At 47.8% G+C, this 72,089-nt stretch overlaps 9 protein-coding genes across 9 annotated transcripts; 6 read left to right on the forward strand and 3 right to left on the reverse strand.

Moving 5' to 3' along the window:
- Positions 1-12,893: 12,893 nt before the first annotated feature.
- On the forward strand, positions 12,894-13,652 carry LAJ45_11606 (uncharacterized protein; the record flags this gene model as incomplete). Its single annotated transcript, XM_046121089.1, has 2 exons — positions 12,894-13,409; positions 13,488-13,652. 2 exons carry the CDS (start codon positions 12,894-12,896, stop codon positions 13,650-13,652), a joined length of 681 nt encoding a protein of 226 aa, XP_045965710.1.
- A 3,703-nt stretch (positions 13,653-17,355) lies between these two features.
- LAJ45_11607 (uncharacterized protein) lies at positions 17,356-19,259 on the forward strand (the record flags this gene model as incomplete). Its single annotated transcript, XM_046121090.1, has 3 exons — positions 17,356-17,929; positions 17,979-18,514; positions 18,594-19,259. The coding sequence occupies 3 exons, from the start codon at positions 17,356-17,358 to the stop codon at positions 19,257-19,259; spliced, it is 1,776 nt and encodes a 591-aa protein (XP_045965711.1).
- Positions 19,260-23,409: 4,150 nt separating this feature from the next.
- Positions 23,410-23,739, reverse strand: LAJ45_11608 (uncharacterized protein; the record flags this gene model as incomplete). The annotated part of the gene is made up of 1 exon (XM_046121091.1): positions 23,410-23,739. One exon carries the CDS (start codon positions 23,737-23,739, stop codon positions 23,410-23,412), a length of 330 nt encoding a protein of 109 aa, XP_045965712.1.
- Positions 23,740-46,706: 22,967 nt separating this feature from the next.
- On the forward strand, positions 46,707-47,919 carry LAJ45_11609 (uncharacterized protein; the record flags this gene model as incomplete). Its single annotated transcript, XM_046121092.1, has 3 exons — positions 46,707-47,059; positions 47,124-47,216; positions 47,277-47,919. 3 exons carry the CDS (start codon positions 46,707-46,709, stop codon positions 47,917-47,919), a joined length of 1,089 nt encoding a protein of 362 aa, XP_045965713.1.
- A 4,001-nt stretch (positions 47,920-51,920) lies between these two features.
- On the forward strand, positions 51,921-54,215 carry LAJ45_11610 (uncharacterized protein; the record flags this gene model as incomplete). The annotated part of the gene is made up of 7 exons (XM_046121093.1): positions 51,921-52,291; positions 52,394-52,427; positions 52,539-52,896; positions 52,969-53,132; positions 53,183-53,590; positions 53,660-53,806; positions 53,877-54,215. The coding sequence occupies 7 exons, from the start codon at positions 51,921-51,923 to the stop codon at positions 54,213-54,215; spliced, it is 1,821 nt and encodes a 606-aa protein (XP_045965714.1).
- A 565-nt stretch (positions 54,216-54,780) lies between these two features.
- LAJ45_11611 (uncharacterized protein) lies at positions 54,781-56,445 on the reverse strand (the record flags this gene model as incomplete). The annotated part of the gene is made up of 11 exons (XM_046121094.1): positions 54,781-54,820; positions 54,888-55,173; positions 55,241-55,374; positions 55,438-55,635; positions 55,718-55,849; positions 55,906-55,919; positions 55,997-56,021; positions 56,081-56,125; positions 56,188-56,226; positions 56,290-56,333; positions 56,410-56,445. The coding sequence occupies 11 exons, from the start codon at positions 56,443-56,445 to the stop codon at positions 54,781-54,783; spliced, it is 993 nt and encodes a 330-aa protein (XP_045965715.1).
- Positions 56,446-64,930: 8,485 nt separating this feature from the next.
- LAJ45_11612 (uncharacterized protein) lies at positions 64,931-67,507 on the forward strand (the record flags this gene model as incomplete). The annotated part of the gene is made up of 2 exons (XM_046121095.1): positions 64,931-66,531; positions 66,898-67,507. The coding sequence occupies 2 exons, from the start codon at positions 64,931-64,933 to the stop codon at positions 67,505-67,507; spliced, it is 2,211 nt and encodes a 736-aa protein (XP_045965716.1).
- Positions 67,508-68,526: 1,019 nt separating this feature from the next.
- Positions 68,527-70,475, reverse strand: LAJ45_11613 (uncharacterized protein; the record flags this gene model as incomplete). Its single annotated transcript, XM_046121096.1, has 10 exons — positions 68,527-68,532; positions 68,625-68,653; positions 68,719-68,723; positions 68,779-68,819; positions 68,953-68,963; positions 69,175-69,212; positions 70,070-70,071; positions 70,149-70,188; positions 70,243-70,293; positions 70,426-70,475. 10 exons carry the CDS (start codon positions 70,473-70,475, stop codon positions 68,527-68,529), a joined length of 273 nt encoding a protein of 90 aa, XP_045965717.1.
- A 312-nt stretch (positions 70,476-70,787) lies between these two features.
- On the forward strand, positions 70,788-71,652 carry LAJ45_11614 (uncharacterized protein; the record flags this gene model as incomplete). Its single annotated transcript, XM_046121097.1, has 3 exons — positions 70,788-70,863; positions 70,924-70,967; positions 71,026-71,652. The coding sequence occupies 3 exons, from the start codon at positions 70,788-70,790 to the stop codon at positions 71,650-71,652; spliced, it is 747 nt and encodes a 248-aa protein (XP_045965718.1).
- Between the last annotated feature and the right edge of the window lie 437 nt (positions 71,653-72,089).

The raw sequence follows: 72,089 nt of genomic DNA on the forward strand, positions 1-72,089 counted from the left end.
AGAAGAGGGGCTAAACTGTTACGAACCACTACCGCAACACGGAGAAAGCATGAGTCATCGGAAAGTGCCGGAAGTTTCTGCGAAGGATTAGTAATCGGGTTGTTTCTTCTTTCTTATATATAGGGGTGCTTGCCCCCTCGCTGTCTACTTCTTTCCTTACGCAACATCTTGTATTTTACTTTGAGTTATTACTTTGGGGGATTTACTTCGCTTCAATACACTTCTTTACTCTCCGTCCACGTTACGTCTGCTGCCCATCATGCTCTTCGCATCCGCCGTTATGTTCCTCGTCGTCGCCCTCGTGGCCCTCTGCTCGCTTACCCCGCTGTTCCCCTCGGCCCCCTCGCCGACCGCTGTCTCCTCCGCCCTAGTGCGGGCCCTTGTCCCTGCCCTCGGGCACACCGCTGACTCCACCCTCGCCATCGTGCGAGCCTACGTTCTCCTTTCCAGGAGCCCCCTAGTGTCCTTCGACCCCCTTGCCAAGCCCTCGCACACGGTTCCTTACAACCACCTATATCGACGATGATGCACTCGTACAACTCGTAAAGTCCCCCCTCTACATCACCAAAAGACTCAACGAAAGAATGGCGGAAAGGGTCAAGAAAGCAGCACCCCTCAATATCAAATACGAACCTCAGAAATCCGACCTGGTCTTCTTCAAACCCACATCGTCGAACACTCCAACTACCAGAAACTCGGTAACAATCGCAAAAGAAGAAATCCAACCTAAAGATAGACTCAAATACGTTGGAGTCTGGCTGGACTCAAACCTCTCCTTCCGACCCCACATCGAAGAAACCATCGCCAATGGCCTTAAAGCCCTAAGCAGAATCAGAAACATCGCACACCTCCCTGGGACAAAAATAAAATCCATCCACCACCTCATCGTCCAAGGCTTCCTCCCCACCATCCTATCGGGATCAGAGGCATGGTGGACTGGAGCCGACCACATCCTCCGATCACTATCCCCACTCTATAACGAAGCTGCCAGGATAGTAACAGGCCTACCCCGCTGGACAAAAACTGAAAGACTGCTGAAAGAGGCAGCACTCCCCCCACTCGAACACCTCCTCAACCACAAATCACGAAAATACGGGACGCGCATCCTTTGCCACCCTGCCGACCACCCACTCAACGAAGGACTGATACAGCTCCTCCCCACCAGAATAAAAAACATAAAAGGCACAGGCCTACACCGGATAGCATCACTCATGCTACCCTTCCAAGAACCAGGCAACCGCAGAAAGCGATGGATCCAAAACGACACTCTCACCAAACGCATACTGGAAGAATGGAACTCCATCCAATGCACTAATTACCACGAGCCAAGAACCCTTAAAATTCACCCCAAACGAGCAAAACTCCCCCGATCCAGAGCGAAACTCATACTTCGCATACGATGCCAAGCCACCAGAATAGACAGACACGCAGCATTCACGGAACCCGAACCCTGCCAATGTGGCTCGGAACAATCCTTCAAACACACTATGATCGACTGCCCGCGATGGGCTCAAATACGAAGACCACTTATGGATAAAATCCCAGGACCGCACACCTGGGAAAACTGGCTATTCACCAACCTCAACGTAGACCTAATTCTACAATTCGCATCAAAAACCAATCTACTCGACTGGTACGAAATGGACGAGGAGGACCCGGAGGAATGATGATAGGTTTCTTTGTTTTCTCTTTCCTTTTCTGTACCTTCCTTTTATCTTCGTTGCTTTCCATCTTCTTTTCCTTTTCTGTCTCCTTTTGTTTTTCCTATGTTTATGGCGGTGGATCCGGCGTGCGATAAGTCCTGTACTTCAAAGCAATATAAAACTATCTATCTATCTATCTTCTGTATTCCCTCGCAACACCAAAACTTTCGAACAACAATAACTTTTGGCCTGCACTCCCAATAAAACTTTTACACGAACACGATCCTGTATGTCAATAGACAGCGTAATCTATTGGTATCTTATCGCACATCTGTTCGTACGCGAAGTTATTCACACTCTAGTTCCTGAGTTGTGATTTCCTCACCCCTCAACCCTCGCTTAAGCCTCGCGACCGTAGCGAAAAACAATAACCTGGCCTCACCAAACCCACCCAACCCACCAAACATCGCGGGCAGAAAGAGGACTCTATCAGAAGTCTTTCCTAACCCAATCCGATCCGGAACATCAGTGATGTCCCAGCAAGCCTCGTTGAGCTCCTGGTTCGCAGGGGCCCCCCCTCCAGGTACCCCGGCACCCCCCCGCTTCCCCGATACCCAATCGACCCAACAGACACAATCCACCACAGTAGAACAGACTCAACTCGGAAACGAACCTTTCTCCATCTTCGCCGAACATACTCAATATAACGAACCATACGCCCCAAAATACGACTACATCCACCCCAGCATTGTTCCTGAAGAAACCCACGCCAGAATGGACTTGAACTACATTTCTTGGGTGGTTAGAAACGCCCTCACCGTAGCACTCGAACCCCTCAACCAAACGACCGAACAAATCAACAGGGACCTAAAAACCACCATTGAAGTCCTATCCACCCAAAACGATTCCCTCAAACATACCGTCGACGTCCTGGCCAAACAAATGTTTGAAATGACAAAGAACCAGGACAAAACATCGGAAAAACTCCACCGCCTCCAACAACAGCTCACCAACCTCTCTGTCAACAGGCGCAGCAACCAAGCAATCACTGAAGGAAGAACCTCCGCAATTGCCGCCATCGCTGCCGCCACCACCACCACCCCCACCACACCCGCCAACAACCCCAATCACCCCAAACACGCCCAACAGCCAAAAGGGAAAGCTAAGGAAACACTGGCTCCACCGGCACCAAAATACTACGCGTCCGCTGCGGCAGGAAACACAAACCCCGAATTCACGACTGTCACGAACAAGAGGAAAACCAAACCCAAAGCAGACCCCCTGTTCAAACCGGAAGTCACCAAACTCAACCGGGAAATCGTGATCGAAACCAATAAGGAACTCCTAGTCACTCCATCGGACATCAGAGCCAAGATCAATGCAAAAATCCAGGACCCCGATTGCCAACTAATCGCCGCCCGGAAAACAACCAAGAATAACATAATCCTGGAATCAAAGTTCGCAACCCCAGCAACAAAGGTCCTCGAATACAAAAAGGAAATCGAAACTGCCTTGAACGAACTAAAGGTACCCTTCGTCGACATCCGAATTAACTCCAGATGGTCAAAATTCATCCTTCATGGCATCCCCACCTCCATAGGCGAAGCCTTCGACGCAGGACAATGTCTAGCATCGGAAATTAGAAACAACTACGGCAACAAGTTTGAACTGGCACAAATCCCGAGATGGCTATCAATACCAGAAGCCAGAATCGGAAAGTCACACTCCTCCATGATCATTGCCCTCCCTGGACAATTCACCAAAGAAAACCTCCGCCTCCGATACCTTACCCTCTTCTACAGGAACTGCAAAATCGACAGTTACCTCCCAGCAAACCCAGAGACCCAGTGCGCCAAATGCTTTGAATACGGCCATAGACAGGAACGTTGCTCCAACAGTGGAAGATGCGGACACTGTGCCGAGGAACACCAAACCAAAGACCACCCATGCACAGAATGCGCCGGAGGTCTCAAATGCTCACACACACCTATCCGATGCTACCACTGCAATGCCCCCCACAAAGCAACAGACGCCAACTGCCCAGAACGAACTAAAGTCCGAATCATAAACAGACTCGGACCAGACACAAACCCAAGCCCGCTACCAATTCCCGTAGTTCTCCCGGCACAAGACCCCCCACAAGAAGATGCAGCCATGGATAACACCCAATGAGTCACATCAAAAGAACTACGGCTATCGCACAGCAACTGAAGTGTGCGAAAAACGAGCTCACAACAAAGTCAGTAGTGGAGGAAGCAGAACAGGACCACAACATACTTTTTCTTTTGTTACAGGAACCATGGAACAACAAGGACGGCCACCCACCGGAATCCCCCCTTTTCTATCTATTCACAGCCAGCAACAAGGGCACTAAAGCCGCCACATACATCAGAAAACACGCCAACCTAAAACCAAAACACCACTACACGCACAACAACTTCATCGTCTCCGTCACGGTGGAAATCCAGAACCAAAAAACACAAATCCTCAACATTTACTCACCAGGGCGAAGCGGACCCTTCACAGAAATCTCCCGACAAATAACTACCATCCAAAATTGCCTCGTCATGGGAGACTTCAACAGCCACCACCAACTCTGGTATGGACACAGATCCCACGACTACACCAACACGATTAGAGCAGACAAACCCGGGTCCAAGAAGCTCAAAAAATGGATCGATCGACAAAAGCTATCCCTACTCAACGAACCGGGGGAATTCACACACTTTCCCAGAAACAACAACAGACCAACCATCATCGACCTGACCCTGATCAAAGGACCTATCCTGGACCACGATGTCCGCTGGAACATCGACCGCCATGGCGCAGGCTCCGATCACGGGAAAACCATAGTACAACTACGGATAGAAAAACCCCCCCACATACCCAGAAGACTATGGCACCGAACGAACTGGGAAAAACTGGAAGAAAACATCTCAGGCCTCCAATTCCCCCCCGAGGCATGGGAATCCCAGGGTCATACAAAACAATCAGTCGACTTCATACTTGAACACATAGATAACCTAACAGATCAAGTCACCCCATGGAGCCAAGGACACATCAAATCAAAAAAATGTTGGACCCCGGAGTTGAAGAAGCTCAAAACAACCCTCAACACAGCGGGAAGGAAAGCCAGGAAAACCCAAAAAGACGAGGACAGAGAAACACTCAGGAAAACGAGCAGGGAATGGACATCACTGATCCGCAAAGCCAAAGCAGAACAAAGGGAGAAGGAACTTGCGGAGGCTGAAGGAAGCACCATCTGGAAACTAGTCAATGCAGGAAGAAGAAGGGATGTTACAATCCCAACCATAAAAGGTGAAGAAACGTTTGCAGGGAAGTGCCAAGCTCTAAGAGCTCATCTCTTCCCCACAAATTGGACGTCCCCCAACAACCCCCCACTCCGAATCAGACCCCCATCCTTTGATCTTAGTGACACCTTCCAGGAAGTTACACCAGAAGAAATTATATCCGCAATCAAATCATGCCCAACACACTCGGCCACCGGCCCCGACGGCATCCCATACCCATTCATCCAGGCCACGATCAAACCAAACATCCAACTATTTTAAGACATGTTCTCAGCCATGCTCCGTCATGGAGTCCAACCAGACCGATGGAAAGTGGCAAAATGCATACCAATCCTGAAACCAGGAAAACCCGACTATTCCTCGGCCAAAGCCTACCGACCCATCTCCCTGTTGCAATGCTTCAGCAAAGTACTGGAAAAGATAGTGGCAACAAGACTATATACCGCCGGAACCATCCTGGAAACCCTCAGCAAAGACCAATTCGGAGGCACACCAACAATCTCGGCGATCGATGCCCTACTCCGTACCCTCACGCCCATCCAACAAAACCTCCTGATCAGAAGAACCACAGGAACCACCCCAGACAGACCAGCACTCCTTACAAACGACATACAAGGAGCCTTCAGCTGTGTCGACCACCTCCTACTCGCCCAGATCATGACCCAACAAAGATTCCCAACATACCTAACGACATGGTGTAAGGAATTCAACACCAACCGAAAACTCCAATTCCAATTCAACCACGAACTGGAACCACCACAACCATACACCTCCGGGCTGCCCCAAGGGTCCCCCCTATCCCCGGTATTATTCATGATATACGCCGGGGTAATAATAGACCCCACCAACTCCCCCAAAGAAATAAACACCACTTACATCGACGATGACGCACTCGTCCAACTATCAAAGTCCCCTCTCTTCATTATCAAAAGACTCAACGAAAGAATGAACGAAAGAGTCAGGAAAGCGGCACCCCTTAACATCAAATACGAACCCCAAAGATCCGACCTAGTCTTTTTCAAACCCACAACATTGAACGCCCTGAACCCCAAGAACTCGGTAACAATTGCAGAAGAAGAAATTCATCCTAAAGATAGACTCAAATACGTGGGGGTCTGGCTGGACTCCAACATCTCCTTTCGACCACACATCGAAGAAACTATTGCCAAAGGCCTTAAAGCCCTAGGCAGCATCAGAAACATCGCCTACCTCCCCGGATCAACAGTAAAATCCATTCACCACCTCACTGTCCAAGGTTTCCTCCCCACTATCTTATGGGAATCGGAGGCCTGGTGAACGGGAGCCGACCACATCCTCCGATCACTATCCCCACTCTACAACGAATCCACCAGGATAATGACAGGCCTACCGCGTTGGACAAAAACCGAAAGACTACTAAAAGAGGCAGCACTCCCCCCACTCGAACTCCTCCTCAACCATAAATCACGAAAATATGGAACGCGCATTCTCTGCCACCCCGCAGACCACCCACTCAACAAAGAACTTATACAGCTCCTACCCACCAGAATAAAAAATACCCAAGGTACAGGCCTATATCGGATTGCGTCACTCATGCTACCCTTCCGGGAACCAGGCAACCGCAGAGAGCGATGGATCCAAAACGACTACCTCACCAAACGAATGCTGGAAGAATGGAACTCCATCCCATGCATCAACTACAACGAACCAGGAATCCTAAAAATCCAACCAAAGCGAGCAAAACTTTACGATCCAAAGCAAAACTTATCCACCGCATACGATGTCAAGCCACTAGGATAGACAGACACTCAGCGTCCACGGAACCCGAACCCTGCCAATGTGGCTCGGAACAATCTTCCAAGCACACTATGATCGACTGCCTACGATGGACACAACTACGAAGGCCACTCATGGACAAGATCCCAGGACCGCCCACCTGGGAAAATTGGTTATTCACCAACCTCAACGTAGACCTAGTTCTACAATTTGCAGCAAAAACCAACCTGCGCGACTGGTACGAAATGGACGAGGAGGACCCGGAGGAATGACTATTTCTTTCTCTCTCTCTCTTTTTTTCCTTTTCTGTACCGCCGTATGATTCTTCGCTTTGTCTTTCCTTTTCTTCGCTTGTCTTTCCTTTTGTTCTTTTCTTATGTTTATAGGCGGAGGTGTTGGCGTTCGATAAGTCCTGTACTTCAAAGCAATATAAAAAAATCTAAATCTAAATCTTCTGTATTCTCTATACTATAACGCTCGTCCTTACCTGGCATATCATACCAGGTAGGACCACTTCTATAAACTACGCTGGTTCTCAATATGTACGCTGTTACTTCTCTTCTTTACGGGAACCTTCGCACCTCGCTTGACTTCGCTTGACTAACTCGACAGCTACTACTGTCGCACATCATACCCTGCGGAATATCTGCCATCGCCGCCCCTTGAGACGAGTCAGGTTTCATCTGAGGTGTTTGGGTTGGCCAGAATGGCAATTGTGAGGGCGGAGAGGGCGGTATTGTTGGCTACGCCTACAAGGTCTTGGTCGAGGTTGCCAATACCAAGGGCATCCAGGGCCTTGGTCATGTCAGGGGTGGGGCTTGGCATTTTGAAGCCAGAGTTTTACAGAGTTTTTGGTGGGGAATATTGGTTGCCACGCAAGGTTTTGGAGGTTATTTTCAAAAAATAAATAAATAGCGGAAGAGAAGGATGCACTCTAAATACATTAACCAAGGTCTCCATATATGTGCTTTGCTTTTTATCCATAGCTTATCTCATTATCAGGCTGAGTGCTAGAGATACATTCGGCTCCAGGGCCTAATTACAAGTGCTCATTTGGCAGATACCAGCTTCACTCGCTGCAGTTCTTTGGCATTTATCTGACAGTCAACCTAGATGTTCTGGTGCCTCGTTCATGGTTTCCAACGGTAGACATCGGTTGTGATATAAAAAAAACCGTACCGACCACTAAATAAAGGAGCTTAAACTGTACCAACTGTGCCAACTGTTTATCTTGACACTTTGAACCGCTTAAACCGCGGTTTTATGTCTTGGCATGCTCACCATGATAAAATTGCTCATCACGTTCACAAACAGGGTGTTCGAGCTTTGGAACTAATGTGTTCGACCTCAGGAACTAGGGTGTTCGAGCTCATGAACATGAATTGTATAAACCATTTAAACAGGTGGTATAACCGGTTTTGCATATTTCTAAACTGTTCAAACCATGTATTCAGGGCGATAAGAACCCCACCAATCTTTATGTTAAACGGTTCAGTTAAACTAGTTTGAACCATATAACCGGTAAACCACTGGAAACCCTGGCCTCGTTCTCTGCTTTTTCTTTATATTGTTTAGCATTTAGCGCCCTGGCCTCGCTGATTCAGGGCACATACCTACTCTCTCGAACATTATAGGGTAATATTATACTTACCCATAGTCGAGATATCCTCTCCGAAATCTAGGCTCCCATCAGATGGAATTGGCACAGTTGGAAGGGGACGGGGGGTGATAAAATTTCTTTTTGCCCGCGATTTCTTTGACGTGGAGTCAGTTGGTGGAGCATGCCGAAACTGTGGTTCAAGAGCGTCCCGGTAGACGCATCATACTTCTGCGATCATCTCTCCTCGAGTATTTTTCAGTTTGCCTCTCAATACCCATGTGGCGATCACGGCTACTAGCGCTGAAAACTCAGCCTTGTAGCTCCGGCGGCCCGCCTCGCATGCAAGCATTTTAACCCCGCCTCGCACTACTTACTTTAAAGCTAGCTATGTATCATCAAGTTTTGATCGCCACATGCTTCGTACCATTGGCGACTCAAGGACACGTCGAGTTTGTTGGAATGTCATTTCTTTTTCCCTAGCCCCGGTGTGCTGCAGGCTGTACTATCCCCTGGGTGGACTAAATCTCTCTCATGCGCACATATGTATTATCCCTTAGTCTGGCAATGCTGACCCCCCTATAATAGAGGAATTAAATTTGTATGGGAGATCTATTATTTGATAAGAGAGACAACAGGATCTGTTAGTAAAGCCACACAAAAGTTTGCTTTTTTTGGGGGGGTCAGCATTTTTTGCCAGACGAAGGGATAAACGTCAGGGTTAGCTGCTTACAGTCACTCACTGGGTGAAGGCGGATCCTGTCTGATGGCGGTCAGGGATTTGAGGCCAATAAAAGAGTTAGGTTTTGGACGCCAAGGGCAGACAGGATCCGCCGTCAGTAGGTGAGCGACTGTACCAGTCTGTGAAGTACATATGTACGTCGAGGTGCCATGAACTTCGCACGTGGCTGCATTATTTTGGTCAATCAATTCCTAGATAGGACACGCTAATGCATGAGAGAAATTTCGTCCACCCAGGGGATGTACTCGCGTGTAGCATAACGAACCAGAAAATGCAAGCGACGAAGCGCCGATTTTTTTGTATGGAGTAGCGCTGATCTGCCATACAAAATACTCGTTTACGTTTTTTAGTTCTTTCCCTACACGCGAGTAAGAATAACGTGAAAATGATATTTGATACCCGAGGCAGGTAAGGACAACCTGAGCATGATATTTGATACTATACTCGGAGCAGGTAAGAAGATCTCAAAAATGACATTTGGCTGTGCTCCCGCTTGCAACTTTCATCCTCGGGTGGTTCCTGCCTGTCCCGAGTAGAATCTCACCGTCGCTCGATCGGTTAAACATGTTAGGTGCTTATTGTATTGCCAAGCACTGTTACTCTTTTATCATTCAAACCTTTCCTTCACATCCAGAGCAAGGTTTACGAGTCAGTCGGACAGTGACATCGTGTATTGTACTAGAAGGTAGATTACCGTGAAATATGAATACGTGTACGATAAAACCTCATTTACAGACATGTCCAACGCCATAGCCCATCCACAGGGATTCGTAACCAATAAGAGGAGGTAGAGGCCATGAACTACACTCAAACTGGCACTGAGCGCGCATGCTCCGTCCCCACAAGCTGTTTGCTTCTGGCTATTAGCCCGAAGTTGAACAGTTCTCGAATATTCCTTATAGTTTTGCAGAACGAGGCGCATAGTAGACGCGTGAGATGTTCCACACTCGAAACCCTGCAGACATGTCCGCCTACTCTCCTCGAACAGCTCGAGACTCAGGTAAGCATACAATTTTTACTAATATCTTCCATGAAATGATCAACCTAACACTATTCTCACATCACAATGGACGTCGTAGAAAAAGCGTTGTATCTATCGGCGATATAGGGCCTACCCGGTTGACCACAAATACTGCGGCACTAAGCCAAATTACGATAGTATTCTTGACACCATAATATTTGAGTGTTCGGTTGAACAAACGTCTGTAAAGATACCATGAAATTCAGTTAAATACCATGGTACTAATAAATATCTGCGCCGAGGACAGCTAACGCTTGGATCTCAACCCTCTGGGGTGTACAACATCATCTCTAGAGTTTTCGTTTTTGTTTAATTCATTAATCATCATCTCCAGAGTACAATTGCAACGAGAACCCCGATCACGTCTGACCAATACTCCTATCCCTGTAATAGTTATCAATTGCAGTAACCATTGGTGAATGTTATAATTCCCATTCTCTGCTCTCTTTCCTTTCCAAACGTTGTTAATCAGAGCATCAATAAGTGCCTTCTCAATTTGATCAGACTATTAGGCACAGGCTAAAAGTGTGAGAATGTGTCGATCGTTGTTGTGGTGGCGATCTGGGTAGGGGTATTACTTGTTCGTGGGAAACGTTGGTCACACTGATTTTACATTCTACCGAACACTTCAATGTTACGACAATACTCATTTTTGTTTTAGGAATGAAATACCACGCCCAACCGAACGGGCCCATATATATTCGTTACATCGCTGCGTATAGGGTTCTTGGTATATCATGGGTGGCTCTAGGAAGCCGATCGATACTTCATACAATTCCGAGTTAGGCTACAATGAGTCCTCTCGGCTCATCAAGGCCTTTATATCCGTTTGCTTTGAGCGACAATGTGAAATATCCTTGTCTTATTTACGTCCGACGCCATCACACTCCCGAAGCATAAACACTCCCAATACCACGCCCCACAGCAGGCAGGCCATAGATCATTTTTCCTTTTATAAGAAGGTAGGAAAGATCTCCATCAATTTGTTTGGACTAGAAACCAATTTTTCTCACCTATAGTCTGTGGATATGACAAGTACCATTTGGCACTCTCTTGAGGAATCCTTCTCTCCAACTGCGGAACTATAAACCTCACAGCAGCCACAACAGCATCAAAACATTGCCTCTTATCCTCCGGAAAGAGTCAATTGATCTTACTTGAAAGCTGGGGCCGCTCTAGTCCATATATGGTTGGACATTTTCGCAAGATTCCAATCTGGTGGCTCACCATATCAGAAGACTCAGACAAGGGTTGAAGACCTCCGCTGTTTGAGTTCTTTGGAGATGCCCAGGCCGTTTTGGGACTTCCAATGTGGCGTGAGATACGTTAATAATTTAGGAGATTATACTTCTATCGTATTAATGCATGGTAAAGATCTAGCTCCCGGACCTCCTTCTGAGAGGTCTTGAGTTGAATCCTAGGCGAGTGATATTGCCTGACGAACCCCGGTAACCGGCGGACATTGGAGGTCCCCCGTCGCCTTTACCTACATGTAGGTACGAGAGACCTTGTGCTGCTCTCTAGACTTATCAACAGCCCGAACATTAAACATTTTAAACGACTTCAGATTTACTCATGGCACATTGAAACTCCTCAGATGCCACTGTCGTTTCTTAATTTTTCAAACGGCGATGTTTTTGGATTCCCCGCGGTGGCGGAACCGTCCCATATGGCGACCCGCCATATCGGAATCTCTGAGAAGCCATTGGCAAATGCTCAAACTATAACTAAGCAAGGATTGGGCCCTGACTAAACTGATTCCCGGCACTAGCGTCATGCAGTACCCCTGTTTATGCGTAAATATTTACGCACTGAGGTCTATTTCTTCCACTTATGCAGTCCTGGCGTCTTGAAATTGCACGGAGAGGTATTACTAATTGTCTACATAGTCTAACCAGCGAACCTGCGTCTATCCAGCGAGATTCTGAGTTTGTCCGCCGACCAAACTTGAGATATTGTGGCTCACTGGAATCCATCACGTGGATATTTTTGAGGGTTTGTAGGCGTTCAAATGCAATCTGTAGACCCCCCCAGGGGGGGTCTACAAACATTACTCATCTCACAACATCCTCTAAAGCTACCGAAAAAACTAGCAGTTCACTATTGGCCATTGACGATATAGATATGATATTTTGGGACTTTATTTTTTCCTCTCTTTTGAATAAGGAAATTTTATGTGCATTGGACTTGTTTTACACAATTTCATGTGGTGAGCCGTTGCTACGTGGAATCAGTAATTTATCTCTAAGGTTTCAGATTTGAACAACTTCAGAATATCCACGGGATGGATTCCACTGGCTCGCTAGACCATGCGACGAAATCACCGAAGCTTCCACATCAGATTGGTGCTATAAAGGACAAGGATGGGGCATAAAGCGGCTATCCCTTTGTCTATCGATACTGCCCACCCTATAGACGCCTTCCCGGGCCACTCGAACACCCCCCTCACTCGAACAGTTAACTTAAAAAAGAAAATATCTGCGCTGTAACCGGTTTCTGTACCTCTTGAATTGGGCTTCTCCACCAATAAGCATCAACTGTTCGAGTGAGGGGGGTGTTCGAATGGCCCGGGAAGGCGTCTAACAGAGAAAACATGTACGGGAGATCTGTTACTTGATACAGAGGTAACGAGATCTATTAGTACAGTCTTTGACGGTCGCTTGACGAATACCGTCGCTCGACGAACAGGGGTAGGCGAATATCAAGTGGCCGGCCAAGACAATGTATGGAAGAGTGAAGAACCACGAAGAACTTTGTTGTTAGTATATTAATGGAGTTTGACGATGGCCAGAGTAGTTCTGTAGTGACAGTGAAAGTGAAAATAATGATGGAGCTCCCTTTGAACCCTGAACTTCCCGTTGTTGACCACAGCCGCCGCTACAGCAAATATGAGTGTTTGATGTTCGCACTCAGTCACTACTATGCAGAGTTACGCGAGGGGAAGACCCCAGTAGTCTCGCGTATAGCGAAACTCTACGGGGTTTCTGAAGCAACTCTTCGGCGTCATATTAAAAAGCCTAACCACAAAACTCTCGAAGAAATTCACCAAGATCAACAGCTTTTGACACCAGCGGAGGAGGAGGCTTTGGTGGAGAGACTTTTATTTCTTGATGACTTTTGTGTTCCAGCCGACCGAACACTCTTCTACAGTTTAGCCAATAACCTATTGCGTCGCCGCAAAACCACAAACCCTGATGAAACCCTACCAACTCTAGGAAAAAACTGGATCTACCGTTTTCTCGGCAGACACCCAGAATGCCCATACGTTCTTACAAAAACTATTGGTACCAACAGGGCAAATGCATATAGTTGGGACGTAATGGATGATTTTTTTTGGAAGGTATTCTCTCCGTTTAAATTAAGTCTGTCATGATATTTGAGTTACATGTTCAAGTTAACATGGTTGATATACGAGTAGCTACGGAAAGCAATAGAAAAGTATGAAATTGGGCCGAAAAATACATATAATCTAGATGAAAAGGGATTTATTATGGGTATCGGAGACATTACAAAAGAAATTTGTCGGAACGTACGCAAAGACCACGTTTTAAAGAGCATCGGGTACGAGAAACTTGTACAGTAATAGAAACGGTAGCTCCGGATGCATTTTTTGTCACACCTTTAATTATTTTCAAAGGGTTAAGTCATCTCGCGGGCTGGTATAAAGAGAGTTCAGACAATCATAATTTCTGATTTGGGTATTCAAAGAAAGGATACAACAATAGTAAGCTCTGTTTAGAGTATATTGTTAAAATATTTGAACCCGAAACTGCTCACAGGCAAGTAGAAACTATCTCTAAACTTGAAAATTTCAACTAATTATAATAGATCGTATGGTGAATGGCGGTTGCTGATCTTTGATGGCTTTGAATCACACCTCAATGTTGAGTTGATTGAGTTCTGCCTTCAGAAAAAGATTTTACCCTTTTGCCTTCCAGCGCATACATCTCACGTCTTGCAACCGCTAGATTTGGGTGTATTTTCCACTATGCAAAAGTACTATTCGCAAGAAGTACTAAACCTAAGGGTAGCGATAGACAAAAGTAAATTTCCGGAAATCTTTGCAAAAGCGCATGAAAAGGCATTTACTGCAAGTAATATTGCAGCAGGTTTTCGCCGCACCGGAATTTCACCTTATGAACCCACTCAAGTCCTATTCAATATTCCACTCCCTGACCCTAGATTGAATGAGCGAGAAAATCATCCACCACCTACACCACCACCTGTCAGGTCAACTCACCAGCTCCTAACGCACCCTATTATTGTCCCTACTACACCCCGCTCTATACACAATTACTATGTAGAGTGTATTTCCACAATCCTATCTAGTAGTCCCCGCTCCAGATTCCAGCGCGCCTTATTCACAGGGTTCAAGATGAGCGCCGAGAAATGCGTTGCCAAAGCAGCCTTGCATGAAGCGGGCGAGGAGTACTTGAGGGAGCAGATCAAGCAGCACATAGAAAAAGCAAAGCCAGATAAGCGGTGCCTTAATACCAATGAGGCCTGTGTAATTGAGAATGTAGATGTATTAGTACAGTTAAAGCGGAAAAGGAATGAGTTGGATACCCAAAAAGCGGGAAAAAGGGCTAGAAGTTCACAAGCAGGGAGTTCACTTGAAGTCTGATTTAATTTTCTTGGCTTTCTGTATATAGTATAACTACCTACTATATTTAGTATTCGTCGAGCGACGGTATTCGTCAAGCGACCGTCAAAGACTATATATGTTCTTGAATGAACCAGAGCAACATCAGCACTCTTCACGCGAAATAATCTTATACATATGTAGACTAAATCCATTTCCGGATAGATGAAGAAATAGAAAATGAACTTCTTGATTGATCTGGTTGTTATCGTGCAAATAGGAACCCTATATGTCCGCCGTTGCAATTAGCGATCGAGCACAACAAGCATCCCTTCGACTGTTTTCAAGACTTGTGGCAATTCGTGGCTCACCATTCAAAATCCACTGCCCAGCTAGAAGGAGCTGTCGGTGGTTCAAAATTGACCCCATTCGTCATGCAAAAATCCTCAATCGAGTAGTACTTTAAACAATCGTCGTTAGATCTTGGTTGATCACAGTGCCGTATCAAAGCTAAGAGGTCACGAAGACCGGGAACAGACGAAGGGATGTACTCTAAAAGTACTCTATGTAAGTAGTCGAGAGCTGTCATTTTCACACTAGCTTTCTTGTGATTCAGCTGGTTTGTTCTACTCTAAAATTCACTTATTTCTGGGTTACCAAATCGACCAACTGCCAGTCTGTTCTCGAGACTTGTACCCAAGGTATAGATATACAACTACTCCTTAGAGTTGTAGAGTGTTACATTTATTTCAAGACAGGTCCCCATAAAATGTCTAAAAGGTCACGGGAACCTTTGTCAACATACAATATACAACCCTACTAAGAATCACTAAATCATTGAGACTCTGAACTAGTATATTACCGAGTAACCTATACCTAAGTCATTTTTGGCAAACCTCAAGATATCTATGACCAATTGCCGGACCACGAGCTTGATAGGAGATTGTATTCCAGTAATGGCGATTGCATAAATAGAAACAGAAGAAGAACAGTCCATAGTACGAAAGCAATAAAAGAAAACCATTGAATGACGAGTACGTGTGCGCCCTTCGACCGTAGCCAGACCTCTGATCCCTGCCCGATAGCTGCTGCTGCCAGGGCTCCGAGATGGTGTTTAGGCGCAAAAAAAGAAACAAAAGAAAAGGATAGGAGCGGGTAGGTGGGTAAATTTAGTAAAAGCACGACGCTTGAAACAACGGGGGATGACCTCCCATATATATACTATCCTCTCAAGATGCGCTCCCCATGCAATTAATGAATTAAACTAAAAAAAAAAAAAAAAGATGCGCTCCCCTCTGGCCCCACCATCCGCCCCACATACAGGATTTGCTACGGGTCCTCAATTGGCACCAGGAAACCATTCCCTGCATTTTAGCCATCTTTCGCTCTCCAATTGACGCCCATCTCTTGCAGTTCCAGAGTGATACCGCTTCAAGACACATACCTTCCCATAAAATATTTACTCCCGTCGCAAGGTCACGGGAACCTTTACAACCAGAGAATTTAAATCCTCTTCATACTGTACAACCTGTACTACCGAGAATGCCTAACTTCGCCAGCTGTTTGACTACCAACGTTTACCAACCTGAACAAGCTTATCCAGATGGTATCATACATGGATTTTCTCGTTGCTGCGAGCCAGACTGGAGCCCGGAGTACCTTGGCGCCAAGGTTCATGCACCACGAACCCAATCAGAAGAAGGCCGCCAGGTGCCAAATGTTCACACCCGGTTATGCGGCCGGAGCCTGTTTAGACCTTTCATCAGCTTAACTGTACCAGCCAGCTATTGTCTACCAACGCTCAATCTCTCAGGAACAATTGATTTTGTTCTAGTTTATAGTAAACCACTGTAAACCCTAGATAACAGCCATTGATGTCAAAAGAGGTTTTATACACGTACCTACATATTTACTTTTGCTAAAAATATATTTGATGCATGGCGCAGGCAACGTATATTATCTGGAGGACTCAATGTTCTATTTGCTCCTACATTTATTTTATGTATCATGTAATATAGACAGGATCCAATGAAGATTTGCCCGTTGCATTTCTCCTTCATGATATTACATACATCCATACAACTTATTCCATTTTTTTACGGATCGGCTTCAGCATACAAGCTTCGTCTGCATGTTCACAGATCTCTTCCAGACTTCAAACACACAGGTCTATTTAGACCAGCTTGCCCATCAACGAGCGCTGCCCATCAGCGAGCGTCCACCAAACTTGGTGGGTGGCAACCGTTGCATCTTGGGGGTAGCGGGCAAAATAGCGGGCAACGCTCGCTGATGGGCAAGCTGGTCTATGTAATCTTAGAGCTAGATTGCGCCATTATCTTCTGTGGTATCGGTCGCTCCGGCATCGACGCTCTTTTACCCCGCACAGGGCCGGGAGCCGTCGGGCTACTCCGAGATCCAATAATTATGTACCTGAAATCTGAGATGTTCCTGGATATCATTACTGCTTTTATACTTGGCCGCGTAAATCGCCTCCCTGTCCAACCACAACCCCGCAAAAAGCCATTTGTTACACTGGCTGATCCCGTATTCGTTCTGCGTCTATGAAATATGCTATGTACTCATTCTCAGGGTCCTGCAGATTACTGATCTCGGATTTCGGCGACTCATACGCCCTATATATAGTCTTGCTCCCCCACCTCAAAACCAAATGGACTCCCACATCACTTCTCTTCCATTGTCAAGAATGCGTTGCTCACTCGGGAGGTGTGGCCCGGGCAGCCACGAACCAGGAACAGCGCCAGCACTGGCCATAGATTCGACATCCAAGGCGCTCAATGCCGCGGCATCAGTACCAACACCGACGTGGGATTCTGATATATCAAAGCTCTTTAGCGCTCCCTACTGGCTTCCGGAGTCATCTCGCTATATTGTTGGGTCCGGTTGGATCAATGCCATGAAGAATTATGGTCCTTGGGACCTTTCTTCCTACACCACCGTAAAGGATGAGACCCCGAAGATCTACCAGCACCTACGCTCCAGATCAATGCCCTTAACCGATGATCCTAGTCACTACTTTCCAGTCGAGGCTCTCGAGATGATCCGCAGCTGGGCGAACCAGGGTTATAGGAAGAATGATCAAGATGAGATTATACTTCAGAAAGTGATAGGGAAACCGGAGGAAAGCAAAGTAAAGTATAGAGTTCGGAAGGATATTAGGAGTCTGACGCAGGAGGAGCTGCAAACATATCGAGAGAAGCTTGACACGGTGCTGAACGCCGGGGATGCCAAGGGCAAGTGGCAGGAACTGGGGATTTTGCGTAAGTCGGATCTACCCTGGGCCCGAGTGCGTAATTAACCGATCCACAGATGCGAACTGGTGTCTACACTACCAGGAAGCCACGTTCCTCTGGCACAGAGCCTTCCTCTGCTACGTCGAAGAACTTATCGACTATCCCATTCCATACTGGAACGCTCTGTGTTCTGAAGCTACTGACCCAGCCTCCCCTTTCTCCGGCCTTCCTGCGGAGTTCCTCGAGGATACATATACGCACAGTAGTCTCGGCCTGCGCAAAAATCCTCTTAAGTACGCATTGCTATCTGGAGTCGTCTCAACCCCTCGATACGTTATGCGAGATCCTGTCCTTGTTTCCCGCACACCTGGGCTGGAGTGGGATAGGAAGATTTGTCTTTTCGGTTTGTATCAATCCCAGATCGAGCTCGCACTACGGCAGGACGTTTTCAGTCAGCCGATGGACGCCCTCCGCCCGTTTGGGAAACCTTGGGCGAATCTATCGATACTCACGGAGAACCTTGACGATAAGTTCTTTCCAAACCGCACGGACTTTGACGGATTACTAGAGCAGCCCCATGATAATATTCACGGATGGACAGGACCGGACATGGTGTGTGTGCCTAGCAAGCTCATATGGGGACATGCCCATAAGATAGAAAGGCACAAAGCTGACAACGAGAGACTGAAAGGCAGATGGCTCCCACACGGCGTTCGACCCTATTTTCCTCAGCTTCCACTCGAATATCGACCGCATCGTCGAGTTCTATATCCGATCTCGACCCGGGCTCACCTTCACCGCCACATACCCATTGCGGCCGTTCATCGATAACGCGAGGAACCTGGGCTACGATGAGTCGAGACAATGGATGTATACAACGATTGGTGACATGGTGAAGGACTCAAAGAGCCTTGGGTACGTTTTTGCACCACCGGCTTCGCCTGACCAGGTTTCTCTCACCAATCCCCCGAAGCAAACTGATATAGTTGTGCCGTCGGTGGTGTTCCGGGGCGTTGGCTGCAATGTGGTGAGCTACCATATCGACGTATTTACGCCAGATGCAACGTCACTGGTGCCAGATCCGGTGCGGAATCCGGACTATATAGGTAGAGATACAAGAATTGGGATGGGGAGGGGAAGTAAAGAGACGGGACTTCAGAATACAGATCGATGTGTGAAGAAGCCAGTGACGAGGACTTTGAATGCGGAGAGATGGGAGGTTGTTTTGAGAAAGGAAGGCGAGAAAGGATTGAGGCAGGTGGTTGTGGAGATGGAGACAGGAAGGGAGGTCCCGGAGAAGGAGTGGAGTGAGCTGAGTGGGTTCCGCGCGGAGATTAAATGGGGAAGGAGGCTGTGAGATAAACGCGAAATATACTCCGGAGTTCCCCCTTGTACCGAATGCTTGGATTTCGGAAAGACAGCTCCGATCACTGTACCTCTTATTATTGTTTGGGGCTCACCATCGTACGAATACATACATGTATACTGAAGTGGGATAGAGTTACATGTATATACATAGATATTATATTAGACCCCCTCTCCCAATCTCCGCGTTTAAGGACTCTCGATGAACGGGGATCCCCCGATCAAAGCTTATACCAAGGCCTGAAAGCAGTCGAGGAGTTGGAGGATCATTTTGAGCGTTGTTCAGGTTCACATTGCGGTCTTACCGCCATACATTGGGTGGGGTCACTAGGCCTTGGCGGTTTTGTTATCAGGTCCTAACTGAGAATATACACTGTACTGCGAAGGCAAGTTCTATGTCACGATTGGCTGTACATATTAATGGTTACAAAAAGCAAAACACTATTTTACTTAACGAAGAAAAGGAGAGAATGGAGATAATGTCTATTGCTAGGAAGCCCTTAGAGTGAAAGTATCTACACAGTAGAAAGCTTCTCTAATTCCTTGGCAAGGCTCTAATGCGTCTTCCTGGTAAGCAGTATAGTAGTTATCTATATAAGGATTCACCAACTGTCTCGTTTTTAGTTATTTCTGGCCTGAGAAGTCTATCCTTGGATCTCTTCCTTGGTATCAAAACATGGATATATTCTAGAAACCTCCGGCCACCCCCTCACATACCCCTCCCTACGTACAGTAAATTTTCTTTGGTGTGTAGAGATAAATAATTTGTTTGAGGCGGGTGGTCTACACAAAAAAGGATAAAATCGAGCTTTGTTTTAAATCTCTATTTATTTATCCAGATGTGCAGATATCTTTGTACTTTATCAACTGGTAAATACCTTTCCGGAATTCCCACATGTATGTTTATTTACCCCTTGGCAGCGGTAACTGGTTGTTTCCAGGTGAGTGAGCTAGTGATCAAACATAGCGCTGGCTGAAGTCTTTTGCATCTCCACTGATTTTGCACTTAGTTAAATTTGAGAAAAGATTAATTTACATCCGAATATATATTAGTATCTCGGTGTTTGCAACTGGGGCAACAAACACTCCCCTTCCACAGCTAAAGGACCCCTCTTCAACAAGTGCTTCAAGCCAAAAAAGGACAAAGATAAAGAAAAATCCACGAAATTTTCCTCTGTTAACCAAACCAAATTTAAACCGTATATTCCAAACAGAACTACCTTTTAATTTATCTCCACACATTTCTCAACTTACATCAGCAATGAGCCACTGGTAACAGCTCCCAATATTGTGGATTAGATCTTTAACATCAGCAAAAAATGAAGTTTTGTCCTGTGACGCCTAGGCGCCCCAGATGCCCCAGACGCTCCAGATGATACAAAGCGATTTCTTACCTGCCTACCGACACCTGGGTGCCCCGCAACGAGAGCTTTGAGTCCCTTTGTCAAGCAACATCGTCGGTAGAGAAAGTATGTAGGAGAAGTAAAGTATTTGATCGTGTTAATTGTTCTAGCTAAGGGGGAATGTCCCATATTTTTATTAATAAAAGGTAATACAAAAGAAATACAATGAGTAGCGGATGTGTGAGTAATGGAATGACTAATAGGGAAGTTTCATGGATCGGTTGATGGGGTCGTTAGGTTACGCGGAGTTGGATTATTAATGAGGGTTCTGTGGGATTCTATGGGTTTCTGTTCGGTTGTGTTTTGTGAGTCATTCAGGATTAGTCATCGCAGGATTCTCTTGGGTATATTAGAGGGCTCTCCCTCGCTTCATTCATGTTTTCTTTCTCTTTTTCTTTCCTTACGCAACATCTTCTTGCATACAATAAATACAACTTTATTTCTCCCTCTTATCAGGGACCGCTGCACCTTGTTTGATTAACCCGACAGCCACTAGTGTCGCCTCCCGTACCCTGCCGAATACCCCTCATCGCCGCCCATTAAGACTTGGGAGCACTCGCTGAAGCCATACACGCAATCACGATGATTACCGGGAGAAAGTAAAGCTATTCAGAGAGAACCCGGGAAACCTGGTACCGGTAGAATACCTTGTCCCGAAATCAGTAAAGACACTCTTCAATACTTTCTGGAGTATGCCGAGAGTTAATCCATACAATCTCAACAAACTGGACATTCTGTACAATATCTACCTAGGGATGTTGAAGCAAATGATGGAGTGAGTTCAGGCTTTCTTGAAGGAGCACAATCGATTGGAGGAATTTGATAAGCCTTGGGCCTCGATTGCGCCTTATCATGAACTGGCTGTATCGAATAAAGCATATTGTGCCACAACTCAATAGCAAGTGAAGGAGATGAGAAATCTGGGGTGAGTTGTTCTTGAAGGACTCGCGGCTGCCTTGAGAAACCCAGGGGAGGCTGTCAGGGGCGACTTGGAAAAGCCATTGAAATGTATACGAGGCTTAATCTATTTCCACTTCATAGTGCAGTATGGGAGTCATAGAACGAGCACACTGAATTATAAGGAGAGTTATCTCGAGGATTACCATAAGCACAACAATATCTTTTTAGAATCCCAGACGTACAAGAGGACGGTTGAGGATTTGAGAGATCGGATAAAAGCTTTAAAGTCCTCAGACTCCCAGAGCGCTCAGCGAAGTCTGTAGGAGTTTTGCGAGATACGGGAAAGGTCTCACTTCAACTCCATCAAATTGCACGTATTGACGCACTATCAGGAACATTTCGAACAGTTTGGGGACAGTCCCCAGTACTCTACAGACATTGGCAAACTCACCCATTTACGTCAGATAAAAGAGGTATACGGAGCATCCAACAAGGTCAATGCTGCAACGCAAATACTGGACTATGGGGGGTGGCAGTTGGCGTTAGAGATATCGAATGCTGCATCTGAAAGACATTGATGGAGGTCCTGAGAGCACTGACAACGTCCTTTGAAGCCCTCGAGATAACCTGAAGGAGTTACTTGGGATTTTTAAAATCGAAGACCGGAAAAAAACACCAAATGAACGATTCACGTTAGAAGGCCGACTCCCTCCAAAATGTCTCTGAAACCCCTGAATGAAATCGGAAAGACTTTTCAGTATTGCAGATTTACTGCAAATAAGCCATACCACATTATATCACCTGATAAAGGAGTATGCAGAGGATATGAGATGCTCTCAAAGCTTTGCTGGAAGCTCTGAGAGCATTTTAGAGTGCCGGGTGGAGATGGTCACATGTTTGCAGGTTCCGATACCAATCTTACGAAGACCTGAGGTGTACAAGGTTCACAATCTCAGGTGTATGGGAAATTCGCCCTTTAGAAAATTGAAAATAAGACAGGATTGGGATAGGTGTCAGTAGCATCCTCAGAGGAGCGGGGATTGTTTCGAGGACGCTAAGCAGGATGTGTGGAGGTTTTGTTCAAGCTGCAGGGCAGTGGAGGGTGAGCACATAGACTATGTATAGTGGAACTACTCGAGGCAAAGAATCGTGGTATTGCTGATAGCTCACATGTGCTGCTGAAACTTTGTAGGACTAAGAGGAAGTGGATGGGGCTCGTTAATATTCGGAGTATACTGAGAATGGCTCATTTGTTTGAGGTGGCCTGATAATTGGTTGGTAAATACCAGGATAAACTTGCGTACATGGAATGAATTTAGTTGAATACTTGTAAAAACATAAGATCATTCTTGAGTGTTCTAGGAACGTTGGACCCAATTGGACTCTCTAATTCAAAATTTGTGTCATTCTGCTTTGCATGTGGATTGGAAGAAGGAGGCAAAGTTTTGGCCGCTCAGTATCTGAGTCTGGCTATCTGGCAAGCCCTCTGCAAAAGGGCAATGCCAGTCCATGTTTGCTGCTTATGCATAGACATTGAGCTGTTCAGACGAGCAGTACCACAGCCTCAACCTCAAAGCTAATTATGCCTTTCATGAATCGACAGAAACTTACACTTCTGTTAATGGTTGAGTAGTCATCAACAGTATACGGAACAGTGCTCGTACTAGTATCCCGCGACTGAGTTTACAAAGGTATTGAGGATACCAACGTTAAATATATTTTGAGAAACTGGTGCAGTCTTCCTATCCTACGACTGACCATACAGGGGCATGGAGGATACCCATTTTAGATATCTTTTGAGGGACTGATGCGGACTTCCTATTCTTTGAGGACGGTGTATCAGTCTAAAGGAGGCAAAGTGAGGGTTGCCTCACCTTGAGTGAGTATGATGAATGCTTCAGCTCTGTGAGCATCGACGAGTACTCTGAAAGCACTCGCAGAAGCACTCGCAGAAGCACTCACGGAAGCACTCGCAGCAGCTTTGGCGGAAGCATCCGCGATAGCATTCACGGGAGCATTCGCAGTACCATGAGAAAAGTCATCGTGCTGTAAGAGCATTGGGAAGTGTTCGCGTATACTACTGGCGTAATCAAAAGAAGCAAAGATTTCATAGGTGCTGTTGGCGGGGTCACTCCATCCTAGTGTTTCCGGAGGAAGAGCGAATTTCATTGCGATACAGGCGACTATATCATTGTCAAGTGTCCTCCGGACATGAGCCATATCTCCTGACAGTCTCAGAAATATGGCCGGTCCTGTAGCGGAGCCCCGCGCAAAAATTCTATTCTGGGGTGCCGGATGTGCTGAGTGCCCAACGTGCAGAATGCCCGACAGGATGGAGGGGCTGCACCCTGGGTAATAAGTGAGCTTGCTGATATCTGATTGGTAGAAGCTTAATCAACGGAGTTGTAATACACTTTAAACCACTTGACCAGAGCATCTCCTTCCATCAGGTTGCTGGCATAATGGATCCCAACCTTTCCCGAGGTAAAGGATTGGCCTTCAATGGAGAAAACATCCCCAGATTACCGGATGAAGGTCTCCACATTGTCTGCCTTGCCATTGAACTTGGCTGGAGGGGGTGCTTTGGGCTCTCAGGCTCTAGAGATAGAGGAAGGTTGTGGGGGACCCGGATGCCTCATGAACTGGGCTATGGAGACGAAAAGCTGTCTCTGCTGCTTCTCTAGCATCTTTCTGAAGTATCTCCACCAATCTCTCCAAACTCCATTTTCCGGTTCCAAATCTGAACTGTCCCAGTGTTATAGGAACTACGGAACACTGTTCTAAAGACTTAAGACGGTGAGGAATACGAGTGACGGGTTGTGATGCGAGGACGGTCGGGTAACGAAAGGACAAGCATAGAAAGGTATCGGGTAGTGTGGGGGCACGCGGTGTTACCACACTAGTGTTATACTATTATGACGGCACGCTTACTATTGGGTGTCTCACCCGGAATAGAATAGGAAGCGGGGCTTACGGCTGTAGGCTGTTCTACTTAGGGAAGTTTTCACGGATCGGTTGGTGGAGTCGTTGGGTTACGCGGAGTTGGATTAGTCAGGAGGTTTCTATCGTGTTCTTTGAATTTCCGTTCGGCTGCGCGGTGTGAGTCATTGGGATTAGTCATCGCAGGATTTCCTTGGGTATAATAAGGGGGCTCTCCCTCGCTTCGTTCCTGTTTTCCTTTCTCTTCTCCTTTCCTTACGCAACGTCTTCTGTACTCCTCGCAACACCAAAACTTTCGAACAAACAACAACTTTTGGCCTGCATCCCCGATAAAACTTTTACTCGAACACGATCCTGTATGTCAATAGACCGCGTAATCTATTGGTATCTTATCGCACATCTGTTCGTACGCGAAGTTATTCACGCTCTAGTCCCTGAGTTGTGATCTCCTCACCCCTCAACCCTCGCTTAAGCCTCGCGACCGTAGCGAAAAACAACAACCTGGCCTCACCAAGCCCACCCAAGCCACCAAACATCGCGGGCAGAAAGAGGACTCTATCAGAAGTCTTTCCTAACCCAATCCGATCCGGAACATCAGTGATGTCCCAGCAAGCCTCGTTGAGCTCCTGGTTCGCAGGGGCCCCCCCTCCAGGAACCCCGGCACCCCCCCGCTTCCCCGACACCCAATCGACCCAACAGACACAATCCACCACAGTAGAACAGACCCAACTCGGAAACGAACCTTTCTCCATCTTCGCCGAACATACCCAATACAACGAACCATACGCCCCAAAATACGACTACATCCACCCCAGCATTGTTCCCGAAGAAACCCACGCCAGAATGGACTTGAACTACATGTCTTGGGTGGTTAGAAATGCGCTCACCATAGCACTCGAACCCCTCAACCAAACGACCGAACAAATCAACAGGGACCTAAAAGCCACCATTGAAGTCCTATCCACCCAAAACGATTCCCTCAAGCACACCGTCGACGTCCTGGCCAAACAAATGTTTGAAATGACAAAAAACCAGGACAAAACATCGGAAAAACTCCACCGCCTCCAACAACAGCTCACCAACCTCTCTGTCAACAGGCGCAGCAACCAAGCAATCACTGAAGGAAGAACCTCCGCAATTGCCGCCGTCGCTGCCGCCACCACCACCACCCCCACCACACCCGCCAACAACCCCAATCACCCCAAACATGCCCAACAGCCAAAAGGGAAAGCTAAGGAAACACTGGCTCCACCGGCACCAAAATACTACGCGTCCGCTGCGTCAGGAAACACAAACCCCGAATTCACGACTGTCACGAACAAGAGGAAAACCAAACCCAAAGCAGACCCCCTGTTCAAACCGGAAATCACCAAACTCAACCGGGAAATCGTGATCGAAACCAATAAGGAACTCCTAGTCACTCCATCGGACATCAGAGCCAAGATCAATGCAAAAATCCAGGACCCCGATTGCCAACTAATCGCCGCCCGGAAAACAACCAAGAACAACATAATCCTGGAATCAAAGTTCGCAACCCCAGCAACAAAGGTCCTTGAATACAAAAAGGAAATCGAAACTGCCTTGAACGAACTAAAGGTACCCTTCGTCGACATCCGAATCAACTCCAGATGGTCAAAATTCATCCTCCATGGCATTCCCACCTCCATAGGCGAAGCCTTCGACGCAGGACAATGTCTAGCATCGGAAATTAGAAAAAACTACGGCAACACGTTTGAACTGGCACAAATCCCGAGATGGCTATCAAAACCAGAAGCCCGAATCGGAAAGTCACACTCTTCCATGATCATCGCCCTCCCTGGACAATTCACCAAAGAAAACCTCGGCCTCCGATACCTCACCCTCTTCGACAGGAACTGCAAAATCGACAGTTACCTCCCAGCAAACCCAGAGACCCAGTGTGCCAAATGCCTTGAATACGGCCATAGACAGGAACGCTGCTCCAACAGCGGAAGATGCGGACACTGCGCCGAGGAACACCAAACCAAAAACCACCCATGTACAGAATGCGCCGGAGGCCTCAGATGCTCACACACACCTATCCGATGCTATCACTGCAAGGCCCCCCACAAAGCAACAGACGCCAACTGCCCAGAACGAACCAAAGTCCGAATCACAAACAGACTCGGACCAGACACAAACCCAAGCCCGCTACCAATTCCCGTAGTTATCCCGGCACAAGACCCCCCACAAGAAGACGCAGCCATGGATAACACCCAATGAGTCACACCAAAAGAACCACGGCTATCGCACAGCAACTGAACTGTGCGAAAAACGAGCTCACAACAAAGTCAGTAGTGGAGGAAGCAGAACAAGACCACAACATACTTTTTCTTTTGTTACAGGAACCATGGAACAATAAGGACGGCCACCCACTGGAATCCCCCCTTTTCTATCTATTCACAGCCAGCAACAAGGGCACTAAAGCCGCCACATACATCAGAAAACACGCCAACTTAAAACCAAAACACCACTACACGCACAACAACTTCATCGTCTCCGTCACAGTGGAAATCCAAAACCAAAAAACACAAATCCTCAACATATACTCACCAGGGCGGAGCGGACCCTTCGCAGAAATATCCCGACAAATAACCACCATCCAAAACTGTCTCGTCATGGGAGACTTCAACAGCCACCACCAATTATGGTATGGGCATAGATCCCATGACTACACCAATACAATCAGAGCAGATAAACCCGGATCCAAGAAAATAAAAAGATGGATTGATCGACAAAAGCTATCCTTACTCAATGAACCAGGCGAATTCACACACTTCCCCAGAAATAATAACAGATCGACTATCATCGATCTGACACTAGTCAAAGGACCAATCCTGGACCATGACGTCCGCTGGAACATCGACCGACATGGAGCAGGATCCGACCACGGGAAAACCATCCTACAACTACGAATAGAGAAGCCCCCTCACATCCCCAGGAGACTATGGCACCGAACGAATTGGGAAAAATTGGAAGAAAATATCTCAGGCCTCCACTTTCCCCCAGAAGCATGGGAAAGCCAGAACCACACAAAGCAATCAGTTGACTTCATACTTGAACATATAGACAACTTGATAGACCGAATAACCCCATGGAGCCAAGGACACCCTAAATCTAAGAAATGGTGGACCCCAGAGCTGAAGGAAATTAAATCAACCCTCCACACACTAGAAAGGAAAGCCAGAAACACCCAAAAGGACGAAGACAGGGAATCTTTCAGGAAGACCAGCAGGAAATGGACGGCAGCAATCCGAAAAGCCAAGGCAGAACAAAGGGAAAAAGAACTCATGGAAGCCAAGGGTAGCGCCATTTGGAAACTAATCAACACGGGGAAAAGAAGGGACTCTACAATCCCAATTATACAAGGTGAAGAAACGTTTGCGGGGAAGTGCCAAGCTCTAAGAGCCCAACTCTTCCCCACAAATTGGACGTCCCCCAAAAACCCCCCACTCCAAATCAGACCCCCCTCTTTTGACCTTAGTGACGATTTCCAGGAAGTAACAACAGAAGAAATTACATCCGCAATCAGATCATGCCCGACACACTCGGCCACCGTCCCCGATAACATCCCATACCCGTTTATACAGGCAACAATCAAGGCAAACACCCAACTCTTCCAAGACATGTTCTCGGCCATGCTCCGACATGGAGTCCAGCCGGATCGATGGAAAGTGGCAAAATGCATTCCGATCCCAAAACCAGGAAAATCCGATTATTCGTCAGCCAAAGCCTACCGACCCATCTCCCTATTACAATGCTTCAGCAAAGTACTGGAAAAGATAGTGGCAACAAGACTATGCACCGCCGGATCCATCCTGGAGACCCTCAGCAAAGACCAGTTCGGAGGAAGACCAACAATTTCAGCGATCGATGCCCTACTACGGACCCTCACGCCCATACAACAAAACCTCCTAATCAAACGAACCACAGGAACCACCCCAGACAGACCAGCCCTTCTCACAAACGATATACAGGGAGCCTTCAATTGCGTCAACCACCTCCTACTCGCAGAAATCATGACCCAACAAAAATTCCCGACCTACCTAACCAACTGGTGCAAGGAATTCAACACCAACCGAACACTCCAATTCCAATTTAACCACGAACTGGAACCACCACAACCATATGCCTCAGGACTACCTCAAGGCTCCCCCCTCTCCCCAGTATTATTTATGATATATGCCGGGGTGATAACAGACGCCACCAACTCTCCCAAAGAAACCAACACCACCTATATCGACGATGATGCACTCGTACAACTCGCAAAGACCCCCCTCTATATCACCAAAAGACTCAATGAAAGAATGGCAGAAAGAGTCAAGAAAGCAGCACCCCTCAACATCAAATACGAACCCCAGAAATCCGACCTGGTCTTCTTCAAACCCACATCGTCGAACACTCCAACTCCCAGAAACTTGGTAATAATCGCAAAAGAAGAAATCCAACCTAAAGATAGACTCAAATACGTTGGAGTCTGGCTGGACTCAAACCTCTCCTTCCGACCCCAGATCGAAGAAACCATTGCCAAAGGCCTTAAAGCCCTAAGCAGAATCAAAAACATCGCACACCTCCCCGGGACGACAGTAAAATCCATCCACCACCTCATCGTCCAAGGCTTCCTCCCTACCATCCTATGGGGATCAGAGGCATGGTAGACGGGAGCCGAACATATCCTCCGATCACTATCCCCACTCTATAACGAAGCTGCCAGGATAGTAACAGGCCTACCCCGCTGGACAAAAACCGAAAGACTGCTGAAAGAGGCAGCACTCCCCCCACTCGAACACCTCCTCAACCACAAATCACGAAAATACGGGACGCGCATCCTTTGCCACCCTGCCGACCACCCACTCAACGAAGGACTTATACAGCTCCTCCCCACCAGAATAAAAAACATAAAAGGCACAGGCCTACACCGGATAGCATCACTCATGCTACCCTTCCAAGAACCAGGCAACCGCAGAGAGCGATGGATCCAAAATGACACCCTCACCAAACGAATGCTGGACGAATGGAACTCCATCCCATGCACCAATTACCACGAGCCAGGGACCTTTAAGATTCACCCCAAACGAGCAAAACTCCCCCGATCCAAAGCGAAACTCATACATCGCATACGATGCCAAGTCACCAGAATAGACAGACACGCAGCATTCACGGAACCCGAACCCTGCCAATGTGGCGTGGAACAATCCTCCAAACACACCATGATCGACTGCCCGCGATGGGCTCAAATACGAAGGCCACTTATAGACAAAATCCCAGGACCGCACACCTGGGAAAACTGGCTATTCACCAACCTCAACGTAGATCTGATTCTACAATTCGCATCAAAAACCAACCTACTCGACTGGTACTGTTTGGGGAAATAGCCAGTGCTAAGCGATAATTCTGTAGCGTTTAAACTGATGATATTGTAAACCGGATTCCCTTGACTCGATGGTTGATGATACCTTCAAGTCTTCGGAGAATCCTGCCCTATTTATACATGTTGGAACCTATGCCAAGGCCCGCTTTCTAATACTAACTGATACAACGATAATAGAATAAGATAACGCCTCCGAAGATAACCCAGATAGAAAAGCGCCCCCGCATAGTTCCGTCCTCCATTCTAAATCTGATACGTAACCATGAACCTTGCAATTGCCAGTCATCGGGTTGTATCATACTATTATCCTAGACCTACTTCCCTAAGTAGAACGGCCTGCAGCCGTAAGCCCCGCCTCCTATTCTATTTCAGGTGAGACACCCAATAGTAAGCGTGCCGTCATAATGGTATAATACTAGTGTGGTAACACCGCGTGTCCCCACACTACCCGATACCTTTCTATGCTTGTTCTTTCGTTGCCCGACCGCCCTCGCATCACAACCCGTCACTCGTATTCCTCGCTGTTCTAAGCCTCTAGAACAGTGCTCCGTAGTTCCTGTAACACTACTCCCCCTTCCTAGACGTCGCCCTCGACCGTTAAAACCCTTCTATGATAAAAACCCTGTGGGAAAAGTCATAGAGTAGGGAAAGGTATCGAGCTTAGTCCCGCCTGTTCCGTCGTCGTTTATGAGCCCGTTCGCCATCGATAGCTGGGCCTTGACTTCGTGTGTGGGGTCGTATGTTCACAGTCGGCTGGAAGTTCTCCTCCGCCAATGCTTCTTGTGGCTCGGGTGTTGCCAGTCGTTTCCGTGTATTCTGCCTAGTGGGATCCGGATCCTCGCGATAGGGTCGTAGCAGCATCTCGTGGAATACGTCATGAACCTTCCATTCTACCGGAAGTTCAAGGCGGTAAGCCCGGTTGCCTATCACCGCTGAGATCGTGAACGGTCCTGTAAATTTGTCTGACCACTTGGAGTATCCTCCTAGGTTCCGAGTATCCAGCAAGACTTTCTGACCGATAGTGAACCGCTGTACTGCTGGTCCTGGCTTTGACGCCATCTTGTCGAACGTCTTCTGTAGCGTATCTCTTGCTAACTCATGAGCCGTGATGATCTCATCCAAGTAGTTGTTTCCATTGGCATCTAAACGTTCGATCTCTGCATCCGTAGGCCAATCCGTTCGAGGGTGGAAACCGTAGTTGCAGTAGAACGGCGACTGTCCCGTCGACGTATGCTTCGCATTATTGTAGGCGTATTCGCAGATAGGTAACAGGTCCTTCCACTTCTTACCTGTTCCTGCTGTGTAGGCCCGAATATAACCTTCCATGTGCTGGTTGGTCCGTTCTGTTTGGCCATCGGTCTGCGGGTGAAATGATGTCGAGAGTCTTCTACGAATCCCCAATCTCTCCGTGATTGCCGTCCAGAATGCTGACACGAACTGTGTTCCTCTATCAGAGACGATGCTCCTAGGGAGCCCGTGGAAACGCCAGATGTCTTTGACGAATGCATTAGCGGTCTGTTCTGCGTTGATTCCTGTCATTGGAATGAAGTGAGCCATTTTGGTAAAACGGTCCACAACTACCAATACGTTACGGAATCCTGATTTCTCCTTTGGCATTTCTACTACGAAATCCATCGAGATATCAGTCCAAGGTGTGGTGGCTAACTCTAGGGGTTGAGGGAGTGACAAGTGTCTCCGACGTTGCTTGGCTCTCTGGCACACGTCGCACGTCTTGACGAAGTTGGCTACATCCGTGGACATTCCTGGCCACCAGTAGTTCCTATCGATCAACTCAAGGGTTTTATCCCTTCCTAGATGCCCCGCTACGGGTCGGTCATGATGTTCCTCAATGACCTGCTTGACCGCGTAGCCCGGTACTACCCATCGACCATCGTGGGTAGGGTCATTCGAATCGGGACTCCATTCAGCGGCAGGCTCTACCTTTACGACAGCAGCCTCCGGTGGTCCGAAGATCTCAAGGTTTGAGTTAGGGAGGTGTTCATCCGGAACCATCCTCCGAACCCATCGTCTTTCCTGTTCATACCAACCCTGTAGTGGCTGAGGCAGCTCTACGCTTGGTATGTCGTACCACTGATCCAACTGATTCCATTCCTCTTCGGGGTTGCCAATCACCTCAGACCCAGTTTCTACGCTGGTCCGTGATTTTCTGACAAACTGATCTGCGTTGAGTAGCTGTTTTACGGGCTGCTCACGCATCACTCCCCCTTCCATCGCGAACTCCGGACGCCTTGTAAGTGCATCTGGCTTGCCGTTCTTTTCGCCTGGTCGGTAATGGATCTTGAAGCGAAAAGGTGCTATCTTCTCGGCCCATCTGGCTTGTCTTCTTGACAACTTCTTGGTCGTTGTGAAATACTGCAGGTTTTGGTGATCCGAATGTATCTGGATAGGGATGTCCGTCCCTTCCAGCCAATGTCTCCAAGTCAAGAGAGCAGAAACTATTGCGAGCATCTCCTTGTCGTAGATCTCATAGTTAACCTCTGCCTCGTTGAAGTTGCGAGAGTGGTAAGCTACCGGATGTAGAATACCGTCCTCGAACACCTGAGAGAGTACTGCGGCCTCGGCCCAGTCACTCGCATCAGTCTCCACGATTGCTTCGCGGTGTTCGTCATAGTGTCGGAGTATTGGAGCAGACGTAAATCTCCTCTTGAGCTCGTCGAACGCATCTTCCTGTTCCCTGCCCCATTTCCATACGGAACCTTTCTTCAGGAGATCGGTCATAGGTCTGCAAACCTTAGAGTATCGGTGGATGAACCGTCTTAGGAAATTGGCGAACCCGAGGAAGCACTGGAGTTCCTTGACCTTGGTTGGGACTAACCAGCCTTCGATCGCCTGGACTTTCTTTGGTGATACTCGGTTCCCTTTTCCTGATAGTATGAATCCCAGGAATTCTACCTCCTGTTGATACCATTCCGTTTTCTCGAGGTTTCCGTATAGGTGGTGTCGTCGCAGTCGCTCCAAAACTTCCCGTACAAGAGTCGTATGCTCTTCCCTAGTCTTTGAATACATTAAGATGTCATCCAGGTAGACTACTACGCCTTGATCTAGAAGATCCTTGAATATGGTATTGACCATGACCTGAAACGACGCAGGAGCATTGGTCAAACCGAAAGGCATTACCCTATATTCGAAGAGGCCGTATTTCGTTCGGAAAGCGGTTTTCCATTCTTCGCCCTTAGCAATCCTAATCAGATTATAACCATTTTTCAGGTCTATTTTCGTGAAGTAGAGTGCTCCTTTCGTTGCGTCGGCCAGCTCATTCATGAGCGGCAGTGGATAGCGGTTCTTGATTGTGATTCCATTCAAGCCACGAAAGTCGACACATAACCGAAGCTTGCCATTAGCTTTCGGAACGAACAGGACGGGTGCCGCTGCTGGGCTAGTGGAGGGGACTACTTTGCCAGAGGGCAAGTTTTCGTCCAAATACTCCCGGAGTGCCTTATCTTCAGGTGGGGAGAGCGAATAAATCGGTCCCCACGGAGGCTGCTTTCCTTCCATAAGAGGAATGGTATGATCCCATTCAGAGTGGTCAGGTAGTCGAGCGGCTCCTTCCTTGGAGAACACGTCGGCATATTCCTGAAACTCCACCGGTATAGCACTAACGAGAGCCTCGTTTACCGATGCTCTTGCCCAAAAGGGGTGTTGCTCGATCGTCATCTGCTTCTTGGGTGACGCCCTCAACAGCCTGATGACCAGCTCTTCTGGGTCTTGATCGTATATGTCTTCGACTGATACGAAGCATCCATTGACTATACAGTTATTACTATGGAAGCTAACACTGTTGCGTCCCCAATGGATGGTTGGTTGATGCTCCTTGAGCCATCGATGTGGTATGACGAGGTCCTCTCCTGCGAACGAGCCAATCTCACAGGTGATAGCCCTGTCCAGATGGTTGCCGATGCGGAGGGCGAGAGGTTGAGTGATGTGAGTGCCGGAATTGGGCATAGGGGTACCATCGGCCTGTCTGATGATGAGAGGCTTGGGTCGAGGTTGAGTAGGTATTTTTGCACGGTGGATACAGTCCCAGGACATAATCCAGTCCTCAGTGCCACTGTCTAGAAGGGCGTTGACCGTTGCAACATGTTTGGTACTAGTTGCGGGGTGATCCCAAGAGATCTCGATCTCGAGGCGAGTTTCTTGTGTGTTGGAAGCCATATTGGTATGTTGGTTCTGTAAAGGATTTTGTATTGGTCTTTGGATGTGGGTTGGTTCGATAGTTTTTTCTGTTTGAGCGCGGGGTGAGGGGTTTTATATAGAGAGTTCGAGTGTTTGATGAAGATCATGGTACAACACTTACGCACCAGGCGTTTCGGGGTGTAACCCCATCCTCAGAGTGTGTGTAAAGGGAATTAAATTTCCGCGCGTGTAGCAAAATAAATATAGAAAATCCCGTAGCCCACCGATAACAATAACCATAACACATAAAATCCTTGTTTCCGCAACAAAATAGAAAGAAACCATAACGCAACATGAGATACCAAAAAATAGAAATACCCAATCAATTTTGATCCTCCAAAGTTGTAATCCTTGCCCGAAATGCCTCATTCTGGGGGCCCAATTTCCGCTTCTTTTCACCCTCCCTTCCGTGGTCCTTTCCTCCGGAAGGATACCGTTTCCTCTTCAGGTCGGTTAACCTGACCTTACTCGTCGCCACGCAATCTTTCGCGAAGTGGTTATCTCTACCACAACGGAAACACTTTCCTTCCTTTTGCCATTTTTCCTTCTCGTCCTTGGTGACACCTAAGTCATCCGAGGCCTTGGAGTTGTGTGCTGGCGCGGAGAAAGTTTTCCGAGGTGCGGGGTTGCGCGATTTTCGCCGTTCCGACTTCTCTTCGCGAGGTTTCACGACCTCCTTGCCACGTAAGATCTCTTTCCGGGCCTTCACCTCGTGATCCTTACGTCCGACCTTCCTAACCCAGGCTAGCCATTCCGCGAAATCTTCTGGTTCCTCGATCGCATTCGAGAGGCGTTGTTCCAGTGAGGAGTTTATTCCTGTTAGGATCATGGATTTCATTACGATGGGCCCGACCCTTGCGTCCCATTCCAGATTCTGCATCTCGTTGATGTAGTCATCAATCATGCCAGTTTGATGGAGCTTATCCATCTTCTGTTTGGCTTGCTCTTGACTAGTCCGATTGCCGTATTGAATCCGTAATTCGTTTTTGAAATTTTCCCATGTCCCAATGCTGGGATCCACCGATAGTCGTTCCACGAAGTTTCGCCAGAATTTTGCCGCACTTCCGGTAAGTTCCAGGGATGCCCACAGGATCTTGGTCTGGTCGTCCCACCGGACTTTCCTCTGAAGTTCAATTAAGACTTCCATTTGGTCGATCCAGTGTCGTACGTCTTCGTCGGCTTTTCCGGAGAAGGGGATCTTTGCCTGTTTTGGCGTGTCTCCTAGGGTGGCGCGAGGGGGGTGCATGAGGTCTACCTCTTGCTGCCTATTATGGCGCCTTCGCTCCTCCCGTCTTCTTCGCCTTCGTTCACGTGCTCGACGATCGTCCTCTGAATCGGAGGAGCTGGATGAGTCGGAGGGGGATGGGTCTCGTGGTCTTGCGCGATTTCCGCCATTGCCATTATTGCCGTTAGCTCCCCTACCTCCCTGTTCACTTTGTTGGCTCCTTGCCGCAGAGTGAGGGGGTACGGGGGGTTGACTCCCTGATCCTTCCGGTCTCTCTCCGGAATTGCTAGGGGGGTTCTGTGGAGGTTGGGGGGTACTACGCCTCCGCCTCCCGAGCCTTCTGGGGCTGCTGCCGTTCTATTGGCTGCCACCCGCATTTGCTCGATTATCTCCTCCAGGTTCTTTTTCGTACCTGCGAATTGGTCTTCCATCGCAGCTTGTCTGTCCCGTTCCATCCTCTCGAGGGCAGCCATAACCTCCGCGGGTATCTGTACAGGGCCATCTTTGGGGAGTTGCTGAACGAAGTTGGTCAGCGCATTTATGTGCTGATCCTGTCGCTCCTGCCTTTCCTGATGCGCCCTAGTAGCTTCCACGATCTGCCCAAGGACTTGACCGAGGTTGCTGGTAGCGGCGGTGGATTCCGCTCGTAGCTGAGCCATGACCTGGTTGAGCTGATTGTCGCGCTCGGCTCTGTCCCCAGCGAACTTGGCGTGGAGGTCCTCGACGATCTTGTTGGTGTACTCCTGCTGCTGACGGGTGAGTTCTCTGAGGATGGGAATGTCCCGTACGTGCATGCTGAGTTCCTCGATCCCTCGGCTGAGCTGCTGCACCACGGGGGCCCCTTGTCGCTGGACTTCTTGCCCAATAAGGTCGCCAAAAGGGTTCTCCACCCGCCGTTCCTCCACGTCCATGTTGGTATCCTCGTCGTCGTCCATTACCCGAGGCACCGAGGGCCTCTGAGTAGAGGATCTCTCTCTGATTGGGGTGACGTATGGGGAGAATTCCCTGTGGTCTACCTGCCGCCTCCTCGCCTGCCCATATGATTCTTCCTGCCTCGTCGATGTGAAGAGGGAGCCTATCGGCACATCTCTCTCTTTCCTGTGGCGCCTCTTCGCCTGGGTTTCCAATATACCTCGATCTCTCAAGGCGATTGAGCTCTCCATGTTGTAGTCTTCCTCCGACCGTTGCTGATGAGCCCTTGACATTGCTAAGTTGCTCGAGTTTGAGCTGTGGTTGCCTTCTGCACCAAGGTTGAGCAATGAACCAGGGGGCTGGGTGAGCAAGTCCGAAAGACCGTTGGGAGAGGGTGATCTTGATTGGGAAGAGTTCTGGGTAGTTGAGGATTTCGGGGTCGTGTTCCTCGAAGGTAGCGGTAGTTCCTGCTTCTGCGAAGAAACCTGTGTAGTGGAGGTATCCGCAGTATAGATGTTCGGCGCTTCCTCTTCGAACGATGAAGGATGTAGCGCAAAGGTAGTTGTTGATGGCTGCTGTTGCCACTCGGGGTGCATATAGTACCTTGGTCTTTCTAATAGACTAAGCGCTTATTCTTCTACTGAGAGCACGGTGACTATCCGCCACTAAGCAAAATACTCAAAGTATTGGTTTAAGCGAGTAGTTGTCTTATCGAGACTTCGGTAGTCTATGCGATAGGTAAAGAGTAAAAGTTAGGGATAAGGTACAATATAGTGTTTGGGGAAATAACCAGTGCTAAGCGATAATTCTGTAGCGTTTAAACTGATGATATTGTAAACCGGATTCCCTTGACTCGATGGTTGATGATACCTTCAAGTCTTCGGAGAATCCTGCCCTATTTATACATGTTGGAACCTATGCCAAGGCCCGCTTTCTAATACTAACTGATACAACGATAATAGAATAAGATAACGCCTCCGAAGATAACCCAGATAGAAAAGCGCCCCCGCATAGTTCCGTCCTCCATTCTAAATCTGATACGTAACCATGAACCTTGCAATTGCCAGTCGTCGGGTTGTATCATACTATTATCCTAGACCTACTTCCCTAAGTAGAACGGCCTGCAGCCGTAAGCCCCGCCTCCTATTCTATTTCAGGTGAGACACCCAATAGTAAGCGTGCCGTCATAATGGTATAATACTAGTGTGGTAACACCGCGTGTCCCCACACTACCCGATACCTTTCTATGCTTGTTCTTTCGTTGCCCGACCGCCCTCGCATCACAACCCGTCACTCGTATTCCTCGCTGTTCTAAGCCTCTAGAACAGTGCTCCGTAGTTCCTGTAACAGGTACGAAATGGACGAGGAGGACCCGGAGGAATGATGATAGGTTTCTTTGTTCTCTCTTTCCGTTCCTGTACCTTCCTTTGATCTTCGTTCTTTTCTTCTTCTTTTCTTTTCTGTTCTGTTCTGTTCGGTCTCCTTTGTTTTTTCCTATGTTTATGGCGGTGGATTCGGCGTGCGATAAGTCTTGTACCTCAAAGCAATATAAAAAACTATCTATCTTCTGTACTCCTCGCAACACCAAAACTTCCGAACAACAACAACTTTTGGTCTGCATTCCCGATAAAACTTTTACTCGAACACGATCCTGTATGTCAATAGACCGCGTAATCTATTGGTATCTTATCGCACATCTGTTCGTACGCGAAGTTATTCACGCTCTAGTCCCTGAGTTGTGATCTCCTCACCCCTCAACCCTCGCTTAAGCCTCGCGACCGTAGCGAAAACAACAACCTGGCCTCAACAACCCCACCAAACCCACCAAACATTGCGGGCAGAAAGAGAACTCTATCAGAAGTCTTTCCTAACCCAATCCGATCCGGAACATCAGTGATGTCCCAACAAGCCTCGTTGAGCTCCTGGTTCGCAGGGGCCCCCCTCCAGGAACACCGGCACCCCCCCGCTTCCCTGACACCCAAACAACCCAACAAACACAGTCCACCACAGTGGAACAAACCCAACTCGGCAATGAACCCTTCTCTATCTTCGCCGAACACACCCAATACAACGAGCCGTACGCACCAAAGTACGACTACATTCACCCCAGCATCGTCCCTGACGAAACCCACGCCAGGATGGACCTGAACTATATATCCTGGGTAGTTAGAAATGCCCTCACCGTAGCGCTTGGACCCATCAACCAAACGACTGAGCAAATCAATAAGGGACTAAAAGCCACTATCGAAGTCCTATCCGTCCAAAACGAATCCCTCAAACACACAGTTGACATCCTGGCCAAACAAATGTTTGAAATGACAAAGAACCAGGACAAAACTTCCGAAAAACTCCACCGTCTCCAACAACAACTCACCAACCTCTCCGTCAACAGGCCCAGCAACCAAGCAGTCACTGAGGGAAAAACCTCTGCAGCCGCCGCCGTCGCTGCTGCCACTATCACCGCCCCCACCACATCCGCCAACAACCCCAACCACCCCAACCCCAACCACCCCCAACAGCCAAAAGGGAAAGCACTGACTCCGCCGGCACAAAAATCTTATGCGGCCGCCGCGGCAGGAAACACGAATCCCGAATTTACGACCGTCACAAACAAGAGGAAAACCAAACCCAAGGCAGACCCACTTTTCAAACCGGAAATCACCAAACTCAACCGGGAAATTGTAATCGAAACAAACAAAGAACTCATAGTTACCCCATCGGACATCAGAGCCAAGATAAATGCAAAAATCCAGGACCCCGACTGTCAACTAATCGCCGCCCGGAAAACAACCAAGAACAACATAATCCTGGAATCAAAATTCGCAACCCCAGCAACAAAGGTCCTCGAATACAAAAAGGAAATTGAAACCGCCCTAAACGAACTAAAAGTACCTTTCGCCGACATCCGGGTTAACTCCAGATGGTCGAAATTCATTCTCCATGGCATCCCTACCTCCATAGGGGAAGCATTTGAAGCAGGACAATTTCTGGCCTCGGAAATCAGAAACAACTACGGCAACACCTTCGAACTGGCACAAATCCCGAGATGGTTATCAAAACCAGAAGCCAGAATTGGGAAATCCCACTCCTCCATGATCATCACCCTCCCCGGTCAATTCACCAAAGAAAACCTCGGTCTCCGGTACCTCACCCTCTTCGACAGAAACTGCAAAATCGACAGCTACCTCCCCGCAAACCCAGAAACCCAATGCGCCAAATGTCTTGAATATGGACATAGACAAGAACGCTGCTCCCACACCAACGGAAGATGCGGACACTGTGCCGAGGAACACCAAACCAAGGACCACCCATGCACAGAATGCGCTGGAGGCCTTAGATGCTCACACACACCCATCCGATGCTACCACTGCAAGGCCCCCCACAAAGCAACAGATAGCAACTGCCCAGAACGAGCCAAAGTCCGAATCACAAACAGACTCGGACCAGACACAAACCCAAGCCCGCTACCAATATCCATTGTTACCCCGGCCCAAGACCCCCCACAGGAAGATGCAGCCATGGATAACTCCCAATGAGTCACATCAAAAGGACAACGGCTATCGCACAGCAACTGAACTGCGCGAAAAATGAGCTCACAACAAAGTCAGTAGTGGAGGAAGCAGAACAGGACCACAACATACTTTTTCTTTTGTTACAAGAACCATGGAATAACAAAAACGGCCACCCACCGGAATCCCCTCTTTTTTACCTTTTCACAGCCAGCAACAAAGGCACTAAAGCTGCCACATACATCAGAAAACACGCCAACCTAAAACCAAAACACCATTACACACACAATAACTTCATCGTCTCCGTCACGGTGGAAATCCAAAACCAAAAAACACAAATCCTCAACATATACTTACCAGGACGAAGCGGACCCTTCGCAGAAATCTCCCGACAAATAATTACCATCCAAAATTGCCTCGTCATGGGAGACTTCAACAGCCACCACCAACTCTGGTATGGACACAGACCCCACGACTACACCAACACGATTAGAGCAGACAAATCGGGATCCAAGAAGCTGAAAAGATGGATAGACCGACAAAAGTTATCCCTACTCAACGAACCAGGCGAATTCACACATTTCCCCAGGAACAACAACAGACTGACCATCATCGATCTGACACTTGTAAAAGGACCAGTACTGGACCATGATGTCCGCTGGAACATCGACCGACATGGAGCAGGTTCTGATCATGGGAAAACAATCCTGCAATTACGAATAGAGAAACCCCCCCACATCCCCGGGAGACTATGGCACCGAACGAACTGGGAGAAATTGGAAGAAAACATTTCAGGCCTCCATTTCCCCTCCGAAGCATGGGAAAGTCAGAACCATACAAAACAATCGGTCGACTTCATCCTCGAACACATAGATAATCTAATAGATCAGGTCACGCCATGGAGCCAAGGACACCTCAAGTCCAAGAAGTGGTGGACCCCAGAGCTCAAGAAATTCAAATCCTCCCTCAACATCCTAGAAAGGAAAGCCAGAAACACCCAAAAGGACGAGAACAGAGAAACCTTCAGGAAAATAAGCAGGAAATGGACCGCAGCGATCTGCAAAGCCAAGGCAGAACAAAGGGAGAAAGAACTCACAGAGGCCAAGGGAAGCGCCATCTGGAAACTAGTTAATAAAGGGAAAAAGAGGGATATTACAATCCCAACTATACAAGGTGAAGAAACGTTTGCGGGGAAGTGCCAAGCTCTAAGAGCCCAACTCTTCCCCACAAATTGGACGTCCCCCAAAAACCCCCCACTCCAAATCAGACCCCCCTCCTTTGACCTTAGTGACGATTTTCAGGAAGTAACAACAGAAGAAATTACATCCGCAATCAGATCATGCCCGACACACTCGGCCACTGGACCAGATAGCATCCCATATCCATTCATACAGGCAACAATCAAGGCAAACACCCAGCTCTTCCAAGATATGTTCTCGGCCATGCTCCGACATGGAGTCCAACCGGACCGATGGAAAGTGGCGAAATGCATACCAATCCCAAAACCAGGAAAACCCGACTATTCCTCGGCCAAAGCCTACCGACCCATCTCCCTGTTGCAATGCTTCAGCAAAGTACTGGAAAAGATAGTGGCAACAAGACTATGCACCGCCGGAACCATCCTGGAAACCCTTAGCAAAGACCAATTCGGAGGCAGACCAACAATCTCGGCAATCGATGCCTTACTCCTACCCTCACGCCCATACAACAGAACCTCCTGGTCAAACAGACCACAGGAACCGCCACCCCAGACAGACCAGCGCTCCTCACAAACGACATACAAGGAGCCTTCAACTGTGTCGACCACCTCCTACTCGCCGAGATCATGACCCAACAAAGATTCCCAACATACCTAACGACATGGTGTAAGGAATTCAACACCAACCGAAAACTCCAATTCCAATTCAACCACGAACTGGAACCACCACAATCATACACCTCCGGACTGCCCCAAGGGTCCCCCTATCCCCGGTATTATTCATGATATACGCCGGGGTAATAATAGACCCCACCAACTCCCCCAAAGAAATAAACACCACTTACATCGACGATGACGCACTCGTCCAACTATCAAAGTCCCCTCTCTTCATTATCACAAGACTCAACGAAAGAATGAACGAAAGAGTCAGGAAAGCGGCACCCCTTAACATCAAATACGAACCCCAAAAATCCGACCTAGTCTTCTTCAAACCCACAACATCGAACGCCCCAAACCCCAAAAACTCGGTAACAATTGCAGAAGATGAAATCCACCCCAAAGACAGACTCAAATATGTAGGGGTCTGGCTGGACTCCAACCTCTCCTTTCGACCACACATCGAAGAAACTATCGCCAAGGGCTTCAGAGCACTAGGCAGCATCAGAAATATCGCCTACCTCTCCGGATCAACAGTCAAATCCATTCACGACCTCACTATCCAAGGTTTCCTCCCCACTATCTTATAGGGATCGGAGGCCTGGTGGACGGGAGCCGACCACATCCTCCGATCACTATCCCCACTCTATAACGAACCGGCCAGGATAATAACAGGCCTACCCTGCTGGACAAAAACTGAAAGACTACTAAAAGAGGCAGCACTCCCCCCACTTGAACTCCTCCTCAACTATAAATCACGAAAATACGGAACGCGCATCCTCTGCCACCCCGCAGACCACCCACTCAACGAAGAACTCATACAGCTCCTCCTACCAGAATAAAAAATACCAAAGGTACAGGCCTACATCGGATTGCATCACTCATGCTACCCTTCCAAGAACCAGGCAATCGCAGAGAGCGATGGATCCAAAACGACACTCTCACCAAACGAATGCTGGAAGAATGGAACTCCATCCCATGCATCAACTACCACGAACCAGGAACCCTAAAAATCCAACCAAAGCGAGCAAAACTCCTCCGATCCAAAGCAAAACTCATACACCGTATACGATGTCAAGCTACCAGGATAGACAGACACGCAGCATTCACGGAACCCGAACCCTGCCAATGTGGCTCGGAACAATCTTCCAAGCACACCATGATCGACTGCCCACGATGGACGCAACTACAAAGGCCACTTATGGACAAAATCCCAGGACCGCCCACGTGGGAAAACTGGCTATTTACCAACCTCAACGTAGACATGATTCTACAATTCGCAGCAAAAACCAACCTACTCAACTGGTACGAAATGGACGAGGAGAACCCGGAGGAATGATATTTCTTTCTATCTTTTCTTTTCCTTTTCTGTTCCGCCTCATGATTCTTCATGTCGTCTTTCCTTTCCTTTCCTTTTCTCCGCTTTTCCGTTTTCTTCTTCCTTTTGTCCTTTCTTATGTTTTAGGCGGAGGCGTCGGCGTGCGATAAGTCATGTACTTCAAAGCAATATAAAACTATCTATCTATCTTCTGTACTCTCTTTACTATAAACACTTGTTCATACCTGCCATACTATACCAGATTGAACCACTTCAAAATATACGCTGTTACTTCTCTTCTTCACAAAGACCTTCGCACCTCGCTCGACCTCACTTGACTAACTCGACAGCTACTATTGTCGCACCTCGTACCCTGCGGAATATCTGCCATCGTCGCCCCTTGAGAACAAGGTGAATAAACGTTTGCGGGGAAGTGTCAAGCTCTAAGAGCCCAACTCTTCCCCACAAATTGGACGTCCCCCAGCAACCCCCAACTCCAAATCAGACCCGCCTCCTTTGACCTTAGTGACGATTTTTAGGAAGTAACAATAGAAGAAATCACCTCCGCAATTAAATCAATGCCCAACACACTCAGCCAACAGCCCTGACAACATCCCATACCTATTCATACAAGCAACAATCAAGGCAAACACTCTACTCTTCCAAGACTTGTTCTCAGCTATGCTTCGACATGGAGTCCAATCGGACCGATGGAAAGTGGCGTAATGCATACCAATCCCGAAACCAGGAAAACCCGACTATTCCTCGGCCAAAGCATACCGACCCATCTCTCTACTGCAATGCTTCAGCAAAATACTGGAAAAGATAGTGGCAACAAGACTATGTACCGCCGGACCCATCCTGGAAACCCTGAGCAAAGACCAATTTGGAGGCAGACCAACAATCTCGGCGATCGATGCCCTACTCCGCACCCTCACGCCCATCCAACAGAATCTCCTGATCAAACGAACTACAGAACTACCCCAAATAGACCTGCACTTCTCACAAATGATATACAAGGAGCCTTCAACTGTGTCGACCACCTTCTACTCGTCGAGATCATGACCCAACAAAGATTCCCAACATACCTGACGACCTGGTGCAAGGAATTCAACAGCAATCGAACACTTCAATTCCAATTCAACCACGAACTGGAACCACCACGACCATATATCTCGGGACTACCCCAAGGATCCCCCTATCCCCAGTATTATTTATGATATACGCTGGGGTAATAACAGACCCCATCAACTCTCCCAAAGAAATCAACACCACTTACATCGACGACGACGCACTCATCCAATTCGCGAAGTCCTCTCTCTTCATCACCAAAAGACTTAATGAAAGGATGGAGAAAAGAATTAAGAAAGCAGAACCCCTCAACATCAAATACGAACCCCAAAAATCCGACCTAGTCTTCTTCAAACCCACAACATCAAACACCCCGAACCCCAAAAACTCGGTAACAATCGCAAAAGAAGATATCCACCCCAAGGACAGATTCAAATATGTAGGAGTCTGGCTGGACTCAATGCTCTCCTTCCGACCACACCTCGAAGAAACCATTGCCAAAGGCCTCAAAGCCCTAGGCAGAATCAGAAACATCGCCTACCTACCAGGATCAACAGTAAAATCCATTCACCACCTCATCGTCCAAGGCTTTCTCCCCACCATCCTATGGGGACCGGAGGCATGGTGGACAGGAGCCGACCACATCCTCCGATCACTATCCCCTCTCCACAACGAAGCCACCAGAATAATAACAGGCCTACCCGGCTGGACAAAAACCGAAAAGCTACTGAAAGAGGCAGCACTCCCCCCACTCGAACACCTCCTCAATCACAAATCACGGAAGTATGGGACGCGCATCCTCTGCCACCCTGCGGACCACCCACTCAACGAAGGACTCATACAGTTCCTCCCCACCACAACAAAAGATATCAAAGGCACAAGCCTACATCGGATTGCATCACTCATGCTACCCTTCCAGGAACTGGGCAACCGCAGAGAGCGATGGATACAGAACGATACCCTCACCAAACGTATGCTGGAAGAATGGAATTCTATCCCACTCATCAACTACCACGAACCAGGAACCCTAAAGATCCAACCAAAACGAGCAAAACTTCTCCGATCCAAACAAAACTCATACACCGTATACGATGTCAAGTCACTAGGATAGACAGACATGCAGCATTCACGGAACCTGAACCCTGCCAATGTGGCTCGGAACAATCCTCCAAACACACCATGATCCACTGCCCTCGACGGACACAACTACGAAGACCACTTATGGACAAAATCCCAGGGCCGCCCACTTGGGAAAACTGGCTATTTACCAACCTCAACGTAGACCCGATTCTACAATTTGCAGCAAAAACCAACCTACTCGACTGGTAAGAAATGGACGAGGAGGACCCGGAGGAATGATGATTGGTTGCTTTGGTTTACTCTCTCCTTTCCTGTACCCTCTCATGATTTCTTTCGTTGATTTTTTCCTTTTCTTTTCCTTTTCCTTTTCTGTTTTTCCTATGTTTGATGGCGGAGGATCCGGCGTGCGATAACTCCTGTACTTCAAAGCAATATAAAACTATTTATTTATTTATTTGTATCTACTCCACGAATACTACTTTTGTTCTACGCCTTGTTATAGGGTTCAACTAGTTTGTCATACTAGGTAGAGCCACCCCATAGCCCATAGTCTTGAACACCTATTGCCACGTCCTCGCCTCGATTGTAGTCCTTGGTACCATAGTCCCTACGCCCATGGACCCCCATTACAGAAACGAGCAAAATATTGGAAAAAGCTGAGCAAGATGCTTTGGTATTAGAAACAATATCAGGTTAGAATATTTGTAAATATAAGGGTATATGCTTGATGAATTATTAAAAATTATTTGCACTATCATTAGAACAAGTATTCTTTCGCCGGAATACAATACCCAGGAAAATATCCAGCGGGTATTTTATTTCAAATATACATTCAACGTATATGCTTTTATCTATATATTAATTCCCAGGGTTGAGACTTGACTCCAAAAGGTGGCACCGAGGAGTAAACCACAATATATGATACTCATCACCCTTGTAACAAGTATTAAATCACCGCTCAACCAGACAGCAACAGGCATACCCAGCGGCTATCTTCTCATATATATACTTCACGCATATGCTATACTATCCCTATCGAGATTTCTGGGCCTTAGATTCGACTCCAACTCATGTCACTATTATAAACCATCATACCACACAATTTGAGCTGTTATCAAATTGAAACTGCCAAGAATTGCGATACAAGTTGCAAAGAATTGCCAAGAATTGCCGAGATTCATGCATTGTAATTCATGCAATCCGGCGCAACAATTACAATTACATTTGTCAAATCACAAACCAAACCTTGGCATCAATTGATACAGATGTCCACAAACCGCCGCCTATTTCTACATTTGTCTCATCAATATATAGGAGTGTACATATATACAGTGGAGTCCCGATAGTAGCAACCTCGATAATAACATATCCTCCATAGTAGCATATAACTACATGTAGTTGGGCAATCCCAAACGAGTCGGTACGGCCAAAGTAGTTCTCGATACAAGCATATCCCCGAGGCTGCAGCTGAGTGCGGTAGTCAAGTATATAAGTGGTGAGGCCGGACCATTTTTACTAGATCTAGTGATATATAGACCGACCTCCATTACTATGTAGTTAAGATACATCCTGTACTCTTGCGTTTGACGCAGTTAATATCCAGACTCGCAATCCCTGCCCCAGTCTCCAGGAGCACCATCGTCATGACTCACAAGAAGCTCCCAAACGCCTCTAATCTAGATCTGATCTCAACACTACCACTGCAAGGGCAACCGCCGCCACACATCTCCGACCTACCCGTTGAAGCTCCAGCAGCGACTTCAAATATCTCGTCACCGCCCCGAAATGGCTTCCACCGCGTCCACAACATGACAATGGCACCGCGTCTTCCCTCACTACTCCTCCTAGGCACCCTCTGCCTCCTCCTCCTCGCGACTCCAGCATCTGTAAAACGCGTCCGCTGGCCCGCCCCCCTGTGCAGGAGCGTCGCCGAGAAGGAGCGCTTTGGAGACCTGACGCCCGCACAGGCGTGTCTGCCCGATGCCTGTTGCTGCGAGTACTGTGTCCCGGGTCCCCTCGTGTTGCGCATGTAGCAATTGACTGACCGGTGGTGTGAAAAGGCCCGGATTCTGCAGCACTAGACCCTCCTATTTCCGTCCGAAGCGGTGCAAGAAGAATTGCAATGACATAAAGGGCGGGAAAGCCGAGTGGAAGTAAGCTCTTCCCATTCCTCAGTGTGCCCATTGATGGGTAGCAATGCTGACAGAGTGCAGGCGGAGGGTGGAGAAAGTGCGCAACGCAGAAACTGCGCGTGAATGTGAGCAAGAGATACTAAAGAAGGCACCCAAGAACACCCAGCCCTCCACTCCCCCAGAGAAGAAGAAGAAGCCCAAGAACGAGCAGCAGAAACCAGCCACACCCTCACCCGGCGGCGACTCCAAAAAGAAGGCCATCACCGAGTCCTTCGGCCGCATAGTCTTCGCAGGTCCCAGCAACGCCCTCTCAAACATGGACTCGATTAACGCCGGCTCGCACTGGCATTTCCTCACCTGCGAGACCCCCGGCACCTCTTCCAAGACGCGGCAGACCGTGCGTGTCATCTGTACGACTGCCGGCGAGGTCGACAGCAACTGCGATATCATCTACGAAGACGGGGTGGAGGGCACGGTGGTCAAGATCCCGAGGGGCTGCTTTGAGGGCGATTATGCGGTGCTGCATGGGATGGTTGAAGCGGAGGACCAGAGCGTGCCAGAGGGCGTCAAAGGCGGGAAGGTCATGGAGATGACGTTTGATTATAATTTTGGGAGTGTCAAAGAGACGGAAGAGCCGGTGAGTTTTAGGATCGATTTTAGTAATGTGCCGGGGTATAATGATGCGATGGAGGGATTTGGCGGGATCTATTTCACTAGGGTGTAGATTGTTTGTTTCTTGGGTAAATACATATTTTAGTGGAGGTCTACTTGGAGCGCTGTCGTTGGCTTGTCCGGCAATCCATAACCTTGATATCAATAACAAATGCTGTATATAAAATGATTACAAAATAGGGACCTGGAACGAAGAATGGCTACTCATATATGGCCAAAGATCGAGAAACAGTTGGCAGACAGTCTAATTTAACTTTATTATATGGCTTGAGTGAGTCCTTGATTCTCAACGTCTGGATAAGATTACTGTTCCTAGATCTTGATGAGGCATGCAGTTACATCTCCCCATCTATATGTCACCCTAGCTACCGGCCTGGCAAGGATATATGGTCTTTGTGTTATTTGCTTCCGTAGGTCTGCAGGTTGATACACGCCAGGAACTTTCAACCCCGTTAATACTCTCCCCCGAGTGGTTTCTCTGCAAGCAGAATAATCACACTCGGGATCCTATACAGCATTTACCAGACATACCATCCTGGCATTGAGTTTATTCAATGCACACACCGAGCTGTAGATAGCCTGGTTATTTGTTACTCTAGATAAGAGCTCCCGTACATGGATTCAAGAGTGATCCCCTCGATGATATACACATGCCGATACCGTCGCGCCTGGGCTTGATAGCTCATCCCGCATTACCGCTATACGCAGGAAGTTACCAATATCTCGGTCAAGTTGACGTCGCGCAGTAGTGTAAGAGAACGTACTTGCGATACATTTTGGGTGGGAAGACAGTGTAAATAGCCCGTTCTCTCCCTACAGGCTCATTAGTGCTAAGAATGTGGCAATACACCGCCATCCAAGAGGTCAACGCCGAAAAAGACCAGCAGGGAACAGTAATCACCACCGGCGGCGAATCGAGCAACGACTGATTCCCGAGTAGCGTCATCTAAGGTTACATAGACTCTCTCTCTCCCAGGCACCACCCCCCAAATTCCGGCCCCTCCACCACAAGACAGACAGCACACGTGACGACAGCATCAACGGCACGGCACAGCGGTCCAGGTGCATCGATGGCGATATTGTGGGACCGCCCAGGGGTTGGGAACGGGAAGCCAGGTCATGGTTCTTGGGCGTGGACGAATACATATGGTGTCGATTTTGGTCGTGCCTGGGTGGGGGAAAGAGGTGGGGGTTTTACTTGTTAATTACGTTGGCCTAGATGTTGTGGACAGATCGGGCAGTATATAAACCGATTACAAAAACTCAAGCTGAAACACGTGCACAGCCAAAGATGTCGAAACAGTTGTCGATGGGCTACGTGACGTAGTAACGTATCTGTACCTACATATAAGGATAACAGACCTTTAATTCTCCAATGTTTTAATCCTATAGAGTGATCGACCAATCGAGTACATACCACCCCCGGACAGGGCAGATATCAGTGGGTGGTAGACGGCAGGGATACACCAGGTGTCCTTTCCAAAATCCATTTCCATCCCTCCGCATAGTGTCCCTATAGGCCCTCATGGGCTAGGTATAAAATCCTGTCACTCGATGTCGTCTTTCGTCCCTCTACCGTGGTTGCAATTAATTGCGTTCAATTCAAGCTAGCATAGTGCAGGGTTAGGGTTCTGGCTCGTCTTTTACCGAACGCAGGTCTTGTACTAATATTCTACTATTCTACTATTCTACTATTCTACTATCCTACTATTCCTGCCGCATCCGGTGTTTAATTAGTAGATTGCGTGACGTGACCGTGAACTAACAGTAGGTGAACCCTAACCCAGGCAGTTCATCCGACCGTGACACAGCCACAGCCAGCCACCACGTGCGGGTGACAATGCACCACCAAGACAAAACATAAACACTAGAGCCCCGTGAGAAACTCGGGAGTTTTAAACTGAATGTATGACAGACAGTTTTAAACTGGTTAAAAACTGGCTGTCGAAAACCTGGGTGTCATGGTCATAAACTCAACAGCCATTTTGGGAGTGGGCTAGGGTAATTTTAGGGCAAAAATTGGTATTTAGGGTGGGTTAGGGTAATTTGGGTGGTCAAAATTAGAAAATTGAGTCTGAGTTTATGACAGTTTTCAGTTAAAAACAGCAGTTTATGACAGTCCGAGTTTATGACGCAGTTTATAACTCCAGCTCTGAGTTTGTCACGGGGCCCTAATAAACAGAGGAGCATTCAAGGGAATGCATCCCTCAGTGTGTGTGATCCATCCCTCAGCTCGAAAAGACCAAGAATAAAAGGATGTTTCCTTCTATGATAAACATGCGCAGGGACACCCCAGCAAATGACGTCTATGCAGGGAAAGCGAAGGCTGTGGACATCCCCCCCCCCCCCCCCCGCAAGCCAATCACAGACAGTCGCCTCGCACACCGCATCGGGCAAGCAACAAGCCTTTCTCGGGGGACACCACCCGAGTGCCAATCGATAAGCGTGTTTCGACAGCCCACCAATGGCAGGCACCCGCACAGCTGGCATGATCTGCGAGAGGAAAGGAGGGGGATTGAGGAAGAGACAGGACAGAGTGTCAATGGATCAGATACGCAGACACAGACAGTGTTGATCAGGCCTGTTGCTAAACCTGCCCTCGGCAGTCTATTGTTGTTGTTGACAATTCTTCTTGCAATTGAAAGTGTAGATATCCCGTAACAGACAGAACATTGGTTTAAGAAAAAAAGTATATAGGGAGATATATATCCCGAGAACACTTCTGGTGGCCCCCGTTGAAATTCCCAAGCGGGGCCCCCGAAAATGGCCATCCAGCCATCTATCCTGGACTGGAAATCCAGCCACACGACTGGCCTCACTCAGTACGTCTGCAGCTCCTCTCGTTGACACCTCACATCAGAAAAGTCTCGGTCCCATTCACGCGGCCCTGTCAAATGTTTCTTGGCCGGCCCCATACCTACCTAGCCTACACAGCGACGGGGTATTTATAATTGCGGGGCGGACCAGCCATTGTGCAATGGGAGCGCTGGGTCTGATTGTGCTCTGCTGCTGCTGCTCTCTCTCGGTGGGAACTCACCTCACACTCCCTCATTCCCTTCTACCCACATCATATATGGACGCGATGATCACGCCGGCTGTTGTGCTGCTGCTGCGGCTGCTGTACTCTATGTACACTGGTCGATCTGCACGCAGAGTTGAAGACACAGTTTTTCTCGCACTTCTCTGCTAGCTAGCACTTGCGAGATTTCTCGCTCGTATCGAAACGGGCGAGAAGGCACAAGATCAAAACGGAGGTTTGTTGTGCTGTGGGTGGTGGGTATGTAGGGAGGATATCTCGCCATGCGAAGAGAATTTGTTATGGGTGTGAGGCCTGGATAGCCATATATTTCTGGCGGCTGCGGGGGGAAGGAAAAGAATGGGCGAAGGAAAAAAAAGATTCTTTTTTTTCCTATCCCTCCCACAAACAATCATCCCCCATCCACGCGATGACCAACTGCCATTCTCGTGTCTGCCTGCCTGTCTGTACATAAACAGCCAAAATAAAGTAAAATGAAGCAGGTAAAAACAACAAAAATCTCTCCACATGCCCGAGTACCTCTAACTAGGTGCTCCAGACAAAATAAATGTATTGGGCACAAAGCGAGTCTCTCCCTCGCCCGGCCAGCCAGCACAGCTGCAGCACCGCATCATACCAACGGGACAGGGGCTGACTTTAATTCCCGATCGGTTCTACTCGTGCAGGCTCTACTGAAGCCATTCCCCCACACAGCCAATGATACAAGACTGCCCCAGCATGCATATGCGCATGAGCAGCTTGCTAGAGTAGAATAGAGATATCGCGCTATACCAAGCTCTTTTCTCCCCGAGCCCCCATTCCATTTAAAATATAACACAGCCATGGCACCTCACCTCCCCGGCCCTTCTTCCTGCTTCTGATTCTGTTCTTCTTTCTCTCCTCCTGCCCCTGCTCTTTCTCCCTCTCCCCCTTCTCCGCCTCTTCTCCGCCTCCTCTCCGCCCTATACCCACCCCTCCACCACCCCCCCCCCCCCCACACCACCATCCCCCACTCCCTACCCACCTAACCACCCAACATGGCGTCCTCCGCGTCCTCCTCCACCGAACGCATCCGCCCCGTGGCCCCGCAGGAGGGCTCCCCCGCCCAGGCAATCTACACGTCGGGCATCATCGACGAGGGCTCGTGCCTGCTGCGGGACTACAGCCTGCCGACGATCCCGGAGAAGGAGGATGGCGGGGTGGTGTTTCTGCGGTACTCGCTGGGCCGGTGGCACACGGTGCGCATCGAGCGCGGGGACATGAACGACGACGACGACGACGAGGTTGTGGTGGACGAGGACGAGGACACGTTCCGCATCGTGCCCCTAAAAGATCTGTATATCGCCGACACGATGGTCATTAGGAGCGCCAATTTCCCGCCGGGGGAAGCGGACGGGATCAGAGTTGTGTATGTATATGATATATCTCTCACGGCTTTGGATTTTATATAGAGAAAATTGCGAACACACAGAGAGAGAGATAGAGCAAACAGCTGAGACGGGTCAAACAGAAAGTTTACAGAGTGCTCCGTCAAGATTGTCCAGGTAAGATAAGACACAGCTATGTAGCTACATATATATATAGAAACCCACTATATATTTATATTATATTGTGAAAACAAAAAAACCTCAAGCTCACACCAATCTCCCCACCAGGACTTCCTCAAAGCCATCTCCGAGTTCATGCGCATCCCCGACAGCACGCTGATCCCCGCCCCCGGCTCCCAAGACCCGCAGCCCCTCCTCGACTCGCCCAACCTCACCAAATACGAAAGCTACGTCCCTGGCAAAGACTTTGTCACAGGTGTTTCCCTGCGCGCCTCTTTCCGGCCGCGTAAATACCTGACGCTCTTCGCCGCCTTCCCATACCTCGGCCTCGGCACCGCCAATGGCACCGGCAGCTTGAGTCTGCGGCAGTACCGGTATCTGGGGACCGCCTCACCCGATGTGGATGTGGGCGACTCGCGGAAGCGCATTCTGGTGAACCAGGGGTGGTTCTTCATTTTTGACAACAGTAGCTCTCCTGCCTGTGCATGGTGGTGGTAATGATAGTATCAACAGTCACTGACTGACCAATGATCACCAGGCAACATTGCAATGTTCACCTCCGCCGACGAGGACTCTGCGCCGCTGTTCCCGTACCAGCGCCGTCTCGGTGGCTTCCACCTGCTCGTGCACATGATCGCCAACATTCTCACCTCCTACGAAACCTCGCCGCTGCGCGAGTTCCGCAAGAAGGTCGCGCGACAAGTAAGACCCCTCGGCCACTCCCCAATTCCACCTATATTAACCTCCCCCAGGAACTGCATATCCAAAGCCAACTCGCAAAAGACATCCTCACCCCCGAAAAAAGCATCAAATCCACGCACACCACCGCCGAGCTCGAGGCCGAACAACGCATCACCGAGGACCTGATCGAGGCGTTCGAAGAATCGCTCGCCGACATTGCCATCATGAAGGATGTCGTCCAGTCACAGATCCAGATCCTCGAGGACCTGCGTGAGATCTTCCAGAACTCGTTTAAATTCGAAAAGGGCGTTGGCCGGCCTCGGAACCACAGGAACGCCGTCAAGATCCCATATATTATGGATGGCAAGGAGCAGATGCGCAAGGCGGTGGTGACGGTGGATGCGGTGATACGCGAGAGGAAGGAGTTTAAGGAGGAGCTGAGTGTGTGGTTGAAGGATTTGAGGAAGTCGAAGATCTTGGTATGGCCCCTTCCTGTGTGTTGGGTTGATTGGGTGGTGGTTGGTGGTGAGCGAAACTGACGGTGACAGACTTCACATGATAGCCAAACAGTCACAGCAAAAGAGGCATTGAAACAGGGCGAAATGATGCAAAAAGCAATCACACAGCAAGGCCAGACCATCTCCGTCTTTACCCTCATCACCACCATCTTTGTTCCCCTCGGTTTCTTCACCAGCGTAAGTCCCCCCCCCCCCCCCCCTCCGGCCTCCAAACACTACTTCAAAGACCAAAACTAACCCCGTGCAGTACTTCGGCATGAGTCTCTCCGACTGGAAATCCTCCATCACCACTCCCGCCGACTTCTGGGCCATCGCTGGGCCCGTCACATTCCTCATCATGCTGCTCATGTCCTACTTCCTTTACGGCCCCGACGACTGGATCAAAGATGGTCTCGCGAGCAGCTTTCGCTGGACAACCCGTGTCTGGCGTCTCTGGCGACAGCCAAAGGGGCCCAAGGCAAAGACGCCGAGAACGCTGGAGTCTGCGCCGGGCCCGAGTCCGGGGTGGAATAGGCTGTCGTCGAATCGCTTCTCGTCAATGAGTGGGATGGGGCTGGAGAAAGCTGCGGGGCCAGAGGAGTCGTGATTAATTTGGTTATTGAGCGTACGCATATAATTGGGGAGGAGTATTCTTTTTTTTTTGGGGGGGGGCTCTTTTTTTTCCAGCATTTTTTGAGCATTTTTTTTTTCTTCGTTTCGTTTTCTAGAGTTGACCACGCTCGTTCTATAAAATTTTCTTTTGCATGCTTACTTTTTGGGAGAGAGCTGGTTTGTTGACCTTTCTTTTTTTCTTTTTTTTTTCCCCTTCCCTTTATTCTTTTTGTCTTTTCTCATGTATTCGATGTAAACGTCACGACTAATGTTAACGAGTGATAAACGGTGCCCGCGTGCATACAAGTAGTGCTTTCATGACGGAAATGTCATTGACCATTGACAACGCGTATGTAATGAATTATGAAAGATGGGGGGTGGGCTGACTAGGGTGGATAATCCTAACCCAGTCAGGTGTTGAATGCAGGAGCTCCCCCCCCCCCCCCAACCCACCAACACATGAGTTCTCACAGGAAATTGAATTTCATTACTCCATTCGGCCAATAAAAGAGCTACTATGTACTATGTATGAAATCCTTATGCAGCTCACAAATTAACATCTAGCAGTCCTCCAATGGTTTACGAGCGTAGAAGAGGTGCCTTATTAAACTCACTGTTAGCTTTGGTTTGTTCAATAGTCAAAGGTGAGCATTAATGAATAACTTACTGTACGTTGTAGGAATGAATCTTCCTGTTCTTCGAATCCCTCCCCGCACCCTCTACAATCTCCCTCGCCTCGTCCACGCTCATCCCCAGCTCTCTCGTAAACAGCCCTGTGCCAAAGGCATCGAAAGCGGTCTCAGCGTTAAGGAGGAGGTACGCACCCTTCTCCTTCTGCTTCTTGTCGGCTGGCCATGTTCCAAGTGGAAGTTTCATCGTCTCGTAGTGGATGTCCACGAAGCCAGCTTCCTCGAGCATGCCCTTTAGTCTTGTCGTTACGTTGAACTCGCGACCTATTTGTTCATGTCAGCGATGTGTTCTCATCTCTTGCACTGAGTCGATTGGGATGGGTGGTCAGACCATGCTTCTTCGCAGCCTTCTTGACAAGGTCGTAGAACTTCCACAGGTACAGGCCACTGTGGAATGTGCCGTCGTCGCTGTAAAGGTCCATCTCGTACTCTCCAAACTCGATGTAACCACCGGGCTTGACATATCTATGGACACAACCTCGTCAGTCTCTATACGTATACTACTATGCCACCCATGGGAGAGCCTACTGGTAAGCCTGCTTCACCAACGCCGGCCAGTCCTGGATAGCACCAGTCAAATGTCGGATGTGAATGAGGTCGAACGAGTCCTTCGCCCATGTCCAATCACCCTCGGCGTCGTCAATCTGGAACTGCACATTCGGTGGGACCCAGCTGGGCTGGATGGGACTCAGGTCGGTTCCTAAAACCTCCGCGGAGGGGTAGCGTCTGTAGTTAGGAGTAAGAGATATGTTCGGTATACAAAACTGATGTGGGGGGTGGGCGTAGGCGTGGCGGTTAGTTTGCTTACTCTCCCATGTCAATGGCCCAGATACCGGTACCGGTTCCAACGTCCAAGATGCGCTGTGGGTTCTCGCCTATGGGGGCAAGATGGAGTCTGTCATCGAGCATGAGGAGATAGACGTGGTGGATGATGTCCAGTCTGGATATTGTTAGCCATCTTTCGTGGTTATGGTTGATCTGTAGTGAAAGACTAACCTATTTTGTTCTCTCTATAGATGAGGATAATATGGTTAATTTGCAATTCTTGATCATCATACCCATCTAGTCTTTATGTCCAGAGTCATACCTCGTCGTTGGGGAAAGCGTATTGCCTGCGACGCATCAGCCATGATATCCCCATGCATATCAAGAGAAATCGGTACTGCCTTACCCATCCTTATACGCATGATACCTGCGTCCGTTTTCATAACGGTAGCTATAACACCTCAATGTCAGCACCGCTACCCTCAGACCATAACCCTCACGGGAAAGACCTACTCGTAGATCGACGACGACAGCGATGCGGTCGAGTATTCACTAGCATTCACAATCAGCGACCAGTTGCTCCAATATTCGTCCTTTTCGGAGGTGTCGACATACGATCCAGACTGGTACAAAGAGCTTTCAGAGTCATCCGTGGTCTCCTGTTGGTGACATGGCATCTTAGAATCTAGCTCTCTGTTGACATTGCGATATTTCTGTTGCGAGGGTGCGACATACCTCATCAATTTCAATCTGTTGTTCAGCAGCTGCCATGGTGATTGTTTTCTTTTCTGTTATGGATGGAGATTTAGAGATGGGAATTTTTCGGGGATGAGGTGTTCTTGTTGAGACTGGTGGGGTGTGCCTATTTATGATATCGATGGCAGGGGGAACAGAAGTGTGTGCTGGGTGGGAGGGTGACGGGGGTCTATATAATATGAGAATTTCCTTTGTTCACGATGGTCCCTCTCCCGTACGTGTTGTATCATACTGTGTAGCCGGACTACCACCCAACTCTACCTAGCAGCATCATATGTAACATAGTAGTACTTTAGAGAAAATCCTATCACAATACTAGAGTACCCCCCATCCGTGCCCCGTCACAAGGTACCAAATCTCCAGATCGAGTACAGCTGCAGGTCCAACTAGATATACAAACGATGATTCGGACTTTTATCGACTTTTTCTCCTCCTTTTCCTTCCCCTCCCCTTTACTGCTGCTACAGACGATTACTGGCCGGATACCTAGCATTTGCTCGCAGGTACTCTATGTATATTCTACTCTAGCTGTAGAGTATGTACTCGCGACCAGCAACAAGAACCCGAAAATGCACGCCCTAATCTGCAATTTCCATTGGAGTAGAAGTCAAAAATACACCAAAGACTTGCAGCTGCATATTCGGGTTCTTGTTGCTGGTCGCGAGTAGGTAGAGTACCTACACTAGTGTCATGTAGTTGTCCCACCGCCACGACCAGTAGAGTATTGTAGGCCCGTGGCGGGGATATTGGAAGTGCATATCCGTTGACGTCTTTGCTTCATCTTCTCACGCCAATGGAAGCCGCACAAACCGCATGGCGGCTAGTAACAATATTCCGGCGTCTTTGTGCTGGCGCGGCGTCCAGTCAATCATTTCCTCAATGCCTGTCTTCATCGTGATCATGCCCGTGAACCCCGCTGTTTTAGACTGTCAGTGCCACTCCGTGTACTCTGCATGATTATATTAGTTGAGTTGCGGATGTGATACACCGGAATCCGCACATCTCGGGACTAACTTCACAATATCGGCCGGAGGCGGAAAAGGGTGTGTGCCTACATGTAGGTACATGCCTACTTTAGAGTAGTGAGGATCAGCCTAGAGTCGTGGACTGGAGCCTACCCCACGTCAAATACCTTCATGATCCCATAAACATTTAGTACGTACAGGTCCTCCGAAAAGCTTTTTTTTCTTTCTTTTTAGGTGGTTCAACGTGCTAGTAGAATCATATTGGAAGGGGAAAAGGATAATGGCAAGAGTTTCCTTTGTCAGCCTTGCCCCAAGTGGAATAGGGAGCTCGTCTTAGTTTTTACTCTATGGCCCGGCCCGCTCCCTCGCAGGCCTGCGATTGCCACGTTGTGTCCCAGAATCCCCGTTGGTCCTTTCAAGGAAATAGAGTAGCTGCTCTACTATACTCGTATTTTCCTGACGTTTGTAAAAGGAACCGCTATTGCATACCATACAAATACGTGCCAAGTCCAAATTTTAGTATGGTATGCAATAGTGGTCCCTTTTACAAACGTTAGGAAAGTACGAGTACTCGTGTTTTCACAGCGTTTGTGAACACAACCGGCATTACATACACACAAAAAATAGCCAAGGCAACCTTTTTGTATGGCATGCAATAGCGGTGGTGTTCACAAACGCTATGAATAGACAAGTAGTAGAGTACCTACACTACTCGTAGCTTTATAGCGTTTCCGAACACGACCAATATTGCATGACATACAAAAAGGTGGATTTGGCGCTTTTTCGTATGTCATGCAATATTGGTCGTGTTCGGAAACGCTATAAAGCTACGAGTACGTGATATGTACAGTACGATGCCAGCCGTGAGGGTCAGGCGCAGCGTCGCAACGCCCCCCGAACCATCACGGGTACCAGCACAGCAACCACAATTGATCCTTTGGAGAGCTGAATTTTTGTATAGTTGTTAAATAGTAGAGAAATAACAATAATTTGACATTTAATATCTTGTGTACCAACCTGCCGTGAAAAGGTTGTGGAAATCTGGTTGCGCGCGCGGCGTTGCGACGCCGCGCCTGACCCTCACGGCTGGCATCGTACTGTACATATACGAGTTTGACCCAAGTGGAATTTATAGCCATATGTAGTGGGTCAGGCCTCTCAGTACTCCACAGGTGTTCTCTAGAATTTCCTCGCGAGGATTCCCATAGGCCTAAACCCGGAAGACCAAGGTAATTTATGGTATTTGAGTGATGTACAGCCACTCAGCAAAAGTGTTCGTGATATAGTTTTAATGTCGGTGCGCACTGTGGCACACCCGTAATACTGATGTTATTAAAGTTGAGATTCAAAACAACGAGAAATATATAATATAGTTCGTGACTATATATAAAAAGAGGATAGGCCATTGATCTTATTCTTCATTAACTTGGGCGCCATTGGTCACTGGGAAGGTCTTCTCTTGGGGGTTCTTGATGGCCCACCGCGGTTACATATGGAGAAATGTCTCACTCCGAAATCGGAATCACGAACACTTTTGCAGAGTGACTGTATGTATATGCATGTGCCCGTGCCCTGAGTCAACCAACAAGCATTATGCTTGCCTCTGCCTCTCAACCATTGAGTCGTGGGGGTTGAAGAATTGTCTATTGCGCCGTAGATCATTCTTATCACCCAAGATATCCTATCTTGCCCGACCTCGATCCTATGAATGGTCAGGATCGGTAGTTGTGATAAGAGCCATAAAATAATTTAAGGGACCCAAACTGTTAAATAAACGATCTCCAACCGATCCGTATCGGCCCATAGTTTATAGGTATATTGCTTTTGCATAAAATGGGGAGGGGTGTGTATGAACAGGTAGATTTGTGGAGCCAAAACCAAAATACCGAATCCTACGGCCGCAAAGCCTTTTTCAGATGAGTCTCAGCTTGGTGTTTCCCGGTTTCTTAAATGTGATAAAGTTGCCTGCATGTTTCTGAGGATGTCTTCATAGAATAGCTTCCAACCAATTGCAATATTAATTGATTATTGAACGGCCTTCCGAGTATGGTAAGCTCCCAACCAAAATTTGTGAACAGGGGGAGAAAAACTCTCAAAATTATCATGACACTTTGGCGGCACGGACGAAGCTTCTCTCTAACATCGACGATTGCCGATAACTGAACTCCGGAGTACAATTAGATCTTTCGAAACACCTACTACAACGAGCATGCCACAGAAATCGAATTTGGTGGGGGCTTCCTTAAATCTGGTGACGTCTGACTAGCTCGGTGATGAATCTTCTGTTGATGTCTCGTGAGTAAAAACCATGAGAGCGACATCTCGGGGTTTAAAATAGGCCCAGACTAGGGCAAACTCTTCACCGATCATGCATTGAAAGAAGCTTAACAATTCAAATCGCTCTCTTCTTTTCTTGTTTGAAACGCCGTTTTACGTTTCGCAAGTGCTACATGCAAGTGCAGATGTGTCAACCAGCACTGGCTTACATAGTGGCTGCAAACCAGCATATTGCAGTGTACAGTAATCATGTCACCAGCCTTATGAGAAGAAGACTGCGCAGGGAACAGGTGTAGGTACATGTACTTACGTATATACCTATGCTCCCAATACCCGAGAAACGACGGCGGTTGCTACGAAAAACGTATGCAAAATGATCTCTCCAAGCAATATGTATGCATTTTCTCTCTATTTTCCCCAGTGAATGTACCCGGGGGGGGGGGGGGAGGGGGGGCGGGGCACCTTTTCCCCTCAATGTGCGGCACAGTACCTTCATAATATCCCGCTCCACGGGACGTACGTGCTGACTTTTGATTAACTACATATCTATTCTATAAAATCCAATCACGCGGGTGGCGTCTAGGACCTCGATGGCGCGCGTAGATCGATTCGATCCAAAGGTCGCTTACATGTCCGTTGTGGGATTGTTTCACTTTCCTCGCCTAATATTTCCCAAGAGGAGATGACAACGTCGAGTGATCAACTGTGATGGGCGCGGGTGCGCGATTATGATCATCCTCAAAAGCGGCGAGACGGAGCAGACTTTACCTTGCTCTTTCTATGAATTTGGAGATTTAGATATTCCTCGGGATCATGCCTACCATTAAGGGTAGTTCACTTGTTGAGATACTAATATTTGATCCGCAATAAAACGATTTGATCAGTACCGAAGCTTTAAGTCAAGGACTATAAGGGCATACGATATATACAGATTCAACTCGCAACCGACTGAGTGCCCATGCCTGGCTCAACTATTGCGCTAGATCCGGAATAATGATCCTAGAAAAGGGTTATATAAACACTGGGGGCAGAAGGAACTACCGGAGCTACTCTACATGTGGGGATTTGGCTGGCTGAAGGAACGCCTCTTAGGGCTTTGGTTTTTGGGGAGGCGGGGGAGCCACAGATATGTGGGTACTTTTGGCGTACAGTCACACCTCATTATGTCCTTAGCGTATTCTGGGAGCCAAACTCCTACGAGATAGCAAATACCTATACGAGACAGCAAATAGTTTTTGGTGGAGAAGGGCGGTACCTGTCCCGCAAATTCGTACGAGACAGCAAGAGATCTGAGACATCGAATTCCGAGATAGCGAGGTGCGACTGTATGTGGAATGCATGCTTAGGGCGGTTTCTCCTTTTCACCAGTCAGTCAACCAACCGATCACCCCACTAATCAAGGCCGTACCTCCTGCGCAGAATACGATGAGGGCCGCTTATGTTGTACTTAGGCCTCATATGATGTTATCGGACGCACACCAGAGTAGATAATCTGCAGTGTTATTCAAGCTAGAGTATCATCCCACTTATACTGCAGTCCAACGCCTGCGCATTGAATAGAGTACTTTGAAACATGGCTTACCGCATTGATCTTAGCACGGATTATTAGCCATCTTGCTTTAATAGATCGAAAGACTTCGGCTGATAGGATGGCTGGCAATGTGAAGATGGGGAGAAAGACAGAAAAGTAGGTAGTGGCATGATGAACAGGTAAGCCTTTTGAGCGGAAGGGTCTTCCGTGCTACATGCTCTACATCATGTAGTTAAAACTACATGTAAACTTGGCAACCCTAAGTCAGCGCCAGGCCTAGGTGCTGACCGGTCACATGCATTAAGGCAACATGTACATACTAGAAACAGCCCTCCCACCGCGTTAACATGCGTAACTACAGGTATTGTACTCTACAGCGGTCATCATTAATTACCGACTACATAACTAAAACCTTCGGTTAACTTATGTTTCAATGGGTACTGGTTAGAATAAACATTAATAACTACACCTGGGTTTGAGAGGCCACAATATTGGCTAATGATATACGCCCGTTGAGGAGTCGGTTTTCATAAATGTTAAGCCCAGCTACATGCCAGCTCACTCGACTCCACCTCTAGTAGGTCTCAGCAGCAAAATACCCATCTGTAATGAGTACCCAACGGTGGCCTATAGCCACTTCTCAAAGGTGTTCATGACTTACCCATTTGAGGCATAAGATCCCAGAATCTCTGGGCAAAATCACCACGAGACTTAATATCCTACCACCTAAATAATGTTCTACAAGCCAGAACTTTAGAGAGGAGACTGACGTGCAAGTAGAAGACCGGAACCTAACTTTGACAGCTCCATTTGGGTCCAGAGCATGATGATTTTCAGGGTCTTTAGAAAAAGGAGTTGGATATGTTTTTCTACGTGAGTATACATAGGCCTAGGAAGCTACACTATCTGTTCTCTCAGGACAGAAGGGATTCTTAAATCGGTCATGTATTTATTTGGCACCATTTCACTCCCCTGATCTCCTCTTCCCTCTCCCCCTTTCTCTTCTTCTTTTTTTCTTTTTCTTTTTACGATTTAGTATGAACGTATATCCTCCCCGCATAGCTGCTAATTAGAATGCAGGTATTAAAATAAAAGAGCTTTTTGACTTGATCAAAATCGATTTCTCATATTTTCTCCACTTTTCTAAGGTCCGAGATACCAGGTGGTGCACAGGTCCCATTAAATGGGCGAATTACGAACACCTATAATACGAGTGATATCATATGACCTCGCCAAAACCCAATCACTCTATTTCTACTGGTCGGGCTAGATTTATTAGCTAGTTATGTCCTAGATCCCTACCACGAGATAGATTTTCACCCACTTTGCGTAATTGTGTAATACAGAGCAATAGATATTACGTTTGAAGGAATCAGTTACGTCTCTCCGCCGGCGGGGTATACGCACTAACAAGAAACGGGGTATTCATAGAGTGTATATTTCGACCTGTAGGATGCACGCGGCCGGTATGAAGAGTATGTCGTAGGTAAAATGCACAAGATATATATTGTCTATAATAGCAGCACTCCCAAGTAATTTCAGACACAACACTATCGAGTATTGGCCGGCGGTTGTTTGTGCTACAGGAAGGGGGTAATTCGGTAGGTTGAGATTGAGTATCAGAATGCAAAATACTCCATATACGTGATGATGCTTGCGATCGGCCCCATGCCTGTTTGTGTTCGATGCCAGATCTCTTGTGTTGATAGCCGGGTGTCCCAACCTCAAAAATTACATACATGTATCCCTAACCTTGAACTTTCTTGGCATATCTGTCAATTGCAACGAACGACGTCCTTAATTGACATTGAGGTCCCAACATCACAAGTTTTCACTACAGAGAATACAATCTGTCTAATTGATTTGAAGCTTTCTGAAAACAAAGACTTATAACTCAACTCTCTTTTATACCCCAGTCCCTCGGTGTCAAAGAACCTCGGGCGTCAGCACCTAGGACTTGATACACCCCCAGCTCTAGAGCCGGCACAAAACTGTCAAGACGTTATCGGCGGAATAATCACCGGTCAAATCGCGATTTGTTGCGTAATGTATAAGGTGAAAAAAAAAACACCGAGGCTCGTAGTTCTTCTTATCCAATTATTTCTTAGTCCACCAACTAAATCACATGTGTATCGTGGTAGTAATCATAAAAGGGGCACGGTTATTGCTGATCTTTGAGGAGAGAATAAACTATAATATAACTATTCGCTGAGCCTCATTTTTCCTGTACTTGAGACATAGCTAGGCAGCCATGTGCAACGTACCTCAGGGTTTTTCTGGGGTGTACAGCGACCTGGATATCTCTACCTTAATATCCCAGGGTGCTCCCCGAAGCTCAATATTCGGACAATATTGAACATCTTTATAATTTGTGCTCCTGACAGCAAAACTGTCGGGTGTTTAATTAACGTATGACGGTATCGCTAACTACATATTGATCGGCCCAGCCACGTTAATGACAGGGTTCGTAATATATCTCATGGAACAATGTTGTTTGTGCATCTCACGGATTTATAGCGACGAGAATCGATTCACAGCTATTACTGAAGTAGAATTGGCACGGCCCCTTTTGAAAACGATTAAGGTTTTTTTGCTTTACCCATTCGCAGGGAACTGCTCCTGATGGATGGTTCAGCGCCTAGGACAAAAGTCGCTTTTCAGTTAAGAATTAAACGGATCTCACTCCCATTCGCATATTCCCCACTTTAGTGGGTGCGCTTTGTGAAAGTTGTTACTCCAGGGATTAGAACTCCTACCTCAAATTGTGTATCTAAAGGCATTAGAAACTCTTTGATCTGTACTGGTTTTGAATTCCCATCTGTTCCCAACTGATAAACTAGATACAAATGCCGTCAGCTTTGGCTAGCTAAAGACCAGCCATGAAATGTTTGAATAAGGGGTCGATATCAAACGCGCCTGAAAGCGGCCGGGAGGAACAAACTGTGCCTCAATGCAGGTACAATATGTACTCCTCGGGCACAGTTATTGTTCTATCTGTATTGGTGCTAGGATCCTCACGACGCATGTTACACAGGGGTGCTTAATCCGCTTATAAGAAGAATCTATGCCATTCAGCGATTCTTCGATGTATGATATTGCAGCGCACGACGAGCCTACTGAACAAATCTAAAATCCGGGTTATTCGCCACCCCAGATGAAGTATAAGAGTCTCGGGCGTGAGGACCCAACAGACCCCGATTCAGTCAAAGGCACGTTTTCTCAGCCTTTCTTCAACTCAGTTATACAGTTCATAATAGATTTATAGTGAACCAAGTCTATAAAGGCAACTGGCGACCATGGCCTATTCGAGCACCGTTCTTAATATTCTTCACGATATTATGTTTAATTCTCACTCTAATAGCAGAGTTATTGCTTCAGAGATCGGAACGGGATAAAGGTCTTGTCTTTGGAGATTTTTCTGATCCAGAAAGCGGAATATCCAGAGGCACAGATTTCTTTTGCAATTATTTACCTACGATAATATCTGTTTTGTTTGGCCTTCTCTGGGCCACATCGGAGCATGACTTCAAACGACTGGAAGTGTTCTTCCAGATGTCCAAGGCCGGGGGTGCTACAGCGAAAGATTCACTCCTACTTGAATATCCATATAGCTCCCCGACTTCCCTTCCATGGGAGTCATTTAAACGAAGGTACGCATTACAAAATTAGTTATATTTTTCAACACTAACCCTCAATTAGACACTGGGCTGTCTGCTTATCTTCTACGATGGCGCTGTTTTCCGTTGTCTTTCTGATCCCGATAATGCCCGGTATGATAGAAGAGAGAGATGTCTTCAAAGCATTGGACACAGAAATTCCGAGCCAAACCCAACCTAGGAACACGTCAGCAGGGCTCTCTACCGAATCTTCATACCAGGCATATCAATATGCTTGGTTGGGCGGCTCACTTCCAGCCTTTACAACTCCCGAGTATGCATTAATGCCGTTCGATGTCAGCACGATCAAGAATCTTAGGGAGGATGAGACCTGGACAGGGGAATCAACCCTTTATGAGGCGGACCTGAAGTGCCAGAAGGCAGATATAACCAAGAGAGGATGGGGATACGTGATTAGTAATGGAAATGACTGTGAATACCACCTTGTCGACATTTCCAAAACTTATTACACCTCGGAACCCATTCCATCGGGGGATACTGACTTGATGGACGAACTGGAACATCTCGTGGACTTCAGTTTCTATGCCCCCTGGAATAGCTTATTTATGGGCCACGAATCCATGACAGTAGGGGTGAGTAGGCGGATCTTACAAGATATCTACACGCTCAACTCCCCAATGTCAAAGTGCTCGAAAGATCCTCGGTTCCTTGGCATATGGGGCAACCAATATAACCTGACGGCAGAGGACGGCGACAGGCTCGCAGCAAAATGGACAGCTGTATACTGTGAGCCAAGCTACTGGACACAGTCCGCCATGGCTACTGTTCAGATCAAGGGACAGGATGGCATTGTCCAAAAGGTTGACCGTGTGGGGGAAAGGAAACCATTGTCCGGCTTTAACGCTCCCGCCTTTAAAAAGCTCGCAGCCACTGGTCAGAAATCTGCATTGCCGGAAGATCTAGATAGCAACGGATATTCTGTGAATTTAGGCACCGCACCGCTCGAGTATCCAAATGCAAGGTACCAGCTTCTGCAGCGCTATGGGGCTGCCGATCCGGCCTTTTCTAACAGGGCTGAGAGTGTACCAACGGTTCAACTACTTAACGAATTTGGTCTCGGTGGGTTTGCCCTCCGGAACTATCCCAACGATACACTCTCGAGTTTGCTAGATCCCATCGAACTTGCAAAATCTTATAGTGATGCGTACAAGCTTCTCTTTTCGTTTTCGTTAGCCTCCGATCTGAGAAACCTCCCGGTGTCAAATACCTCAATCACAAAGATCACACGAGAATTCGAAACAGAAATCTATGCTGTGAGCGTTGTGTGGTGCCGGCTTACACAAGCTGGATTCATCGTACTGGCCCTCCTAACGCTCTGTCTTTTGTATGTAACGTGGGGAAGACAAACCAATCTTGATGGAGAACCAAACTCTTTGTTGGAATCAATGCTTGCAATTCGAACGCTATCCCAAGATGTTACGATGCACAATTCCGAGTTTTGTGATCCCCGTATTCTATCGGATTCTTTGATCCGCGCTGGCCACAAATACCAGCTACGATTGGTCAAGGGCGAAGGCCCTATAATTGAGAAGGTCACAAGCGGGGGTGCGGATCAGAAAACATGGTTGACTCCTGAGTATATCGACAACAGTGAGCTTACTCCCTTCAAGCCTAAGATTAGCTGGGAACTCAGCAGGATCGCGGGAGTCTTGTATTTTTCTTTTTTTGGTTTCTTACTGGTATTTTTGATATTCATCTATACATATAGCATTAAGAATAATGGTAAGCTATCTACGTCTGGTACAAGATTATGACATTTTCAGCTTAATTAGTGCTAACGTTCCATTCCTCGACCGCAGGACTTCCTACCGTGGCACCTACCAACTCTTTTGGCTATAAGATACTGTGGTCGCATATACCCACAGCACTTGGTATGGCAATAGAGCCACTGCTGGTATTATTGGGGGCTTATGCCTGTATGGTTGGTCCTTATGAGACCCTAAAAAAAGGCCTCGGACAGGCAAGGAGCTCCCGCTCACTTGTTCTCGACTATGATAAATCTCCTCCTCATTTTCAGTTATGGCAATCTCTCAGAGTTCGAAATTTTTGTCCTTTCTGCCCTTACAATCGCCATTCTTGCAGCAAACTTCCTCGCTGTTGCCCTGGGAGGACTATTTTCCTCATCATCCGAACTTTTCATGGTTACCGATGATTTGGATCGCTTTATTACTCCCAAGATTGTACAAACGATTTCAGACTATACCAGCAATTTTGAAAGTACGCCAATGCCGGAGATGTACTATGTTTTGAGCGGAAATCTCTCTTTAAACAGCACCCTTCCCCAGTGGGCCACGCCGGAAATGTTTATTCTACCCTTCAACAGCACAAAGCCTTCGGAACAGGTTGTGGAGCAACGCGGCACAACCTGGGGATTCGGAGCAAACATCTCTTGCGAGTTGATACCCGACGAGCTTTTAATCCGCAACACAACAATCTATGGGACTTCCGGTTATACTGTGAACACCTTTAATGTCAGCCATAGCCGCTGGGGAGAGGATATATTTCTTTTGGGCGGAGAGACACCAATATATAATACAAGTCTATTCTACTGGAACCAAGATGGAACGCCTGGCAGCGACTTTTTCCTCAAGTCTCCAACATGCCCTAGGACTTTTTTTGCCAGGTAAGGCGAAATTCCAGGCGACCCGAACCCAAGTAACTTTTCACATCCTTATGCACCGAATAATCAAACCGAATACGTGGTCATGTCATGTTCCTCGAATTTGGAGGTTTCGGAGGTCTCGGCAGTAGTTGACGGGAAAGGTATCGTCCTTTCCTACGATATCCTCAAATGGCTGCCCCAATCTGAAGGCAAAGCGTTCTTTGGATGGGATAACACCACGGATCCTACTGTCGACTTTGACACAAGTTTTCAGAGCGCTATAGCCGCCTTTTTAACCAGAGATGGGGAGTGGAAAGTTTCGGGCAGTATATTAAGAGTAGGCAGTGACAATACCTTCCTGAGTCCTTACACATTGAGATGGATAAACTATCTTATGGTTGAAAAAACCCCACTTGTTCGTCGCCACCTCACAAATGTCACACATATACCCGATAAAGAACATGTCGTGCAAGCATTCACGGATGTTTACAAAGCCCTCTATTCAATCAACCTCCAGCTATACTCCCATAAATACATTGATTTTGGCACCACAGAAAAGACTATCGGAATATCGTTTGTCAGCAAAGAGCGTGTCACACTTTCACGTTCCATGTTTGGAATGGCAACAGGAATCCTGACATACCTCCTGATTGTCATTATATATGTATACTGGTCTCGTCCAGGTGCTAATCTGAGCCATATGCCTACAACATTGGCAGCGACTCACACGTTATTATACGCAAGCAATGCACTGGAAGATTATGCCCGTCTTTACGGAGAAAGCACAAAGGACCGAGCACTTAAACTTTTGGGGCTAGGCTATACATCCAGCTACAGATTCTTTATCGGGTGGGATCGTAAGCAGCATTACAGTGTTCACAAGGAATCCTCCACCGAGACCTCGAGATCTAGAGCTTACGAGGACGTGAGGCCTGGGGAGAGTCAGTTCCTGATGAAGGTGGAAGTTACTGAATATATTGTACCTTCTTCGTAGAACGGAGGTAGTTCCATGTGCAGCCCGGGGAGGTTGTTTCTTCTATTTGTTTATTTCTTACTTCTTGTTAATATCTTTTGGCGAAATTAATGGTGGTCGGTGCAAGGGCAGGGTACTATTTCTCTGGGATCAGAATAGGGATACATACAGGTATATTTATATTTATCAACTGCGGGACTTGTCAAAACTAAAATGGTTATTTTCTATACAAAAAGTAAAGCGTTTTTATGCCATGTGTGTACAAGCCCTAGCCAATTGACTCAGAGAAATTTAAACCAATTCCCGGCTTGTGTTTATCCTACAGTTCAACACGTGTATATATATATATATAAGCACAGTCATACTGAGTCGAATAGTCTCAGTCTAACCAAGAGCAGGCGTTCGGTAACTAATATAACGCGCTTATACACGAGTTAAACCAGTGCGGGCGTTCGTCCATTCCTCGCACGCTCATACTCTGGCTGTTACTTGCCTACAAGTCCCATCGCTGAGAATAATTAGCCTATCCTCTAGATGGAGCTTACATAGAAGGAATGTAGGAGGGGTCTAGGCTTAAAACCTGGCCAAAGGTCCAGAACTCCCTCGCTGCCCGGGCCAAGCGGAGTACACCCTTGGATACAGCAAAACCATATCCAATTTTATAAATACATACATGTATAGTGGATGGGGGGGGGGGGGGGATTTGAAAAATAACTTACTCCGGATTCCGATTTTAAGAGCCCTCTTCGCCCGTTCTCTATGGTCTTATCGCGGTTTTATCGGGATGCAGCGGGGATGGCTGAGCATGATGAATAGAGAATAGAGAATAGAGAATAGAGAGGTGAAGGGAGGGAGGGAGGAGTGAGTATAGTCGCTAGCAAGGAGTTTGAGCGAGGGAGTGAGCGGTGATCATGAGTGAGTAGTAGAGTGAGTGAGAAGTGCTAGCGTTGTCCAAGCGATACCGTCACGTAGAGTAGACTATATAATGAGTTACGTAATGCAAAGAACTATTCAGTCCCCACCAGCGGTGTTTCTACTTTACCTAGTACAGATAGTACTTACTCTACTCTACGAGAGATCATTCTCCTCTCCAATTCGATATTCGGGCCAACTGAAAGCCAGCCTACTTATGGGGCCTGGCGCATTCCTTTACTGTTCTCTCGGATAAGTACCGTACCCACCCCTGTCTCGCACCGTATTCTCTGATGAGCTCAATGAACGCTCTAGACTAACTTCTTGTTTTTTCCCGGGGTGACTCTACTCTAGAGTATTCGCCCCTCTCAATCTCTTATTCGAACCAAGATATGTTACCTTCATTATCGCAACCAGGATTATGTTGATGGGTACCAGCAGTACTACATGTAGTACTACATGTATGTATTTACCTCGCCGGGATGGGTAAGTAAGACCTTTAATCTATCTGCAGGGACCTGAGCTTGCTTACCAACGCAAGGTGCGAGCAGTTTTGAGGTGGTTTTATATACCGTGCACCACGCGGTTGATACTCTTCTTGCCAAGGTTTGGGGATGGCCGCTACAGCTACAGTGATAAAAGCCTCAACCCAAGGACCAAGAGCTGTGCCGTTAGAAAGAGTGAGGAGAGAGATACATCAACCTCTATCATGGTGGTGGTGGTTAAGTAGTTAATGACAAACAATTCACCACCAGAAGCACTGACACCTGCATTAACGAACCCAAGCCCCCCCGGCCCGCCGTGAGTTACGGCCCGGCTGCCTGTCAGTCAGTCAGTCAGCACATCGAGCGAAGAGCTAGAGGCGAAGAAACCACCCTCTCACAGACCCCAACAACACAGATATACATCTCTTCAGATAGATGCGGCTACCATGATTATTAGCTAGCGCTGCTATCTCCCTGTGACTGCATTTGTCGCTGCATATATACTTCTTCGCTGCATATATATCCGGCTCTTTGCAGGTTATTACTGCTATTCAACTCGTGTTGGAGATGTACGAATTGAGTGTCATGATCAGCTGGGTGTTCCGCCGAGGCGGGAAAGGCATGGATGTCCTAAAAGTGTTGTCGCCTTAGCTCGGCGTGATAGTTGTGGCGAACTGCAGTTGAGTCTGGGGGCCACAGAGAATATAAGCTGTTCATGGATTCATAATATATCTGTTAAGCCTTGCAGCAGACATATATAAAGCGAAGGACCAGGATCTTTTCAAAAATGATTACATCCTAGCTATACATCCTGGCTACAAATATACACCGTTCCACACCAGCAAACTATAAAGGACCTCTCTCTGCCGTATTAAATGTATGTATTTCCCATTGTTATCCCTCTCGGGTTATAGGACCTAACCACAGAATCCACCATGCGTTTCCCTAGACTCACAGCAATGGCCGCTCTTCTAGTTTCCAGCACTGCTGCATGTGCAGCAGAGGTTCCACGTAAGCTCCTGAATACCCACATCTTGATCATTACGAGTCCAACTAACCTCCTTACCACAGCCCTCCCAGTAAACTTCGGAGTCCTCGTCTTCCCCGCCTTCCAGGTAACCCCCACCTCCACCCAGTACCCAGTTCTCAATTCTTCTCAGCTAACCCCTCCAGGCACTCGACGTTTTCGGCCCCCTCGACACCCTCAACATGCTCTCCACCCTATTTAAGACCAACCTCTACATCATCGCCGAGACCCTCGACCCAGTATCCACCAAGACCCGCTCCGCCTCCATGAACACCACCGGCTCCAACTTCGGCGAGAGCATTGTCCCCACGCACACCTTCGCCAACCCACCCGCGCTCGACGTCCTCATTATCCCCGGCGGCGCCGGCACCCGCGCCGGAACACTCCTCGACCCTGCCCGCGAATACATCAAGGCTACCTTCCCCACGCTGCAGTATCTCCTCACCGTCTGCACTGGCTCTGCCCTTGCCGCGTCAACTGGAATTCTCGACGGAAAAAATGCAACGAGTAATAAGGCTGCATGGGTATGGGCGACGGGGCAGGGGCCGAACGTGAACTGGGTGCCGAGGGCAAGGTGGACCGTGGATGGTAATGTGTGGACGACGTCGGGGGTCGCAGCGGGTATGGACGGGACGTTTGCGTTTGTGAAAGCGGTGTATGGTGAGGAGGCGTTTGTGTGGATTCGGAATAAGGTGGAGTATATGCCGCAGGAGGATTCGCATGTGGATGCCTGGGGGGAGTTCTATAATACTACTTGGCCCATTGTGTCGTAGGTGGGAGCCGGTTAGTTTTGGATGGGTATTATATTATTTCAGTCAATAATTGAAGAGTTTTTTGGAGAATGCCCATCGAAGTGAGATGCATTCTGTTGTTGAATAAGAACAGAGTATTTTTTTTTGTCCCCAAAGATCAACAAACTATAGCGAAAGAAACAAGCTATCCCATGAACCGTAGCAACGGAGTTGAGGACCCAATCGGGTGATGATATCAACGGCCCTATTCTCCCTCGCACTTTGTCAACCAGCACCACAAGAAAGTTATGTCATTATACTGTATGTATGATGGAGTAGGTAGCAATGATAATAATAATAATAAGAATTCGAAATTAGAGGGGTTCTTGAGTGTATAAATTGAACAGTTGGGAAGGGTGATTTTCCATACAAAATAATTGAACAGCAGCGATATCATTCAATTTGCCCACCATGGCCTC

The sequence above is a fragment of the Morchella importuna genome, assembly GCF_003444635.1.
Source record: "Morchella importuna strain M04M26 chromosome Unknown Morimp01GS077, whole genome shotgun sequence".
Taxonomy (NCBI): domain Eukaryota; kingdom Fungi; phylum Ascomycota; class Pezizomycetes; order Pezizales; family Morchellaceae; genus Morchella; species Morchella importuna.